The sequence below is a fragment of the Indicator indicator genome, chromosome 12 (assembly GCF_027791375.1).
Source record: "Indicator indicator isolate 239-I01 chromosome 12, UM_Iind_1.1, whole genome shotgun sequence".
NCBI classification, from domain to species: domain Eukaryota; kingdom Metazoa; phylum Chordata; class Aves; order Piciformes; family Indicatoridae; genus Indicator; species Indicator indicator.
Genome location: NC_072021.1, coordinates 27,356,449 through 27,427,118, shown reverse-complemented (window position 1 = coordinate 27,427,118; position 70,670 = coordinate 27,356,449). Strand labels below are relative to the sequence as shown.

Here is a 70,670-nt window from a genome sequence, read left to right as displayed (position 1 = left end):
TTTGCTTCTTGATAGATATTTTTTAGCAAGCTGAGGGTATATCTTCAAATAGAGATGGCATACTAGTTTATTTTGGTAACTTGGAATGTCTTGTAAGTTTAAACTATTCTTATTAGTGGTCATCTTTCTCTTAACAATTCTTTCTTGAGAAGGGAGAACGTTCCCAAAATTCCACTTTTCTTTTGAAGAAAACTGAAGGGAGAGCAAAGTGTAAGAACAATATTTCAACAAGACTAAAAAGTCTCTGTACAAAACATTTAAGCTTTGCTGAACCTGCACTTTGAGTAAGTATACATGGTTTTCCCCGTCCCTGTCTCTGCATGTCATGGTTTATTGCTAGTGATGCTTTAATCTGAAAGCTTCCTCTGGAGTCACCATCCCTGGAGGTCAAGAAACGTGTAGACACAGCACATCAGGACATGGTTTACTGACCATGGTGGTCTTAGGTGGACTTGATAATCTTAAAATTCTTTTCCAACTGAAAAAAATTCTATGATCTCCTCTTATATTTGCCAGAAAGCTGTCTGTTATTATAGACACATTGGGATTGCATCCAGAAATCTACTGCCCCAAGTAAAGGAAAGGAAAAAAAATCCAAGTAGGAAATTCCCTGAGCTGAGAAGCTTTGCTGAAAGCAGCCCTGCCCCTCCATGCATGGCTCTCCTGGCCCTCTGCAGCTGGTTGCTGCACTTGGATGTTGGAGCTGCAGGGAAGGGGAAGGAGCCAGTTTGCAGAGGCCACCAGCCTCTGCATCAGCCCAGCCTGGGCCAGAGGCCTCTTACAGCTGCCTCCTCTTCCCCACTGAATTTCACTTGCACAGCAATCTCATTTATCTCATCTTATAGCAGATAAAGCCAGTTAGGAATCAAAACGATCTCTGAGGAAACAAGTGCAAAGGGTTTTCTGGAGCCATTCTATCACTCCTGCCCTTCCCACTCTGTGGAGCTGTCTTGCTGGACACAAGCCAACATTGCTTATGTCTCATGGAAAAATTCATCTCCTTTCAGGGAGCATCTGATAAATGCATTGCATACTGGCACATAGTAAACCAGGGCCTCATTTGGGATGCTGCAGAAGGGTGCAGACACAGGGCAGCTTGCACAGGGAGGATGGAGTTTGCCATAAAGTGTGTTATATCTCTCTCAGCAGGCAGCTGTGGGCAAGACTTGTCACTATGGCTCTTGGTGCCCAAATGCCTAACAGCAGCCAAGCCTTAGTTTTGGCATGCACTGAGTCTCTGATGCTGCTAGCAACAATGACACCTAGTTCAACCCTGAAATGGACCTTGAAGCTCCAAAATTACTTTAAAATCCTCTCTGTCTTCTACTTTTTCCCTCTGGAGGATCTCATTTGACAAGCATGGGAAGTTGTGGGTCTCTGGTGTAGACAAGAAGATCTTTCAGGAAGAATGAACATCTTCACCTGTCATTCTCAGTACTGGCAGCTGTTTCATTGATTTGCCTTCATTGTGCTTTAAAAGGAGTTTCTGCTCATCTCAACACCTTCCCAAAATCCTCAGACTATTACAGACCAAAGTGCTGCCTCAGCTTGTAACTGCTCTCAGTGCTGGTTTTGAATTATTAGAATGTTATGAAGAAAGAAACAGTTTTGGGTATACCCTCAGGTGGGGAGAAGGGAAGAGTTGGGAGGCCTTTGGGTGTTGTGTAAGGGACTCTGTACATTTTGGGATATCTTTGCCACTATGCTTGTAGTAGTTGTAGTTTCACCAATTGCTTTTCCATTTAAACTTTCCTTCACTCTTCAATCCGTTTGTGTGAGTGTCATTCTTTTGTTCCTGTTGGGGCAAGAGAGGATCTGTCTGGCCTCAAACCAGCACAAAAGATTTCTAACCCCTGTGCAGTCAGTAGGGACATCTGCAACTAGAACAGAGCCCTGTGCAACCTGAGCTGGAATATTTCCAGGGATGGGGTGTCTACCTCTCTCTGCTGCTGCCAGACTATTTAAGCTGAACATAATTTAATTGCTTTTATGATCTGATATGGCTTTAGGTTGTACACATCCCTGTTCTAACAGTACTTTCTGCATTAGTTTTGTTAATGTCAACTTCTTGTCAGCCAAAACTAACTTGCTTGAATTACATCAGGGTATCTGAAAATCGCTTCTGTGATTTATAATTTGCTGCCTGGCTTGTTACTCCTTCAGACTGCTCACCACAGTAAGGGAATGACTGGGCCCTCCTCGCTGTATGTAAATTTTCTGTGGAGAAGCCTCCTGCAGTTGCAGCACTCCACACTCTTCCCCTGCCTGTGTAAGTGGAATGAATACAACCATCAGCATTTGGAGCAGCAGTAAACAGCAGAAATGCTGCTTTCGACTGTTGAGAATGGCTCCCTGGGCCACAGAGGCTGAGCCAGGGATATGGGTTGTTTCATGAACATCTAGCGCAGTTCTGTTCCACAGAAATGGGCTTGGGAGAGGAAAACAGTTTACTGTTTGTGTTGTACTGTTGTTCAACCAGATTCCAGTTATTGCCTATGACTTGTTTACCCTACAAATATTTGCTTGTAGCTAAATACATGATAAGGTGCTGCCAGGCTCTGTCTGAACTGTGTTTGGTGTCCACCCAAAAAAAACTTGTGTTTCCTTCCAGCTCTTTACAGTTCCTTATCCTTAGGACATGAACCCAAAGCCTGATGCCTCCTTACCTCAGCCTCCTGTAAAGCCCGTTCCAGAAGTTTTCAACCTATATTCTATAAAATGTTTTGAACTGCTAGTACCTAGGTAGAGGTTCTTAGAAAACATGGCATGAAAGTAATTGTAAAGAACTTTTAGGCCCATGTATGAACACTTCTGAGAGGGGTGACTGATGTTTCATGTGTCACTTTACTGTTGGAAAACTAGGCCCTGGTTACCTAGCAGACCACTTGTTAAGCTAGGACAGAACTAGCCTTGATGATTCAACCAAAATGACTCTTTGATTCTCTGATCTTTGATGACTTCCTTGGCAATGTGAGGAAGAAGACCACCGCTGCCAAGAACCAGAGCACTGCTGCTTGGCAAGTGTCCCTCTGTCTCTCAAATCAGGCCTTGTTAGTGCCGTCGGGATGCAGGAAAAGGCACTGGCTTCAAATGGCCACTTCAGGGAGTGCTGAAAACTGAGATAAATCCTCTGTCATCCAAGGTTGTGAAAAGGCAAAGCCAAAATATACAAGAATTGTTGCTTTGTTTATGCCCCTCTGTGTATATTAGGAACTCTTCATATTAAAGTGTCTTACATTTCCTAAAGTTCCTTACACCTCCTACTCTCCAAATTCAAACACTGGCACTTCTGGGGCCTCTGGCTTCTATGCCTCTCCTGAGGCCCAGTTATTCAAATCTCTCTTTCAAGTACTGTGTCATCCCAGTTATTCAAATCTCTCTTTCAAGTACTGTGTCATTTTTTCCCTCCTTCCTCTACATGCTTATCAAATGGGGAACCTACTCTGGTGAGCACAGAAAGATGAAAAAAAGCAAAGGAAAACTCAGTTTCAATAGTAAGTTAAGTTAACTTACTACTAAGTTAAGCCCTTTACTAATCTAGTATAAAATTTCCTTTTAAATCAAACAGCTTTATTCCTTTTCCTTACTTCTGTGGCATTCTATTAGTAAAACTGAAGAAGCAATGTCTTCCCTTCTCAGGAAAACCTGAAAACAAAGTTAGCTTTCTGGGACCATGAGAGCAAAAGAAAGGTCCTAGACTTGTCCAGCTCAGTAAGAAAGGAAGCAAGTATCTGTTGGAAGTGTTTGCAGCTATAAGGACCAAGAAAATTGGCCATCCCTTTATCTGTTCTCTGAAAGACCAATTCCCAAAACACAGGGAAAAAATGTCTTATTCCTCCCATTTCACTATACAACAATTTTTGGGGACAATCTAGGGATTTACTTCAAAGCAATGCTTAGTTTCTGTCATCTGGAAAAGATGAGCTATTTGCACATCTTTAATGCTCTTACTGGAAATTCCATGGTGTGATACTGCTGCAATATAGCATCAGATTGTCGTTACCACAGATTAAACTCCAAACTCAGACCCTGGACCTTTTAAGTAATCTATTTTTCAAAACACTGAAATAAATGTCACTGTAAGTCATCTACCTCTGTACATCCTCGTCTCAGAGCAGCAGCATGTATCTGCAAACCAGAAGGTGTTGTTGGCTTGGATCTTCAGCTCCAGTTGTGCTAATTAAAGGCAGGTTAAATTTAATTCAGCCATAAAGTTGTGATTTGCTGGGCTGCAGTAAGGGCAATTCACCAGCTGTTCTGTGGTCACCAGGAGAGCAATCTGTACTTGGAATATGTCCTCATGACCCTAGCCTGTGTCAAATACAGGGGTTTACTCTCTAGCTGAGTGAAGGATGGGATGTCACCCTGAGGGACCTGGACAGACTGGAGAGGTGGGCTGAGGAGAATCTCCTGAGGTTCAATAAGGCAAAGTGCAAGGTCCTGCACCTAGGTTGGGGCAATCCTCAATGTCAATACAGGCCAGGGAATGATGAAATTGAAAGCAGCCCTGAAGAAGAAGGCTTGAGGGTACTGTTGGACAAAAAGCTGGACATGAGCCAACAATGTGTATTTGCAGCCTGGAAGGACAATGGTATGCTGGGCTGCATCAAAACAAGCAAGGCCAGCAGGTCACTCTGGTGAGACCTCACCTGGAGTACTGCATCCATCTATGGGGCCCCCAAGAGAGACGTGGAACTTCCGGAGCAGGTCAGAGAAGGGCCACAAAGATGATCAGAGGGCTGGAGCACCCTTCCTCTGAAGACAGGCTGAAAGGACTGGGGCTGTTCCACCTACAGAAGAGAAGGCTCCAGGGAGATCCTATAGCTGCATTCCAATATCTGAAAGCGACCTGCAGGAAGGCTGGGGAAGAACTGCTTAGAAGGGCTTGTAGCAATACAACGAGGGGCAATGGTTTGAAACTGGAGCAGGGTGGATTTAGGCTGGACATCAGGAGGAAGTTCTGTAGAACAAGAGTGGTGAAATATTGGGACAGGCTGCCCAGGGATGTGGTGGAGGCCCTGTCCCTGGAGACATTCCGGATCAGACTTGATGTGACCATAGGCAGCCTGATGTGGGGGGTGTCCCTGCTCACGGCAGGGGAGTTAGACAAGATGACCTTTGAGGGTCCCTTCAACCCAATGCAACTGTGAATCTGAATTATTTCATATTTTCCAACTATTGTGCCTTGGCTGATATCCTGGATGGGACTGTCTTGAGTAACTATGGATGTCAAAAAAAGAAGGGCATCTATATTAAGGCAGGTTACTTTGGATTCCCTTTTATACTCAACAGAGGTCCAATGGCAGATTACAGAATATAAATGTCCCCATTTTAAGGTGTTAGAACTGTATTAGTATCTCATAAAAATGAATGAGTGCTCCTGTATGGAGCTCTGTGTCTTTGTGTCAAAACTTAGATGAGATACACTCTACATGATGACAAGGATAATGATGAGAGTAGGATGCATTCAAGGCTTGTATCCATTTGTATTAACTGAACTTGAGCAGCTGAGGAGTTATTAAAATTATGGTTGCCCCTGTCTCTAGTAATTAGTGCTATTCTCTTTAGCATCTAATGATCTGTAGACCTTCAAGTGTAATTTTCCAACCATTCCTTGAAACGCTGGTCAGCATTCAATCATCTGTATCTAAGATACAAAGCAAGACATAATTTCCTTGATCTTCAAAGTCATCTTTGTCTTTGTAGTTCTAATATCCAGACAACATCTTGGCCCTAAGTAACTGCTGCTTTGTATCCCTGTAATCACTGCGGAGTAAATGAAGTACAGCAGGTAAAATAATCTCAGCAATGTAATCTTTAGCAATTTGAATTTCTCTCTTTATTATTTTTTAAAATATGTATAGCAAAAACTGTGAATCCTGATTGTAATAATTTTATGTAATTTTAAGGAAGAAGAGGTACCCCTAGATAGAAGAATGATGTTTTAAAAATTCTCCAGCCTTTATTTCTTAACTTCTGCTGCATTGAAAAGTAGCCTTCAAATTGGCAGAAGATATGCTGCCAATTCCTTGGCTGAGAGTAGGAGGCTTAATTTTCTTTTTCTAGGTATGAAACTCTTTCCATGAATAGTACAGATGTCTGTTGTACTGGTTCTGGCTGGGATGGACTTAAATTTTGTAGCAGGCTGTATGGTGTTACACTGCTGGCTGGTGTCAACCCAGGGAAGGGACCTTAAAGCTCATCTATTTCCAATGCCCCTGCCATGGGCAGGGACATCATCCACTAGGCCAGGCTGCTCAAAGCTTAATCCAGTCTGGCCTCAAACATGTCCAGGGAGGGGGCATCTACAACCTCTCTGGGCAACCTGCTCCAGTGTCTCACAACCCTCACTGTAAAGAATTTCTTCCTAATGTTCAGTCTAAATCTGCACTCCTCAAGCTTCAGTCCATTCCCTCTCACCCTATCACAACAAGCCTTTGTAAAAAGTCCCTCCCCAACTTTCTTGTAGGGCCTCTTCAGGTATTAGAAAGCTGATCAAGGACTTTCCTCCTACTGCAGATCTCAGTGTGATTGATACTCTCTGTGAGTGTCAGTTCAAATTCCTTTCATTTTTTTTCACCCAAGAGGGAAAGACATGCAAGGGCTCCAGCAAAGACTGGAGTCTTGGCTATAAGTCAGAAGCTGTTCAGAAAGTACATACAATTTTCATAAAGTCCATCATATTCATTTACCTCAGACTTGCCCTTTAGTGGATCATGTTCTCTGACTATGCAGAGAAGGTAGAACATGTCAAGACACACTCTGAGCCACTCTTTCACTGGACCAGATACTGACAGGCTTGCTGTCCCCACTTACCCATCCATTGCTTGTCTCTTGGTTATCTACTCCTTGCTCATTTCTGGACCTGGTTCAGTGACCTGCTGTCAACAGCCACAAAAGTCTGAAGAAACACAAAGATAATCACAAGCCTCCTGTTCATGCAAGAGTTATACCTGAGATTACAGTGGTATTTCTCTTTCCTCTTTAGGATGGTGTTTCAGTTCTACTGTAACTACAGAAACATACAGGTTTGGATTCATACAACTTGGTTTCAGCCACTCAGTAATTAATTATTCAACTTAGCTAAATTAGTCCACTATGCTCCAGCTACAGAGACCATATATTGCCAATATGCATTTCATGCCAGGATGCACCAAAAAGTGATTTTCTCTTTCTATTTGCTACAGAAAGAATACAAATTACTATCTCAAAATTAAACCTTCTGCCTGAACAGATTTAAGTCTTGCAGAATCAGGGAGTGATTAATCAACACTCAGAAATTCCCATATGATCTCCTGGGGTTCCATGTTGCAGATCATTAGTTCAGGAGGTTTTGTGTAAAGCCAGTGGGCAGTGGTCAGCACTGGCTCAGTCTAATACCTTTATTAAAGATGGAAATAGATACAAAATCCTAGTCAATACAACCTGTGGATGACACAAAGACTGGCAGAATGATAAATTCTGATGGATTAAGGCTTGGTAATGCAGCATAGCTGGACTTGGTAGCAAACAAAATGTGTTACTGTATGCAGATATAAATGGAATAGTGGAGAATGGTAAATCTGTAAAGGATTTTGATCAAATGATGAAATGTTAATACCAGTCTAACAGTGTGACAAGCAGGGCTAGTGTGATTCTTGAGGGTATTAAGAGGAATAGGGTATTTTTATGGCATTAAAGATGCTGGATGCAGAGTATACTGCTGCACTTTTTGTGCAGAACCAGGAGAAAATTCATTAAAGACCTGCACAAATTTTCTGAGGGATGAAAAATGACTCTCAGTGAGGGGCATACATAGCCTGAGTTGCATATGGAAACAAAGACCAAGAAGGAAGCTGAACACAGTATAGTCATTTTGCCTTTACTGCAGACACACAGCAAAGGGATACTGTTGTGTTTGATCTAACACCTTATTCTAAGGCATAACAACATCCTGTGTCTGAAAGCTGAAACTGAACAAATTAAAAATAGATTGAGGCACACTCCCTGAGTGAGTGAGATTAATAAAGCCTGACAGAAATTCTCTGTATCTTGTTTCCAAGTCAGTACCAGTTATCATCATATCTCTGGAAGAGATCATATTTTTTTGTCAAATTAAAATTGTCTGTTCCACCTGCATGCACCACTGTATGAAGCTGAAAGATTTATAAGTCTGGCTAGATTAATATCTAAACTTCTATGAATCTAATGCAGAAAATACACCTCTCATGGTTTTCTTAAAACCCCTGGTCCTGTCTGTTGCTGGGTATGGAATATGTATTCCCATTTATTTATTATTTTTTCCCAGAAGCTTTGGGGTTCACAAATATTCTTGCTGAGGATCTGCATGTCTTTTTTTGTTCTTCTGGAAATATGGGCAACCTGGATATTCTTCCCTCACTTTCACAGTCATGTCATGTGGTTTCTTTGAACTCCTCACCCAGTATGAAGAAGATTGAGATGCTTTAAAAGCACTTTGTTTCGATGACTTTCAGCACTGATGTCATGTTGGGTTTGGCTAGCCTGCCCAGTTTCCTTGAGGATAAAACCACTCAGGAAAGAAAAAAATAAGAAAGAAAGAAACAAGGAAAATGAACATTGTGTAATCTCTGCCAGAAACCTGAGCAAATTCTTGGGAAGTTAAATGTCTTGTAAAGAGAAAAGTGGCACTGATGGGAAATGCAAGCATTTCACCACATGTGGTCTTCAAGAACTCTTAGCATCTGCAGTATTTAATTTCCTTCTGGGGATAGGAAAGCAGGAAAGACGTTTTCTATCATTGTCAGGTCACTGCAGTCCACTGCTCTCTTTTACAACTGCCTTAGAAATGCTTTGTAAGATATTCTCTGTGCATGTTAAACTGTCGCACTGACCCTGCCCTTGTGAACAGAGTGCACTTCACAAGGTGAGGATTAGACAAGTGTTAAATCATCTTCATAACCTGAATTACTGCTAAAGGTAATGGTGCATTCCCCTTTTCAGCATTCCTGCTTGGATAAAACATTATTGGTAACTGAGAAATAAGTGGGGAGGTGAACACAAACAAGGCTAGATGCCTTTGGCACATGTACAGGCTCTGTGAAGAAAACCAGGTGCACTCAGAGCTGTTGGGTTTTTGCCCACCAGCTCCATTTACTGCCAAAGCTGCTTGTAACCAGGCAAGTTGAAATACAAGATTGCAACTTCACACCAGCTTCAGGTCTGAAAACAAACCAAGGAGAGAGGCAGATTGACTCACTCCTGCAGCAGTACTCTTCCAGAGTCTGGAGATACTTTGTGCTGTTCTTTAAATCCACAACTGAAGAATGAAAATCATGTTAACACTCCAGATGGCTGAATCTTGTTATCCTCCCTTGAGACTGCTTAAGAGGAGGTGAATCTACAGTACATATTGTTGCTGTGTGGTATTCTACTGCACCTTACCATCAGCCCATGCCTTTTCATAATGAGATGAGAAAGGATCAAAGAAGTTTAGCACAATAGTCAGTCTTGTGTCAGAGGAGCCAGACTATCACATGGATTTGGTGCTCAGAAACTTATGACAGTGGCTCTAGAGGCCCAAACTGCTGAGAAAGAACCAATTACAGTGTCCTGCTAGGTCCTGGGGTGAGTTGATGCCTAATGTTAAAAGAAACAGGGAACTGTACCCTGAATTGTCATCCCAGCTCTCTGGTTGGTCCAAAGCTGAAAAGTCCTGTAGTCCAAAGTCACTGTAGACACGCTGTAGACACAGTGTGTGAATGTTGCCTGATAAGGACGCTATGTGCAACCACTCTGCCTGCAAACTAGAGGTTGTTCACACCTGCAGAGAAATCCCTGCAGACTTGCTGTGCAAAAAGCTGCAGCACACACTTGTATCTACTTGGCCATGCAACTGCATGGTCAAAACTTCTCCCAAAGTGATTGAGGATGAACTGCAAGCCTGAAGGAAAACCCCAGGAATTCCTAAGCTGCTAGCAGACTCAGCAAGCTTCAAGAACTCCACCTGATCAATCTCATTTTCCAGCGTTTGTAGTTCTGTGCCTTTGTGGAAAGCTGTTAGGAATAAAATCCAGAGACTGACTTGACACTGCTGCTTTTTATTTCTTTGATTTTTCAAAAGTGGGAGATGGGCACTTGTGTAAAGTATAATTCCTGCTATGGCAAGTGCTATTATATCTGTTGTTTGATGAGGGCTTTTCCTGACCATTGCCAGCACATTTTGAACAATATCTGACTGGCTTGCTCAGTGTTGGATAAAGATGATCAGTTTTGCAAGTATTCTTAATGAAAATACTAACAATTTTACAGTTCATAAAAACTGAGACAAAATGATCCCTTTAGACTTCATGCCTTATAAAGACAAGTCTGAAGGAAAGACCACCACAAGAAAATCTTATGAGAGGGCCCCTAGGGAGGTTTTATTGCAGCTCTATGAAAACTCTGTCTGAGATAAACTGTAAATGTCTTGATATTAGTTTGCAGGGGCATTGCAGAAGTGACAAAATAAAGCAACAAACTTCCCAAAAGTAGTTTACTTTTTTCCTAGCAATTGACGAATGAGTGTCTCTGCTCTTACCTTCTATGTCCTCTTCTCAATCCACCATGCAACGTGAGGACATCTGCACAGGATTTGTGCCCAGAGCAACATGGTGTGAGGTATACAACAGTGAATGATGTGAGCAATTACAGCTACTGGTGTGTCATTTCTGGGGGGCAGCTCTCCTTGCTCTTACCATTTCCCTAATCTTCTTTTCACTAAATCCCATTCTAAACAGTTACTTATGAGAGAAAGTGGCACTGGGTAAAGGAGGATTAAAACATCTTCTCAGTGAGCTGAAACTCAGGAAAATGAAGGTATCTGACAAATAGGAAAGTCATTAAGGCTTAAATTTATTTCTGCTGAATAGGATTAAAAAGAATTTGACAGCCTGCTAATGTTTCACCTAAGGCTTTCCTCCCCAGTACACTACCTGGACAGTGGCCTAACAAGGAACTGGAGAAACCTCCTGAAGAATCATACAATCATAGAATGGTTTGGGTTGGAAGGGACCTCCAAAGGTCATCTAGTCCAACCTCCCTGCAGTCAGCAGGGACATCCTCCACTAAATCAGGTTGCTCAGAGGCTTTTCAAGCCTAACCTTGAATATCTGCAGGGATGGCTACCTCCCTGGACAACTTGTTCCAGTGTTCTGCCAACCTTATGGTAAAGAACTTGTTCCTAACATCCAATCTGAATCTACTCTTGTCTAGTTTGAAACCATTGCCCCTTGTCCTATCACTTCAGGCCTTTGTAAACAGTTGCTCTCCAGCCTTCTTGTAGGCCCCCTTCAGGTACTAGAAGTCTGCTATTAGGCTCCCCAGAGCCTTCTATTCTCCCAGCTGAAGAGTCTTCTGAGTTCAAAGTTTCAAAATCAGTCCTTGACTGGGGAGAGAGTGAGAGTCATGGGCTTTGTGTATAAAACATGCTGAATATTGCCCAGTGGTGGATAAAGCCTTGTGATGTGGTGGAAACTTGTTATTCAAGACACTCTTTACAGAGAGGTTTTCTCTTCCTTAGGGTATAACCGTTCAAATGCTGCTTCCCACACCCTCACAAGACACGTGAAGTTTGCCTTTGTGAACATACCTGGAAAAGTATTCACACCTTCTAGTAGCTGATGGGACTCTTACGTGTGCAGGCAGGGCTGGGTGAGAAAAGCCTCACGTGCACCAGCAAGACTGGCAGATCACTGCCGCCACATTTTCTTCCCAGGGAAATCATAGAATCGTGGAATGCACTGGGTTGGAAGGGACCTCTAGAGGTCATGTAGTCAAACCCCTCTGCAGTAAGCAGGGACATCCCCAACTAGATCAGGTTGCTCAGAGTCCCATCAAGCTTGACATTTAATGCCTCAGGAAGGGGAGGCAACCTGTTCCACCATGCTCACAGAAAAGAATTTCTTCCTAATATCCAATCTATATCCACCCTGCTCTAGTTTAAAACCCCTTGTCCTATGCCCCTGTAAAAGATGTCCCTCCCCAGCTTTTATCAGGCACTGGATGGTTGCAATGAGGTCTTCCCAGAGCCTTCTTTTCTCCGGGCTGAACAACCCCAACTGTCTCAGCCTGTCTTCATAGGAGAGGTGCTCCAGCCCTCTGATCATTTTTGTGGCCTTCCTCTGGACCCACTCCATCAGGTCTGTGTCCTTCTCATGCTGGGGGCCCCAGAGCTGGATGTGATAACACAGGGTGATATTTTTAAAAAAAAACTCCATTAAGGCTGTTGGCTTTTTTTAAACACAGGTGGTGTTGCTAAGAAGAGCAGTTCAAGCTATGTGCCAAAGCCCTAACAGGTACCAGTGAGGCAAACATTGTATCTGAGTGGCTTCACCTTTGGTGAGTGCAACTGTGATTCTGTGAACTCTGCTCTGTAAGTCTTGTAGTCAGTAAGACTGAACAGCTGTGAATTAAAACAAACAAACAAACAAACAAAAAAAGGACCTTACCATTTATCTTTCCTAGCAAAACATTTTTCATGCTGTGAACAACAATAGAGGAAGCACTTCTCACCTTTCTAGCAGGAGAGATGCTACAGAATGAGATCTCCTGAGGACAAGTCCTAGCTCCAGAAGCAAATCCAGTGGCTGGCAATGGGAACAGGCTGAGCAGATGAGATGCCCTACCCACAAGACCCATTATCCAAGAAACTTTAAAGTTAGTAGTGATATAGCAATACTTTTCTGATATCATCATGATAAGAGATTCAAATGGGTTTCTCACCATGTATATACACACACAAATAGCTTGGTGTGTTATTTGACAAACACTTTCCAGGCTCTTTGAACTTGGTCTGCACAAAAAGTAAAACTGCGGGGCCCAAGCTGCTTCTCTCTAGTTTTGTCCAGGAAGGGGAGAGGGATTTTTGCATTTCAGAGACAAATCCTGGCAGAGCATTCAGCAAGGGGACAAAAACCTGAACAAAACTAAAGTTCAGCTTACCCTTGCCTCCTCACTTCTATCACCATCTCCTAAAATGAAATTCCCTTTAAACAAACTCAATCGGAATGATATAGTTTGGTTTGTTTCCATTCAGAGTATTCTGAATTTCTCTGTGTCTAGGAAAGCAAAAAACACTCTTCAGACAAAAGCTGTAAGTTCAGCATAATTTCTTGGCTTCTGACTCTGGGCTTTGGAAAAAGAAAGCAAAATAATTTAAAAAATATTTCAGAACCAAGAAAGAAAGCACACAGATTTGTGAAACGCTCTGCAACTTGAGATAAGCACACAGGTTGGCTGTACTGCAGCCATGACAAAAGGAAGCAGCTCTTTATGAAGCCCAGTGATGATGGCAGACTGATGGTTTAGACAGGGAAAAGGATGGGGATGATTTTTATTGATAAGCAAGGCACATGTTATTGTCAAAATGACATATAGAAACCAAAGTAAAAGGAAATAAAAGGCACTAGAGAAAAGGCCTGTCTCACTGCAAATGAATTATAACATAGCTGAACAAGGAAAGGCCTCCAAGAGCAGTGTGAAAAACAGCAGCCATGCTGAGCGAGGGCTGCCCAGTCCAGGCAGAGCACACACTGCTAAAAATGAACTTGGGTATGACTTCCTTTGGAAATTAGTGATGTTTTACAAGTACCTAAACCTGAAAGGTCTAAACTCAGAGGTCCCCTATAAACCCATATCCCTGTCCTCATCTTACACGCTACTGAGCATCCATCACACTCAACGTCACCCACTTGTACTTAGCAAGTTTTTTTGTGAGGAGCAACAGATTTTAACAGCATTTTCAGGGGAATCTCTTTCTAAAAATAGCAGAGGCCCAAAGATCTTGCCCAGCAATCTTTCTTCTTTTTGGCTCTAAAATATGTTTCATCCACAGCAGAACACTGTCAGACAGGAAGGCTGAGACAGCTGGCTTCCACAATGCCCTGAGGCTGTTCAGGTAGATCATTAGTCTTAAAAGAAGGAAGTAGAAAATAATTTAACCTGGGTTTCCCATTTCAAACTCTTCTGCTTATGGAGATTCTAAATTCCTTAGCAGTTGTTTTCTGGCACGAGCAAGCAATTATATGACTCTAGGAAATGAACTAGGCTTTGACTGGATGGATGAGCCTTTCCTTGACCTGGGTAAAAAGTCAGGTAAATCTCAGCTCCGTGTGGTTTCTTCCACTCCTTGCCTACTTTGAGTTTTTCCCAACCATGCTTAGTTTCTCTTTTCTGTGTGTGCTGGGTTTTATGGATGCCATTCCTATGGTCCTGCCTTTCCACCTGCTCTTTGCTCATATCCCTCCAGGTCCCCTATAAAAGAAGACAACCTGGGCAGGCAGCTGGAGGCAACATGCAGTGTGCTCTGAGCAGCTAGGGGCAGGGTCCCTGGAGCCTGCTGTGCCACATTAGTCACCCTGTAGGTGTTCCTGTAAGAAACTCATATTCCTGTGTATACCAGAACTAACTTGTGTTCTATTTCTCCATTTGCTCACTGAGCAGCATCCTTGAGCCCTCTCAGCCCACCAGCTGTGGAACCCAGCTGCCCCAGAATAACTGTAAAATTCAGATTTCAAGAACTTTTCAAGTGAGCATGACCCTCGTGAAAATATATATTGGTGGTGGTTTGTTGTTGGGTTTTTTTTGTGTGTTGTTGTTGTTGTTTGTTTTTTTTTTAATAGAAACATCTTTTTGTTCCTTTCCTGTATTGTGTAACAGGTTGCATTGTGGTTGCATTACGAAATGCCTGGGCTGGGCTTATTGCATTTTGCTGCAGATGTGGCTGAGTGTGGAACAAAGAACATCCAAAAAGCTGAGATCAGAAATCAGTGGGTCTTGTTTGAACAAGCCTGTTGAATTTATTACAGGCTTTTTGCTGAGTGTGCAAGTGGAAATCAACAGAAAGAGCCTCAGCACTCAGGTGGTGTAACCACTCTTAGCAATTCCTTGGTAGCTCACATCTGACAGCTCAAGATGATTTAACCCTCTAGACTGAAATCTGCAGAAACAAATCAGAAACCTTTGGCTCTCTTCATGAACATCTAACAACAAATTTTCCCACCTTACTCCAGATAAAAAACAAATCACTGTATCTGGGACAGTGTACCTCCTAATGACTCATACTGAGCATTGGAGAGCCTCTCTCTTCCCTCCTGGATCCAATGCAGATAATGAGAAGCTTACTATTACCTATTGCTGTAATTATTTTTACATCTTCCAGCTCTGCAGCAAGCCCAAGATTAATGAAAGTTGATTCTGTTTCCATCTTCTAAGTGTCTTTACTCTTAGCATTTAAGCAAAATTCTGGTTTCTGTTTCCATGTTTGTCTGATTTTTATATTCAGACCCTGCCCCAGGGATCTTCCGGTCTCCTAAGGCAGGGCAGGAAAAAGAGAGCAATCTTCTAAAGTTTTAATTAGTTAGACTTTCTTCCAGTTGCTAAAATCTCCTGTCATGTCTGCACCTGTTTTGAATCTTATCATAAAAGTACAGGCAATATGGGTGGAAAAGGCCTTGAGAGGTCATTGTTCCTGAAGGGATTATTATTAATGCCTCATTTCTGATGAGTATCTGCATTACTTGATCTTGGCAACTTGCAAGCAGATATTTCCCAGTCTCTCTGAGATTTTTTTCTAAAGAGAATAAATCTTTCTTGCTGCAGTTTATTATTTCTTCTTTTTCCACTGAATGTTTGCTCTTTTAGGTTTTTTTGCAGCAGTTGCCTGAGCGTTTTAGGTAACATTAAGTACCCTCTCAGTTTTGTCCTCTCTGTTTAACAAATCTTCCTTCTTCAAAGCCAGAGTGTTCTAGATACCTCATCCCTCCTGTTGCCTTTTTCTGAAGTCTCACTGGCAAACACCATAAGATGGGCTTCTCTAACTTGCTTCCTTTTTTTTTAGTTGCTGTCAATGCTTAACACCACTCTTCAATAATGACCAACATAAAAAGCTTCAATATGTTTTTTGTGGCTGAGCCTTTTCCAGAAAGCAGTGGAGAAATATATTTTAATTCTGAGATGTAAAAAACAGTTTATAAGGATAGCCACAGCCTTTGGCTTTGTTTTCTTAGTCATCCTTCTGGCAGAACCACAACATTTGTGAGTAAGCAGCTCCAGAAAATCTTCCATGTACAGACCTGCAAGTAGAAGGAAAGGCAAATAATGACCCATTTAAGTGTAGAAAAAGAAACAGGTTCTTTGTGAGGGAATTGTGCAAGGTTTGCAGAGCTGGGTTTGCAAATGAGACATTAACAGTGCTAACCAGAGAGATTTGGGGTTTGCTACACACATGCACACAAGGCACTGCTTTGAAGCTGTATGAACAGACAAGCACTGGATGCTCAGTCTAACCTCAGCTGCTACCTGGAACATTTTATCCAGAACATTTCCTTTTGCCACCAGAAAGCAAAGCAGAGGTTTCTGTTGGCTCCATGCCTGTGCTCCTGACAAATGCAATGCTCTTGGTGGTGGCTGATGCAAAATGAATCCTCAACTAAATCAATCACCTGGGAGAAATGTTAAGGTTCTGTATCATGATGTCTCTTCCCTGTAAGCACCTGTTTATTGTCTGCATTCCTCTGCCTACACTGACAGCTTTTACTGCTGAGAAGTTAGTAGCCAGGTTCATCTTTTCCAGTGCCTTATCTACTGCTTGGACACAGGCCTCACATCCTTGGGTCTAGGGGTTTGAGATACTGTTTTCAATAAATAAACTTCTATGAAGTGTGAAGCTGCAAGTGATGTAATAGGTTTGGATCTAGTGCTGTTATCAAGATCAAGAGGCTATTGTGCACACATAGTGCGAAGCAATCTTTACAGTCTGAATCACAGAAAATTATGTCTGGAAAAGGCTTCCATGGATCAGCCATTCTACCTCTCACCCAAACACTGGATAAACTCTACTTACAACCTCCCTGGCAGATATTTGTCCAGTGTCTTGCTAAAAGTCTCCCATGATGAAGCTTTTCACAGACTTCCTCAGGCAATTGACTGTGTTAATTTTCCTAATGTGTATTTTAGACAAGACTAATGTGTTACTTATCTTTAGAAAGCACCACGATCAGAGAAAGGTAATATTTTTACCTATCTTCTCCCACAGAACTGCACTAAAAGAGCAACACAAATATCTTGAAAGATCTAACCCAGAGAGATCTGTGCAGATACATATGCAGATCTGAGCAAGGCAGCGGTGATCTTGTCAGGGAGCTATGTAAATTAAGTGTCTGGAAGTGCTGAGGTCTGATACTTTCTTGAAGTTTCTCCCTCTCTGGGCCCTCAGTGCCTTAGTCAGTGCAATGAAGTGACACCTGTGTCCCTCCATGTAGGTTTCACAAATCACCTGGTCCATCTACTTTGACAGCAGAGGCAGAGCTCACTCCTTCTTCAGCATGGATTGGCAAAAGGAACAGATCTTATAGATCAGTCAGTTGTGGAGTACTCATGCAAGGTGAGGAACATTGAGTTCAATGCCATCTTTTATTTAATGAGTTCAAGCTGCCTTCAGCATCCCTTTGCTGCCTTGCCTGCAGATTGCTCACAGTTTCCCCCTGAAAACAAAAAGCAAGAATGTGATTTTTCAACCATGTAATTAGATGCTCAGAGTGAAGCTTGGAACAGTGGGTTTGGGCCTGGCTGTAAAGATTTCATCAATGTTTCATGCAATGTTTGTTTCATGCTAAATATGTACACAAACTTTGGCTAAAGGAGCAGGCATCGCCCTGCCCCCCTCAACCGCTTTTCTTGAGAATCATGCTCCCTTTCATGACTCACTGAATATTTCACTTTTCCAAACAGTGAAACAAGTTTGGCAAACGAGGCAGGGCCTACTCTGCCCTCAGTTACATACCATTTGGAAGGTGAGCAATGGTGGTTTGAATCCTTTCCCACAAAGAAGAGAATGAAGCCTGTAGCCCACTTCTCGGTGGTTGCTGCAAGGCATTCAACGTTTTCTGTCCAGCTGCATTTTGATGGAAAGCAGCAGCTTCCACTGGATGTCATACAGATCCAGATTTGGGAGCTCAGAATGACCTTGCATGCCCACAAGAAATGCAGGGGAGTGTCTGGGTTATTTGGATAAGTGAAGGCAGGGGCTAAAAAACTGGACCCAGAAACGGAGCTGCCGCTGCTTCATGGAGGGAGGTCATGCAAGAAAAGCCCTCCATTCATGCTCAAGTTCCAATAAAGATGTGGAGAGTCACAACTGGTAACTGCTAGACTTAAATTTAAATTGCCTTCCCAAGAACTGACAAGAAAAGAGCAGATCTGAAAACTTCCCATGTCCTGTTGCAGTGAGCTAGCTGCTGAACAAAACTTTGTCCTATTACACCAGTCAAGGGATGCTGACTGCTTTTAAAATTGTTATCCTGGATCTTCAAGAACAGGGCAACAATTAATTAATGTAACCTCCTTGCTACTATTCATCAAAGAATTTTTATCTAATTATAGCAGTTTACTACAAACTTTTCCCCAGGGAGTTTCAGTCTGTGATACAGCTAGATGTGCTGAGTAAGTTAAGGATGCAGATTTCAAATTCAGCCATTCAGGAGTATTTTAGTGCCTAATTCCCACAGAGTTTCTTATCTCTTTTGTTTCAGTTTCAGATGTGGTTAAGTTAATTCTGGGAAATTAATTAGCAACCAGTTATCTGAGATTGAAAGCAGCTTGCATGAATGTAACCAAAAGAGAGTTCACATTTAAACAATAAAGAAAAAGGGAGTCCAGCAAAACAAAATAATTGACCTCAAGAAGGTAGATTTGGCTAAGTTCAGGTAGTGCATTCCTAAAATTTCATTGGAAGCCAGTAAGAGGGAAGGCTAAGCTGAGGAGAATGTCTGTCACTTAGAAAGCAGTAGTGTAAAGGACAGATACAGATAAATTCAGACAGGACAAAGAGGTAGCTGTCTCTTTGTCCACTCATCACTGTCCTCCAACACAATGGACATGAGGCCATGTTAATAGTTGAAGAAAAAAAAAGAGCAATTAGGGACAGAATTCAGAAGATCAAGGCATAAAAGAAGATTCAACTTGTAAAAAAGATGGCAATTAATGAGATTTGGCTATAAATAGACTTAGTAAGGGAAAAGTCAGGCAAAAGCAAGGTCTCTGTTTCATTTGCTAAACAGATGAGTGTGGAGAAGGCCCAAACATTCAGTTTGGGTTTTTTTCTCAGTTTCCCCTAAAAAGTCCAATGATGGAAAAATCTATTAAAAAAACAACACAACAAAAGCCAAAGAACAACCCAGTAAAGAAAAAGTGTAAGATTTCAGCTTGGAACTGGGGAAGAAACATGAAATTCTTAGATGTTTGATGCTTCAGTGTGGCTGATATGCCTGGTATGATATTTAAAGGCAACCTCAGTAGAGAACATGTGGGAGGGGTACAAGAGTTCAGGAAAAACACCTCCCTGTAGGAGAGAACTGGAGAGGAAATAGGGAATAAGAGGCCTCACTGACAACAACCGAAAAACTAATTTTAAGTATCTAGATGATGAAAAAAATTCTGGGGCCTGCCAACAGAATTTTGGCAGGCACCAAGATAAGTTGCCTGAAGGTGGCCTGCAAGAAAGCTGGGAAGGGTCTGTTTGCAAGGGCTTGTAGCAATAGGACAAAGGACAATGGTTTTGAACTAGAGAAGGGTAGATTTGGACTGGACATTAGGAATAAGTTTTTTAGAGTGACAGTGGTGGAACATTGAAACAGGTTGCCCAGGGAGGTGGTAGAGGTCCCAAGCCTGGATGACAGTCAAGGTCTGGCTTGATGGATCTCTAAAAAAACTGATCTAGTTGGGGGACAGTTGCTTATTGTAGGTGGGGGTGGACTAGATGACCTCATGAACATAGATGTCAAGAGCAAATTACATCAGTTCAGATGTATTTTCTTCTCCAAAAGTGTTTGGTCTTACTGGTTAGGAAAGAAGTAACATGCCATCTGACCTGACAGGGGCTTTTGACACTCCCTGTGAGTGCTCTTCCAAGAGGTTAAGGAGACACAGGTGGGATGAAATTAGTACAGAATTACAAGGAAAACTGTATTTCTCCATGATTTGTCATAAAAATGGAAGGACTGATGTTTCTGTAAGACCCATACTAATATCAAACTCTGAAGTTTTCTGCTCAATACAAGAATAATTTTAGTTGACCCTGATTCTTCTCTTCCTCCTTTCTCTCTCTTTTTCTGTGATTCCAGGCATTCAGTGAAAAACATTCTGCCTGCAAATGAGATAAATCCTCTCATTTTTCCTGACTTTAAATTTTAGAGAACCCTCCCATTGGTTTGTGGAGTCAGGCACTTAAACAGCTCTGAGAATCAAAGCCTCTATCACATCAAATGCTAGTGAAGAACACTATTTATCTATATCTTTTATCCTTGTTTATAGCAGCTGTGATCATAATTAAATTCCAGCATTGCTGTTGTGGTTCATGTTAAAGCTCCTTGCTTTGCAGTGGCAGCACTGAGACAGTGATCAGTCTCTGGAACTGTTAATTAGAGGATGAACATTCATGGCAGAGGACTACAAAAGAAGTGTGTTTGTTGTGGGAGACTAAGCACTAAGTGGAAGTGCAGGCATCTGTCAAGAGAAGCAGTAGCAACATGAAGAAAATAATTCCAGCAAATGAATAAAACAAAAGACAGCCTCAGCAAATGCAACTATTAAAAAGAAATGTCAGTGCTGTCTCCTTAGGCTCAGCCTGTGCTCTGGTGCCTGCTGGGCTGGGGAGTTCTTCTCCAGCAAAACCCTGAAGCCTTTGCATGTCCTGATGTGAAGAGCCACAAAGGTGCCTGGTTGGAGGGTTGGAAATTACTCAGAAAAAAGCACAAGGGGGAATGGTTTGAAGCTGAGGGAGAAAAGTTTTAGACTGGATCTTAGGAAGAAGTTCTTCAGTATGAAGGTGGTGAGACTCTGGAACAGGTTGTGGATGTCCTTTCCATGGAGGTGTTCAAGGCCAGGTTGGATGAGGCCTTGAGCAACTAAGGTCTATTTGAGGAGTGTCTGTGCCCATATTAGGGAGATTGGAGCAGATGATCTCTAAGGTCTCTTCCAACCTAAGTCATCCTATGATTCTGTGATTCTTGGATGCTCACCAGGGATGCCTGGCTGACTCTAGACTTGGTGGCAAAGAGCATCTCTGAAAGTGAGACTCTATTAATCTTATTGGGTTCTCTTTGAGCCTATTTTTGGGGTTTGCCCTCCCACCTGTGGGATAGTTAGGTCCCCTTCTGGGATTGGTTTCCCTCCTTTGGGATGGTTTGGCTCTTTCTGCAGTGTGTCTAATTCATTTTATACCAGTGTCATATATCTGTAGAAGTCATCTGTCACAACTATTTCTGCTACTGCATTGGTGATTGGTTGCTACATTGATGAGAAGTTTGTAGTAACCTCTAATAGCATTTACCTACTTGATTGTTGCTGTAATTTGTTCTTGCTGTACAGTTGGTGACAGCTATTATTAACTGCTGCCATTCTACTGATTGGTGCTATGTTATTGATTGCTGATTGTACTAGATTGATATCTGTCTATGATCACTGAACTAACCCTTGGTGTACTTGCCATTGATAATTTTTGTGGCATTTTTGGTAGTCTTTAATATAATTTACAGGATAAAAGCTTCTATGTCCTGTGTATTAAGGTGTCCTGTGAACCCATGGTTGTGATCTCTACCCACCTGCAAGCCAGGTAGCCCTTTAGGTCATGACATACAGAAGGAAATAGCCTGAGATTGTGCCAGTTTAAATTGGATACTAGGAAAAATTCCTTTACTGAAAGAGTGGTCAGGCATTGGAACAGGTTGCCCAGGGAGGTGGTGGAGTCATTGTGCCTGGAGGTGTCCAAGAAATGCATGGACATGGCACTTCAGGGCATGGTTTACTGGCTGTGGTAGTCTTAGGTTGGCAATTGTACTCAATGATCCTAGAAGTTTTTTCCAAATGAAACAATTCTATGATTCTATATTCCCAGGCATGTGCTTAGTTTCCCTAAGTGTGCTCCATGGCAACATTAGAAACATAAATAACCTAAAGGTAAGCATCTGACAAAATGTTTTGCAGGATTCACATGAAGCTGTAGAAATCAATAGCATCCCACCAACAGACAGGATCATGCAGGAGGTTCAAGGAAGGGAAAATACACCTGCATTAATCAAATGGCTTGTTATCCACCAGAGATATTTGAGGACAGATTGCTCTCTTCATTCAGGTCGTGGTGGTGCAGGGTCAGGCTCACAAGGCCAGCTGCAGCCAAAGCAGCAGCAGGTGACCTGAACACTTGTGCCCACAGAAGCTGGGGAAAAAGGAACCAGTGCTGTCTGCTCCTCTCTGACACAGTGTTGGTTAGTCACTGCTAAAAATGTGGAGGCTTAGTGATGAAAAGCATTTAGGTGGTGTTAAGCAGAAAATACTTGGCACCAGGTCTCCTAGCACAGACATGAAAGAAAGCAGATTGGTGTGTATGAGTTAAATTAGTATTTAACAAGTTAATACTTTAAACGTCATCACCATGAATTTATACATGAAACTTAGCTTCTCCAAATCAGTTCTGTTTTGATATATGTGGACATTGGGTAGGTAATAAATATGTCTAGCATAGATGTATATGGATTTTGGCAGAGTGACATATTTTCTGATGGTGCTACCAGAAGTCATTTCTGTGGCTGATGAATACATGATTTACAGGTACAGCATGAAATTGATGGAGTTACATTGCCTTTCCAAGTTTCCTCCCCTACTAATTAGCTCAAATTGCATCAACCTCTCTCTGGTTTAACATGACAAAGGACCTGTTGTATGTCTTTTCAGGCCCACCTACATACCTGCCGTGTATGTGCCTGCTTTAAAAAGCCAGTGAGCTAAGAGCTGAAATGAAACCCAACCAAGTGCACTCTGTGCCAGTTTAATGAAACATCTTCCCTCTAGTGGAAAGCTATTGCAAAATTTCCTTCTCTACTATTAGCTTGCAAGATCTCTGCCAGCATAAGACAGCCCTCCTTTACATGCCCTTTTCAAGAATAAGTGCATCTTGCCTTTAATGGTATTCCAGTCTGGGTTCCTTAAGTTCATGTTGTCTTTGAAGTCATTGACAGACGATGTTACAACAGGCAGGGTGGGAGTGAATTGCCAGTTTCTGTACTGAGTTTGGAAATGCTAGGGACAATTTGTCACAGACTGTAATGGAAGAGTCACACATCCAAGACGCTGTCATCTTGCATAGTTTGGAAGCTATGAAGTAAGTAGGGGCAAAAAAAAAAAAAAAAAAGCTTTTAAATGAAAGAAATCTTTATGCGTGTGTTCAGATAACAGCAGAAAATTAGCTATGTGATAGATAATAATTGTCTCCAAGGCAACTTAGGCTGTGGGAAAGACTGTGATTAATCTGACCACAGTCTTTGAGTCTTGCCTCCATAACCCAAACAGTGTCATTAATGTATTTGCAAATCTCAGTTATTTTAAATCTCAATTATTTTGTTTTATTTGGTCTTTGCATTATCTCAACAGCTGTAATTTGGGTCTGGAGGTTTTTATTGTAACTGATGCTACCTTTGGAAAATCATTAGTCTCTATATCAAAATCATAACAGAGTCTTTATGCTTTGTGATCTTGCATTTCATCTTCTGTGCAGATGGTGCCTTTTCTTGTGACAGTTAACTCAATGTAGTAGTTTTGAATCACAGAATGGTAAGGGTTGGATGAGAGCTCTGGAGATCATCCAGTCCAACACCTCACCAGAGCACGTCCTCCTAGAGCAAGCTGCACAGGAATTATTTGTTGAAAACCAGAATTATTTATTTTCTCCTAGTTGTTTTGTTTTAATAGATGCAAGTATCTCTTTCCCAGAGAGTGTGCTCCAAAAGCTTTGCTCTGGACTACATCAGAACCACAGGTCTCTGTGTAGGTACAGATCCTTCTGGAGCACAGCCATGTGTGTAGCTGGAAGTAACTGGGGTTACCATTCGTTTCATTTCTGGAGAATAATCCCTTAGACATCTCCAAACAGCTGCCAAGGTCACACTGAACCCTCTATAACAACTTTGTACCTTGCATTAATTGCATGCCAGTGACAGGGAAGTGTCAGCTCCTCATTCATATGTCTGGATCAGAAAGAAGTCTGTTGTGGCTTCCAGGTTTTCACGACCAACATAATTACTGAACTTACCTGTAGCATCTGTTTTCCAGGAGTGAAGGTGTCACCAAGGAGGTACTAACTGAGTGCAGTAAGGCTACACGCTCTTCAAACCCAGTGGTGGGAGCTTCTCTGCTGGTACCAGCTGCCCAGGAGTGATGGCCATGGACAGAGACAGTGCTGGAAGCAACCTGCAGCATGGTGAGATCTAAGTAAGCAGGTCTGCACACGCATTAGCCCACAGATCCAGCTCACCGTATTTATCACAAGGGAAAACTAAGCAATCAGCTCTCTGTTCTGGATTCCCAAGGAGACATAATCAGTGTGGCTTCAGCTGAGGTGCATTGACGACTGCAACTTCAAGAAAAAGAATGAAATACTAGTAATAGAGCCTGCTGAACTGGAGAAACTAACCTGAGTATAGAGCTGTGCTGGCATTTCCTAACATGTCAAGTATTAGGCTTAGCACTTGGCAGGTACACAAGGGTGTGCTGGTTTGAGGTACAGCAGAACTGATTCTGTTCAGTGCTGTGACTTCCCTGTTCAGTCTCTGCTCAGTGCTAGCACTTTGTGCAGCTCAGAGCAGGTTTGCACACACAGTGGCTGCTTCTAGCAGTGAGAAAGTGATGGGGAGGATTAGCACTAAGGCTTGGGCTGCAGACTGAAGGCAGTGCTATATTTTGTGTGCCACCTTGGGGTACAGAGTAAAAGGCTAAACCTGTGGGGAGGAGCAGACAGCTCAGGTGATTATGCTGACCAACAAGGGATTCCATCCCATGAATGTCATATTCTGTATAAAACTGAGGGATCATCAGGGTCAAGCCTCTTCTTCAATGGCTGACATCCGACTCTGTCTGTTCTGCCTTTGATCCTAACTCATGAGTTGCTGAATCCACTTGCAGAATCCAGCTCCTGAATCTACTTCCCATCTGCTTGCTGAGTCCAGTCTGGGACTTCTGCCACAGTATCAGTGGTGACAGCAACCAGTGGCCATCAGGGGGTTAGGCTCCATATTGGTTTTGTATTAATTTGCATATTGTATTATTATTATATTCATTAAAGCTGTTTTAATTTTCTTTCCCAACCCATCAGTCTCTCTCCCTTATTCCCCTTCTCTTCCCTTTGGGAAGGCAGAGGGCTTCATAGAGAACATCTGTCACTAGCTTAGTGGCCTGCCCAGAGCTGAATCTTGACATTGGGGCAGAAAGAAATACTTCTGATAGAGTCTACTAGTAATTAATTTCCCATGATATTTAAATAAAAGGTAGGAGAAATTAACCAGGGTGTGTGCTAGTGGAAAACATGTTTTCTGTCTTAATTGACTCAGCTGATTGAATAGCAGTGTTTTTCAGTGCAAGATACACAAATGACTGTTGATGGGAATCATTATGTCTGGGTTTGCACTTCCTTTCAGTGGAAACTGCTATTAAGATCTAAGTGCCTCCAAAAGTAAAAGCTTTTAACCTCCCCCTGCAATGACAGCTTATCATTATGAATTCCATTTCGGCACAGAGAGCCCAACAAGCTGCACAGGTGAAGTGGGATACGATTTACTTTTACACAGCTAGTAGATTGCTAATTGCACCTGGATAAATACTGAAATGGGAATTTCTAACAACATTAAGCATTGCTCTCTTTTAAATGTGTTTTGCTGGAGGACCATTCAGGACTGTAATCATGATTTCAACTCTAATGAAGGAGAAATAAAGGGAGTTTTTGTTATTTTTAGCTTTCAGTAATGAGGTTATGATAACAACTATTTTTTAGCTGTTTGCCTTCAAGAGGTCAGTGCAAACATCCAGTAATGTGGAGGTTTCTGCACTAGTAATAGATAAAGTCATCCTGATGAACTCGTAGACCTGAATTAACATTTTTGTTATCCTGGAAAAGCTATAGAATGTTATTGAAAATTATATATAAATGTCATCCTGCCTGTTCATTGTGAGAGCTGGAAAAGAATGACCTTTCTAAAGCTAGACAAATTCCCTGTAGGTACTAATATAAGCCAGCTCCAGACTAGAAGCTCTTCTCCCTTTTGCAGCTATCTGCTGCTGTTGGCCTTCTCTGGCCAGTCCCTCTCTGACCTTCCACAAGATCACACATCCCATGCATTCCTCAGGTTGATACTTCTCAGTTGGGACTCTCTGCAGCTATCTGTCCTCAGCCAAGGTCTGCACTGCCAGAAACAGCATTTGGAGCTCTTCTCATGTCCAAAAGGAAATTTTCAACTGAGAATGGCTGGTGGAAGGAGAGTGTAGCTGTTGTGCAACAACACAGAGGAGTCATAGTAAAAGAGAGTTGTGTCATGCTGATCCATACTGGAATAACTTAAGGAGGGATTTCTTACAAAGGCTTGCAGTGATAGAATGTGGGGGAATGGCTTTAAGCTGGAAGAGGGCAGATTTAGACTGGATACTAGGAAGAAATTCTTTACAGTGAGGGTGGTGAGACGCTGGAACAGGTTGCCCTGGGAGGTTGTTAATGCCCTCTTCCTGGAAGCGTTCAAGGCCAGGTTGGATGAGGCCTTGAGCAGCCTGGTCTAATGGAAAGTGACCCTGTCCATGGCATGGGTTTTGAAACTATGTGATCTTTAAGGTCCCTTCCAGCCCAAACCATTCTGTGATTCTACAGTTCTACAAACTTGCTCATTTTAAGTCACCCCTACTTGCACTGAAAGCTCATTGTGTGCACTTTGGGACATACCTCTCCTTTTGGTACTCACTATTAGGAAGCAGAGTGCTTTGGGGCCAGCCCAATAGCCTGTGCAGATGTGCTTGGCAGTGTGCTCAAGCAGGGCATCTCCAGATGCATGACAAGAAGGACAAGGACACAAATACAGAGAAACTTTTAATAGGTTGCAGTACACAAACCTGTGAAATAATGAAACAAGGAGACAATTCACCCATCCATGCTTGAACAGGGTGTTAAGATGATATTTTTCAGGTCTTATGTAGCAGAGGAACAATGCAGACAGCTAGTAAAGGTCATTTACATCATCACAAGAAGTCTGGAAGTAAAATACTGGAAAATAAAACCAGTTTCATCTCAAAGACCGTAAAGAGTTGTTGCTGAGTACAGATTGCTTTGTGCTTGCCTAGAAGATTATCTGGTAGATAATCTTAAAGAAAACCATGCCCTAATTTATGACAGCAAAAACTGAGGGGCAATAACTGCAGCTTCAAATGTCATCTGTCTGGCTTTTCCCTTGTTTTGGAATTCAGATTCATGCTCTTGTGATAGATACCACAATCCTCAGCAGCTGCAAAGGAGGAAATGTTAATGCTGCTGACACAGCCCTGCTTCAAATTTCATGTCAAGCCACAGAAACACAGAGCCCAAGTTCTCAAAACCCTGTGGTATAATTCTTTCGAATAACCCTCAGATGTACTCTGTACGCTGTATCCAATGATAATTACAAGGAACGGAGGGAGGAGTGACAAAAGGAATCGTTTCTACAAGAAAGGAACCCTGGGTTTCACGGCGTTTCCCTAGCTCCGGCTGCCATCTAGTGTTCGCCCAGCACAGTGAGGTGCGCAGCTGGAGTCTGCCCGATCCTATCCCAGACTTAGCTCTGCTGTGTACACTGGCAGGGTCAGCAGTACAAGAACCACCTCTCCACGGGACAGCAGGAGAGACTGAACACAGAAAGCTGAGGAAGAACTCCTATGAAACTAGTACTTGAGATAGCACCTCCTCCTTTTTTACAGAATTACCTGCTGTACATGGTTGTGATCACTATTGAGCTAGGGACAGACAAAACAAACCAAAACAGAAACCTTGAGCTTCCACTGCACCATTGGTGTAGGAAGATTCATCTCAGTATGAAAACCATCACTGCAACTGTGCAAACCAAGAGCAGGTACAACACAGGACTGATAAACTCAATCTATTGTAGCAGCTGTTGATATAGGCTATGAGCTTCTGGAACAGGATGCACACACCCCATTGTTTTTAGCAGCTTACTACCTTGAATTGTGCTAAGGAATCATTTCTGCTCTACTGTGGGAGATCTACGGTAGGAGTTTGCAGCAGTTTAATCCATGATGTGCTCTCAGCTGAGCACAGTCTTCCAGTTTATTTGTTCCAGATCTTGCACATGGCTTTGAAGGGCATCAGATTTTGTTTGCCCTGTTGTAGCAGGCAGAGGGTAGTGGACACAGAGGACATTTCAGAAGCTTTTTCTGATCGTTGAGAAGCTGTGGATCTTTGTGTGAAGATTGCACAAACCAAAGAGCGGTGTGACAAACCACATTCACTGTCACTTTTGGTGCAGAGATCAAATGGATTATGTTGTCCAGGAGATCTGGCTGATGCTGACTCTGGCAGAGACTCGAGGTGTCACATCAGGGACAATATCCTTCTGATGCCTGGAGTTTGTGCAAACAGTGAAAGCCACGCCAACTGCTGAGATCCAAAACCAACGTGCTGTTGGAAAGTTGCCTGTCAGCACTGCAGCAACAGCATCAGACTTGTGGAGCAATAACCTCACTCTCAGGTAACGAAGAGCCAGATTAGCAGCTGGCTTTGAGAGGATGGGAAAGCTCAGGGAAAGAAAGAGATCCCTTGTTTAAATTGTATTATGCTGAAGTCACAGCTTGTCATTTTTCATCTAGTCAAAACATCTAGGAATGACTACACAGAATTAAAGCCACAGCTTTGGGTCACAGATACTATGAAGAAGAATCTATCATTGCTGGGGGGACAGGGTGAGGGATTTTCTCCAGGGCTGCTTAACAGGGCAGGACTAGAGCATGAAGCCTTCTATGGCTTTGGCAATACTGCATGCCGGGAAAAGCTTTAGAGGATTGAATCTACTGGAAGCCTCCGCTTTGAAGGAGCACGGCTTTGTGGCTTGTCAGAGAAAATGACAAGAAACTATCAGCAAATAATACCCCGATGACAGCCAGAACGATAGACTAAGGCTACTTGCCCTTTTTCACAAGTATCAGTGCTAAAATTCAGCATTACATTTCTGTAGCACTGATTGCTTCAGTCTCAGGCTAAAAATCATGATGATCCCTGCTTTGAATACCTTTGCTAAGAAGAGCATCTGGCTCTGTAGCAACTACAGAGAAAACGCTGACCAGTCACATTCTCAGAGCAGCGAAGAGGGACTGGCTAAACCTACCTATATGGTCCTTGAATTTCCAGTAGTATTTCTTGGAACTGTTCACTTGCTCAAACCAAAGCATAGTACAATTTGCCAGCTGAAGTTGTGCTGTGCACTGACAGCTGGAGAGGGACTTCTTTACAAAGGCATGGAGGAAGAGAGCAAGGGGCAATGACTTCAAACTGGAAAAAGCTCAATTGAAATTAGACACTGGCAAGAAATTCTTCACCATGAGGGTGGCAAGGCACTCAAACACATTGCTCAGGGAAGAGGTGGAGGCTCCAAGCCCAGAAGTGTTCAAGCCAGGCTGGATGGGGCCTTGAGAAGCTGGGTCCAGTAGGTGTCCCTGGCCCTGGTGTTGGAGCAGGGCAGGTCCCAGATCCCTCCCTGGAAGACAAACTGGAACTACACGATCTTTAAGGTATCTTCCTACCCAAACCGTGCTATCAGTCTATGATCTCTGTGCATCAGGGGCCACGTAGAGAAAGCGTTCAACTGGGAGAGAGGCTGAAGCCCACAAATGGAGCCTGCTGGAACCCAGGACTCTGATGTATGTTAAGAAAGGAAGCACAGCTGAAGGCACCTGCTGCTAAAGCATATTTATTTCAAATGTGTTTTCCCATCTCAAGTCTTTTTAGACACCTCCATTTTACAAATAAATCAGCTTAAAAAAAAAAAATCACACAGAATGTTATACAAAAGCCAGAGAAATGGTACAGCAGACACTCCTCAAGAAATCATGATGATCTCACATAATTTACAGCGTTAAAGTTACTGTGAAATGCTCCAAAGGTTTGTATCCTTGTCAATGGGAATTTAAAAAGTAACATTAATGCAAGCCTGGCTTTTTGACAAGACCTTGTAGAGAAGCAGGCTGATCTCATTAACATTAACCATCTGCCATTAGACACAACTTCACATTAAATATTTCTACACAATGTGCAAAAAAAAAAAAAAAAAATCAACTCATAGAAAGGACTGAATGTTATGAGATCTTTTGAAACTGCAGGACAGAAAACACCATTTTCCAAAATAAAGTCACAGGTACAGCAGTACAAGAAGACAGGTTTTCCAAAGCAGTGCCGTGTCTTAACTGGGCCACTAAAGAGAAAACTTCCTTCAGCAAACTTTAAACATAGAAAAATTAGTCAAAAAACCCAGATCCAAGTTAAATCTTGGTCTTTTAAAGTGCATTAATTATTTAACAGTGCACTCATAGATACAAAAATTCAAAGAACCAGAAGAGTTTTCAAAGTTCAGAACAGGTGGCACCAAGAATGAGCCCACTAATATTTGTTAGAGCTATAAAGCTTTTAGGTTGAGATGTGTGCCTTCTTTTGTGCCTGTGTATTCTACAACACAACAGAAACCTGTTTGTCACTGCTATCACAACTTATAGAAGGTGATGTAAACAAAACTGCAATGTGGGCTTACTTTGTTGCCAGCTTTCTTGGATTTTAAAGATTCCTTAGACTTTGAAACACATAGATCCACGGAAAAGCAAAATTAACAGGAATTCTAACTGCCAGCAATAAGACAGAGGGCCTGGTATCAGCCAATTCATACAAGTCATGATTCAACTTAATTTAAAGGAAGTGCATTTGGTGACAGAAAGTGTGCTCAGAACTTGTTTTGGGGAGATGCACACATTTTCCTGGCACTGAAACTATTATTTTTGCAACTGTCATGAATTTGTAAGCATACTGGCCACAGAAGAGGCTGAAGAGGAGACCGTGTTTATCCACCATGAGAAAGGTGACTACGAAAACAATGACAGTTAAGTAACAAAGCCTTTAAATTAGAGTCAAAACTACAAGCAACTGAAAAAACATTGGGAAACGTGCCAACTACCTCTATAAAAACAGGGCAAGGAAAGGGATACACTGCGGACACTGAAGGTCACAGATGAGACAGTCTGGATGACAGTAATGTCTCCACCTCATTGAGTTCAGGATCAGGTGTTTTGAGGGGGTATTAAGACAGTGAATTTTGTTTTGTCACTTAGAGGACCAGAGATTTGTATTTATCTCTCTGTCAAAGAGTCTCTTGCTCTTCCAGTGTAGTATAGAACTTGAAAACTTTAGTTGTCTTTGCTTCTTTTTATAGATCTTTGTGTAACTGTGATGCTAAATTAGAAACTTAACAGTAAAGGCTTACTTAGAGTGTTGGTCCAATCTCAAACCACTACTTAGCAGTGACACCAGGACTGAAAGACTACCATCTACTTATCTTTTAATCAGGTTCCAGGTGTAGAACAATCACATGAGAGTATGAGACAACAGTATATAATTACATTTGAAGTTTAGTTTTGGTGTTCAGTTAGTTGCATCATCCCTTTTCAGAGGAATTATTTGAAGTGCTTTGGCTATTCTCTCTCCTATAGCTCGACTACTTGCTGCAATAATTCTTCGAGACATCAAATCAAATGGCCCACCTAGAAATCAAAGCAAGCAAAAGTAACTAGCTTCTATTTGCAGAAAACTGGAAGCTGGTAAGAAAATGAGCATTGAAAAAAAATCAAGTGAAAATAATACACTGCTATTTAGGACCATGTTCAAATACACAAAGGCATGTACACAATGGGGTAGAGCAACGGTGAAGGGTAATAGCTCCAAACTGGAAGAGGCAAGATTGAGATCAGACATTAAGAAGAAATTCTTCCCCATGAGGGTGGTAAGGCACTGGAACAGGTTGCCTGGAGTAATGGTGGAGGCTCCAAGTCTGGAAGTGTTCAAAGCCAGGTTGGATGCTGCTTTGAGCACCTTGGTCTAGGAGGTGTCCCTGTCCATGGCAGGGGGGTGAAACTAGATGATATTTAAGGGTCCCTTCCAACTCAAACCATTCTGAGATTGAGCAGCTGAAGGAAATGAGATTGTCTGGCTGAGGGGAGACCCTCTCCTTCTCTATATGTAACACAACAGGCATCTCACATAAGCTACATTTAAATTCTCTCCAATATTCACTCTCTCTTTTCACTTCTCCCGGTGCTCAGCCAAGGGAGTAAAGCTTGCCTTGTAGCTTATCAACATACAGCTGACTGGAAGGGAACTCTGTTTAGTGATGGTAACTTGGAAAGAGGATTGAAACACCTCTTTGCCTTCTCCCTTCAGCTACGTTTTGCTCCCGATTAGACCTATAGAATACACTGGGTTGAAAGGCACCTCTAGAGGTCATCTAGTCCAACCCCCCTGCAGTTAAGCAGGGACATCTCCAATTAGATTTCATTTCTCAGAGCCTCATCAAAGCCTGACCTTAAATATCTCCAGGGATGGAGCCTCCACCACCTCCTTGGGCAACCTGATCTAGCGTTCCACTACTGTTTAGTAAGGAACTTCTTCCTACTGTCCAATCTAAATCTTCCCTTCCCTAGTTTCAAACCATTGCCGTTTGTCCTATGCCTTTGTAAACAGTTTCTCCCCAGCTTTCTTGTATGCCCCCTTCAAGTACTGGAAAGCTTTGATAAGGTCTCCTTGGAGCTTTATGTTCTCCAGGATGAAAAAAACCTCTCTCAGCTTGCCACATTAGCCTGTCACTTAGCTATTTAGAAGGACAGAAGAGCCTCCTGCAGGCCCATGCACTTACCTGATGCGTCCAGCAGCACCCCACCCGCCTCAGTAACAATGATCCCAGCCCCAGCCATGTCCCAGCAGTGGATTCCCATTTCATAATAGGCATCAGCTCCACCTGTTGCCACAAGGCACATGTTGACAGCTGCTGTACCAACGGCTCTAATCCTGGAGGAGAAAGATGTTTTTCTTAACAGGGAACAGTTTGTAAGAAAGCCACATGGTCTGTGTACAGTGCACAGGGAACACAGAAGCACCAAGCACAAAGTGAACTGAGAAAAAAAATGATGGAATGCTGCACGGAAACAAAAAATTGAGAATGATGTTTTGCTGAAGCGGCTTGAGGAGCTCTCCAAATACAGCAAATTGTCAGAAATAACTTTTAAACAATTCTGGTTTAGAGTGAAAACACATCCTAAAACAACTTCTTAACCTAAAATATGTTAGTTGAAGGAGAGGAAGCAGGAAGTGTAACCAAAATGAGAGCAGGTTATGGACAATTTCAACTACTTGGACAGACTGAAAAAATATTGTACAGTGATAAAAGAGGAAAGGGAGATCTACTTCTGTCTTCTGATACATATATAAAAAATATATGAGAGAGATATATATCCAATTATTTTCATTACTACAGGGAAAGAAAGCTAAGAAATGTGAATTATCTTGGTTTACTCCTTGTTTGTTTCTGTGGGAAAAAAAAAAAATGTACAAAAATGTATTCCATTTTTTAAGCTTGTAAATATGACACATTTTAGTCCTACAAACCCAAACCTGCCTTAGTTCTCAATACTGATTGTTAGGGTTCTCTTCTGTATGTCCCAGCTTGATAAAGTTAAACATACACTTTTCCCTGCAGAAGCCACCAAACAAAAACCATTTAAATCATAGTTCCCAATTAAGGTGTCAAATGCAATTCAAACAATCCTTCACCAAAGAGATTAAAGTAGTAACACTATTAGTAAATACAAAACATAGGAGGTATCTTACCCATGAATAGGAATGCTGAGAAGTCTTTCCATGTTAGAAAGAATTATTTTTATAGTCTCTGGATCTCGATTTGACCCCAATTCTGTCACTAAAAGGGATTTTGTAATGTCTGGAAAAGAAACAAAACCTCACTATTCCAACAGTATGACTTATATATAGCAACAGTCATTAGCAGAGTTTACCTCACTGCTTTCTCACAAGACTGAACATAAACAAGGTATTTTAATTGAAATATTGCATATTTAAAGTATAAAAATCTGTTCTTACATGGAAAATGGCAGGAAAAACTAAAATGCAGTGATTTGGTTCAACTGTGCATATACATTAATGTCACTAGTAAATAAAGTTCAATTCCTATAATAATTAGAACAGTCCTCAGGGCGCACTGTAAGGGTGGATTTTACTTCACAGAGGGTGGTGAATACACACAGAAAACTAAAAACAAGCAAACAAAACCCCACAATGAACAGACAAAGGGAGTAAAATCTTCAGTGGCTGAGTCCTGATTTTGCAAAAATCAGAAGCATGTTAAGTGCAAAGAGAACATAAAATACCGAATACTGAACAATGCATGGCCAAAAGAAGCCTGACTCTGCAAAACATAGTGTGGGTTAAAAATTGGGAATACATCCCAGTCTAAAACTGCTGATGCCTCACTCTGTTAGTAATAAGCTACTCAGTTCAGTATCTTACCAGCTTACCTTCTTGGCCTGATACTTGAAGCTTCTGACCATTGCAAAATGCACCTTTGCCTTTCCTGGCAGTATACATCTTGTCTTCTATACAACTATACACAATTCCAAACTCCATCTGCAAGAAAAAATAAAGATACCTTTAGGTTTTCTTCTCCCTTTCTTCCTGTTTACTGTGAAAATACAGATCTTGGTTGTAAGTAGCAACAAAGAATTAATATGGGTTTGATTAGTTAGATATTAAGTAATAAAGAGTGTACCTTTTTGTTTACAACAAAGCCAATTGAAACTGCCACAAATGGAAACCTACAAAACAAAACATTTCACTAATTTATAGTGAGATACAATGCTGCTTTCATCACCATGCTTCCTATCAAGAAAAACAATGGTCAGTCAAATGCAAAGTGTGTTTCAAAATGGAACATAAACTACAGAGGAAATACTAAATTTCTGGAACTTACACAATTTACTCTGAAAACAGACAAAATACACTGATTACCATTTAAAACAGAAACTTTCCCAGCCACAAAAAATCAGCTTAGGGACTGTCACCCCTATTAGAGCTGTTACTAGCTTGGGGGACTGTCATTTTACAGCTGACCAACAACTCAAGCACCTTTCTCAGAAGGAACAAGATCACAAAAATGGTCTGATTAAAAGAAGCAAATTACCTCTCCCCACATCTCCACCAAGACACGAGAGATACTGAAGTGAGAAGAGAGAATGTAGGTAGAAGACTGAAGGCAGTTGGAGCACAGAGGACATGGTAGACTGCATCTCAGTCTAAGGTTTTGACAATCAACCAATTAATTTTTTATTATTAATATAAGCTGTTACTCTTCAAAAATTGCAGTTCCAATATGTTTGCTTTAATTAGTGTCTGTAAGAAACCAGACTTTCCGGTATGTAATTCCAGCAGAAGGGATTATTTTCTGACACCTTTTTGAACCTGCTATTTAGCAGGATTAAGCAGCTGTTCAAAGCTGTGGTGCACACAGCAGCAGTAAATTCAAAACTGGAATCAGGCTCAGAAAAGCTCATTGGGGCCCAAATCTCCAGTGCTTCAAAGACTGAAGGAACAGGAAGTCAGCATTACACTTGAAAGTCCTCTTCTTATCACCACTAGGTAATGACTGGTTATGTTCTGCTTTCCCTGATGGCAGTGGCTCCTAGATCTTGATGAATTTGGAATTTTTTAGAAATGAGCACTTGGAGCTGTTATCACCTCTCTGAAGAAGCTGAAACTCCTAGTTCTGAGTCCTGTTGCTTTACTGTTAAAGTCAGCTCACCTACCTTTAGCCCCTGTGCCAAAGGCTGCTGATCTCTGCTACACAGTACAGGTCTCTCATGGAACAGCTGCTGTTGGTTACAGAGTGAGACCATTATAATACCTTCGTAAATACTAAAATGATTATAAAACCTGCTCAATGGCTCTCAACAAATGTAAACAGCAATCTGTGACTATAACCAAGTTTGCAGTAAAAAAAAAAAAAAAGTGGAAAAAACCCATTCCCTCTAATGGAACTGGAGAAAGAAAAAGGGTAATCAATTAAAGTTGCTAGCATTAAAAAAAAAAAAAAAAAAAGAAACGTGGACCTGTGTACGAAGTTGGTGGTTCCATCAATAGGGTCTATAATCCATGTGGGGTTATCTGTCAAAATGCTGCCCTCTCCAGCTGCAACAGATTCTTCTCCAATGAAGCTACAAGGAAATGGTTTAAAATACTCTGAATTACACCACCGCCCTTGAAATTAAATTTCATATAGTGAGATGCAGGGGTTTGTACCACAAGTGATCAGATGGAAAAAGCTGAGCAATACACAATTTATCTGGAAAGCACCAGCCATATCTGACCAACCCTGATTCATTATTTATAATGGCAAAGATAAGCACAAACATGGGGAAAAGAACTTTACATTTTAATGCCCGTTACTGGAATTTAGTACTCAAAACACTGAAGCTTTCAGAATTTTTTCTGGTAAGAACATCATTAAATTCTCATTAGAAGACTTACAGCTATTTACACCTTTCTATTTGTGCTATAAACCACTACTTTTTAGCTTGTGTTTTCAGTAAGAAAGTCTCTGTGGCCATATGCATCTGGTTAGACCACTGCAGTAACTGTTACATATGTAGTCTGATTGCAACCCAAGCAGAACAGAAAATTCTTAGTCTCAAAAGGGTTAATAAGAGTGTTACGAAACAGTAGCATGGTCAGGGCACAGAATACAAACCAGAGCTCCTCCTAAAGAAGGCAATGGAGTGCAAACTCAACTACAATGCTAAAAACAAGGGATACACAAGGCACAGGGCCACAGGAACCCACATTTCAAAATTTCTGCTGCTCATGAAAGTATTTGTTTTGACCTGTAAAACTATTGGGATGAGTCTCAGTGGGTGAAAATGCCCTTCTATGCCTTTTTTGCATACTGTTAAATTTATCACCTACTACTGGAGTTCTAAAAAGCATGCATCAAACACAAGCTTTCCTCCACAAACATGCAAAATGAGAGTAAACAAGTAAGATCCCTTTAGTATTGATTAGGAGTTTTATGATTAACTATGGAAGTGAAGACGAATGCTCAAAAAGTCTCCAAAAGGCAGCACATCTTCACAAAGAAGCTGAAGAGTTATTTAGGTGGATGAGTAATTCCTTAGAAAAGAGAATTCAACATTAGGATATCTCATGTGCTACCAATTATCTAATAGAAAATGAAGCTAAAATATTCTGAAATGTTCATCAGTGTCACAGAAACTGTTATTTCAAGGTCATTCCAGAAGTCTGTATGCCTACACGATCTCTTTAGGCTACTGACATTTTGGATCATCTCAGTTGTTCCAGTTCTAAGCCTATTTATTACATTTCACATAGACAGCTATGGTAAGAAAACCTTGAAGGAAAATTAGAAAACCCACTTTAAGGCAACTGTGTTAAACTTGAGTTATCATATCAAAATGGAGAAGAAAGTCTCAGGTAAGTTAAATCCAGTAAGATACATATAGTTCATTCTTCAAGAATAGATTGTTTCAGGGGGGAGGACAGGCAGGGGGAGGAAAAAAAAAAAAACCAAAACAACAACAGCAATTGAAAAAAAAACCCCAGTGTTTTACGTGACAGACTTTCAGTTACACAGAATCAGAAGATCTTGTCTTCTTTTAATGATGTCTGCTGCTCTTAAACTGTATGAGATTTGCCAAAGGCACATGGGGTACCATGGGATCCCTCCAGCACAACCACTGAAGGAATGCTGGTTTCAACAGACACCACCACCACACAAGACATTTGGGTTCTGGCTGTATCTTGTGGCCAACTTTGACTCTCCAATACAAACAACCAAGAAGTTATTTACAGGTGGCTCAACTGGAAGTGGCTTTCAGCATAAGTACTGAACAAGGCTAACCTCATGCCATTAGACCCACTACTCTCTAGCATACTTAATACACTGAGGGCAAGGAAGAATTCTGTAACTTTCCAGCATGCCAGCTGCAATGAAATTCTGCCGAGCAAAATCACAGAACTTTCCATTTTCTTCTTTCAGTCACCTCTCCCCTTCTTCTCCCAAAACTCTACCAATAAGAAGCCATACCTGTGAGAAGGATACTTTTCTTTTATTGAAGAAATAAGGAAGTTTTCTACTTTTTGATCAGTTTCTGTCACTAGATCTACAGGTGAACTTTTAGTCATAACAGATATTTCTTCTTTGAGCGCTCCACGGATTACCTGTTAAAAAGAGTTAAAAAAAAAAAATCAATAAAGCTTTCTCCATTAAAAGCATGGAAAATATTAGTTTTCCCAAAAATCTGAGCATAATTTTTACTGTAATCTTTTATACTGACATAAGCAGTGACAAAATCTGTATTTAAATGCAGAAGTTTGGGCTTCCCTGTGCATGTATGCATGCATCTATGTATCTATCTATCTATGTATCTGAAGTACTGGTACATGAAGCTGAGCTGTCTTTTGTTAGGACAAGTCTTAGATGTATAAATTTAAATACTGGGATTGAAGGGAATACTTAAGACTGATCTTAAGTCAGTTATTTTTAGTCAGACCCTGCATTTAAGATCTTAAAACTACCAGAATCAGCTTAAACAAGAATCCATGCCTCGCAGCCCACAGAGTTATTTTACTATGACTTAAAAAGATTTCCTGAGGGAAGACTTTACTAAGGCTGTTGCAGGGACCACATTCTGTGTTCATGTGCCATCTTGTCTGGCTGCAACAGTACTCAAATGTACCAAGGACTGAACATTTGGTAACCAGTCTAATGCTGAGGCTCTGCCAAGACATGCAAACGCTTTCTTGTTCTAAGCCATCTTAGATCACAAATGGGCAAAGCACCACCACTGAAAGGGATGCTTCTTATTTATAGAAGCAAGGCAATCTTTATGAAGGGAATATGATATAGCATCTTCTGCCAACAAGCCACTGTATGAAGCTGACTGAGGTGTTTAAAAGAGCTTTCAGGTGGTAAATTAGTAAGACAGATAAGTGCAGTTTAGGGGAGAAAAAAAGACATGATCTATTTACCACAGCTCAGAATTTATGTTTCTTTCCAATCAAATTCAAAGCACAAAAGATACTCTTCAGTCTTTACCTGGATGCCAGTCCAAAAGTACAAAGCTATTTTCTTAAATTAACTGAGCTGTAAAAATGAAAGACACTCCAACCTTGAACTTGAACATCACCAAACAATTTTGCTACTTTGTTTTGGACAAGATACTCCTCAAAATAATATCCAATATCAAACCCCTTCAAAAGGTATACACATACTAGACTCAATAATAAATAATATTATTTATAAATAGTTTATACTTGCCTCCCCAGCTTTCCTTGCTAAAGTAACTGCATAGTCCATACATTCTTGCCAAGGATCTGCCATATTTTCGTAGCGATATAGTCTACAAAAAAAAGAAGAGATTAGCACACAAATGTTTATGGCTATTTCTTTTACAAATTCTAACTTTTTGTTCGCCCTATTCTGGACTGGACTGTTTTCTCCTTGCTGGAATATGGGAAGTTTATTCCATCCTTTACTCAGAATTTAAAAAAAAAAAAAAAAAAAGTGCTTAGTCTAAGTTACCAGATTTCTTCTCAATTTTGTGTTTATCAAAAAACCCACAAACAAACACACACCACCACACAGTACAAAACCATTCACAAGCACAGAGCATCAGTCTTGAAAGATACATGGTTGTACAAGATTCCACATTTAGACACTGACCTCAAAGTACATAAAGTCTCTGAAAAGCAACACTGTGGCACATTCTCAGACACAGCGTACAGGTCTGAGCCTTTCTGCTTAAAACCACTGGAATCTTCACTGCAATTTATTGCAGGAGACTGTTGACATACAGCTCGGTCTAATTTTAAGTATGGTTTAGATGACTTTGAATGTCTTAAATTGGAAGATTAGAATCTTAAACTCAAAGTCTATCCTGTCTATATTTTAGTCCTCCATACTTTGTTCCAGGGGTTTATGTCGAACACAAATACGAAGTGGTTCTGATGCAACATGAGTCAGCTACAAGATCTCACAGTCATTTCCAAGTGTTTTCTATATTCTCAATTATTAGGAAGCAATACAAGATACCTCACCTTCTGTGTATCTGTATTTTCACGAGCAATGTGAAACACAAACCAGCCCACTTGCCATTATTTCTGATACACCCCCAACAGGCCATAAATTCATTTAATGATGCAATTTTTGAAGGCTGGTTCATTTTTGAGCTCTAGCCTTTTAAGAAGCCTTCTGGGTATTCCCCACTCAAGCAATTCACTCTTTAAGTGATGACCTTGGTAACTGCTCGCGGATTCACAAAGATTAGATAAATGATTATTTAAAAAAAAAAAAAAAATCAAGCACCTGTGCAGTTAACACAATCCATGAACCATCAGTTCAATCACCCTGATCTAATCGTTGCTGTCTCTTTCAGCCTTGGTCCCAAAGAGGCAGAGATGGATAGAAAAGCTAGGTTAAATGCCAAGGGCACAATGCTTCAATTACGCCGCTAATGTTCCTTATTAATTATAGCCTTTAATAATTTGCCAGGACACAGAACTGGGTACAACAGCATTAAATTACTGTTACCTGTAAGCAACTAGTAGCACTCGTGGAACCTTAAATAAAGTTCTTCCCTTAAGTTTTCAGTACGTACTTACACTGACACGCAGTATAACGGCAGAGGGAAAAAAAACATCATTGACATCTCAGCAAAACATTAACTCCACAACACGTATTCTAGTTCGATAACAGCGCCTACACTGACTAGAAGAAGTGACTTTTCCCCCGCCTCCAGCTTAATTTTGTGCTCTCTGGATGCCCCGTGACGAGTTTGTCCCACAAACTCTGGGTGTGCATTCAGAGGAGAGACTCAGATTCCAGGCTGGCAGGAAGGGCGGCCCACATTGCCCTGCCGGAGTGAGAGCAGCTCCAGCCTCGGAGGCTGTGTCGTCCTGCCCGGGCGATGGCAGGACGACACAGCCGCCGGGGCTGCACCGCATCCCCTTCACGGCATCCCGAAATGGCGGCTAAGGAAGGAAGAAGCGGCTCACCTCTGTTCCCTCCAGCACTGCTCCCTCCAGCACCGTGCCCTCTGCCGCTCTCCTCGCTCCAGCCGAGGCGCGCAGCCGCGCCGGAGCAGAAGCCGCTAACTCCGCCCCCTCCTGCCAGCCTCCGTGGCCGCCACTGCGCCTGCGCGGGTGACGTCAGGAAGGGGCGGGAGGCAGCTGCCTCTGTGCTTCTGCTGTGTGACCTAAGGCTGCTACGGTTGGCTTTTAATGTCGTCTGCTTTTTAATAATTGGACGCAAAAGTGCTCCTATGGAGCAAGACATTGGCGTTTATCCGCGCTTTTAGGATCATAGAATCGTTTTGGTTGGAAAAGACCTTTCAGATCATCAAGTCTAGCCATTCGCTAACTCTTACCAAGTCTACTGCTAAGCCATGCTGCTCAGCACCACATGTCTGCCTCTTTGAAACACCTTTAGGGTTAGGGATGCAACTGCCTCCCTGGGAAGCCTGTTCCAGTGGTTGAAAACCCTTTCAGTGAAGAAGTTTATTCTAATCTCCAACCTAAACCTTACATAGTGCAATTTGAGGATGTTTCCTCTCACCCTATCACTTTTTAGTAGGGAGAAGAGACCAACACCCACCTCACTACAATCTGCTTTCAGGGAGTTGTGGAGAGTGAGGTCTCCCCTCAGACTCCTCCAGACAAAACAACCCCAATTCCATCAGTTGCTCCTCACCAGCCCTGTTCTCCAGACCCTTCACCAGCTTTGTTGCCCTTCTGTGGGCCCACAGTGCTTCCACGTCCTTGTAGAGAGGGCAGCTTCTGAAGGCTCTGTTGTTGAAAACAGCACTGCATTATTTAGTGTAGGGGGGGAAATCAATACCTAACCAGGCCCATGAAAAAGAACTTGAATGTGAGTGGAACAGCCCCTTAAAGTAAACAAGATTTGAATCAGTTTAGTTTTACGGTGATTAAAAGCAGTAAAATGAGCCAGTTTCTTATTGATTTGGTTCTTCCTTGCATCTTGATTTTTCCCTCAAAAACTGTTTAACACTGGTGAAACAGCTTCTTGTAGACTCATAGAATGCATGGTTGGAAGGGACCCTCAAAGGTTATCTTGTCCAATCCACCTGCAGTCATCAGGCCCATCCCTAGCTACATCAGGTCGCTCAGGGCCCCATCGAGTTTGACCTCGTATATCTCCAGGGATGGGGCCTCCACCACATCTCTAAGTAAGCTGTTCCAGTATTTCACTACCCTCTTTGTGAGAAATGTCCTCCTAATGTGCAACCCAAATCTCCCCTGCTCCAGTTTAAAAACATTGCACCTCATCCTATCACTACAAGCCCTTGTAAACACTCCTTCCCCAGCCTTTCTGTGGATTTCCTTCCAATAATGAAATGCCCCTATAAGGGCTCCCCAGAGCCTTCTCTTCTCCAGGCTGAACAATCCCAACTCTCTCAGCCTGTCTTCATAGGAAAAGTGGTCCAGCCCTCTGATCATTTTTGTAGCCCTCCTCTGGACCCTCTCCATCAGGTCCATGTCCTTCCTGTGTTGAGGACTCCATAGCTGGACACAGGATTCCATATGAGGTCTCACAAGAACAGAGTGACAAAATCACTTCTCTCAATCTGGTGGCCACACTTCTTTTAATGCAGTCCAGGATGCTGTTTGCCTTCTGGGCTGCAAGTGCCTGTTGCTGGCTCATGTCCAGCTTCTCATCTACCAGTACCCCCAAGTCCTTTTCTTCAGGGCTGCTCTCAAGCTCATTGTCCCCCAGACCGTATTGATAATGAGGATTGCCTTTTACTTTATGGTATGCCAACACGGCACACAAGATATAGTGGTGACCGTGGTCTCCATAGAAGCAAATATCAGCAGGAGTCTTTCTGCGTGCCAGTCCTTGTTAGTAACTCTAAACATCAGCGTTATCCCTGCTAGAAGCAGCCATTGTCTGTGAAAGCATACTATGAACAACAGAAAGTGCAGTGCAGTTACTGAGAAGAGACTGAGCTGAAAGGTAAAATCTCTGAACAGAATTAGCTGTGTTCTAGCTCAAACCAGGATACTGATGTCAATATAAAACCTTTCCAGCTCAAAAACAGCTGGAACAAGGCCAGGAGATGCTATGAAGAACATTCTCAGCTGTAAAATCATTGCAAAGCTTTTGCCTTGCAAGTTCTCCCAAATTACTATCCAGATACAACAGCCCAAAAGGTCAATATTTACCTATTTTAATTGTTCAGGTGAAAGTACTGTGTATTATAAAATCATTAAGTATGTCTTGTGTCAAATTCATCTCCTCAGTTAAATAACTTTGCGTACATTTTCTTTGCCTCTATTAGAAGTGAGTTTAACATTTTCTTCTTCCTAAAAAGGAGGTTGTAGTGAGGTGGAAGCTGGTCTCTTCTCCCTCGTAGCAGCTGACAGGACAAAAGGAAATGGCCTCAAATTGTGCCAGGGGAGGTTTAGATTGGATATTAGGAAAAAATCCTTTACTGGCGTTGGAACAGGCTGCCCAGGGAGGTGGTGGAGTCACTGTCCCTGGAGGTGTCTAAGAAACATGTGGACATGGCACATTGGGACATGGTTTAATGGCAATGCTGGTGTTTAGGTTGAAGGTTGGACTCGATCTTAGAGGTCTTTTTCAACAAAAACAATTCTTTCCTTTTCCCTTTCCTTCCTTAACACAAGCCTTGACGTTAAAATTAACAACAGTTTCAAAAATTTTGTTGTTTGTTGATGTTTTCTTTTTTTCAAACCCAGTTGTTTAACTTTCCCTGTGCTAAGATAGTATTATTTAGGAAAAGAAAAAACCTGAGTGTGATAAGGGAAGATATGCTAGAGCCTAAACAGCCAAAATATGAGCAGTTCTAGCCAGGGACAGATGCCGAAGCTCTAGGAAAATTTCTGCTTTTGTTCTTAAGAGTCGGTGATCAGGACTGAGTTTTCATCTCTCTTCAGAGAGGTCAGGCTAGCTTAACTTGGTTTTGCTTCTCACTGTCTGAAAACTGAAAACAGTGGAATGAACTTCTATATAGAGTCCCAGACACATTTCTGGAATAAGATGAAAGTGAACATGACAACTTTTTGGGAGTTTATCAGCTGTGACTTGCTGTATTTGTACTGCCATTTGCAGCTGCTTGGCCTTAGCCATAGCTGGCCATTGATGAAAGCAGCCTTCCTAGTGAAACCTTTGAGGTCTCCCCAAAGATTTAATTTCTGCATTCCAAGTCTATTTTGTCTTTATCCACAACAAATGTTATTTTAATTCTTTTACCTGTAACTGCTGAGCAGAAAAAGGGGGAGCAGAAGTAAAGGGGTAAATAGGCAATGAGGATTTTCTGCTGGAAAAAAAAAAAGTCCTGTTCTGTAGCAGTGTTTTCCACTTGCCAGATTGGATGGGACCTTGAACAGCCTGGTCTAGGAAAAGGTGCCCCTGTCAATGGCAGGGAGCTAGAACTGGATGATCGTTGAGGTCCCTTCCATCCCAAACCATTCTGTGATTCTATGAAGTTCAGTTTGGGGTTCTTCCCCAGCCCACTTGTTGCACAATGATGGTTGGTTTTTTTGTTACATACTGCTTACCACAGCAGCCTGAGATGCAAATTAAAGAGAATTTTATTTCTTCCTCTTTTACACAAGAGCTAGAAAAGGATCATTTCAAGCTCTCTTTTTATCCTCCACCTAATCACACAATGATATTGAGATTTACAAACACAAGGAAGAAAGCTGGGAGAACTTAATTTTTGCTCCAGGAAGCTTTAGTTCTAAGCATCATTGCACAACTACCTGAAATGTAGGGGTGGGTGTTGGTCTCTTTTTCCCTGTAACAAGTGCTAGGATGAGAGGAAATGGCCTCGAGTTGCATTAGGGGAAGTTTAGGTTGGACATCAGAAGCATCTCCAGAGCATCTCCAGAAGCTCCCCAGAGAGGTGGTTGAACTCCGATTCCTGGAAGTGTTGAAAACAGGCAAAGACGTGGTGCTGAGGGACATGGTTTAGCACCAGCCTTGGTAGCTTAAGAGAATGGTTGGAATTGATGATCTTAAAGGTCTTTTCCAACCTAAATGATTCTATTATAAGAAGAAAATGTAGATCTGGGGCATAGATAATGCTGGATTCTGGTATTCAGTGAAATCTGTTCCTGTAGACATAAAAAGATGCTGCAGTACTGTAACATATTTCTTTCCTTCAGATAATTGGCACAAGTTTACACTTTCATTATTTATTGATTTTAGTACATACCTTTTCCCATCATTTACACAAAAATAAACTTTCATAAAACATTACTGACATTATCCAGCAGAATAAAGGAAGAATTTATTCTAGAAAGTATCTGTAATTAGTTATATAATAACTAATTTTCTTTTCAGGACATAGTTCTTCCGTCACTCAAGCAACTGAGAAATGAATAGGCACTGCGTCTTTACAGCTGAGGTCAGACTCTGGCACACCAATGATTTTAACAGAAAACTGGACTTGGTTTAAATACCAGACATCTAAAAAAATACTTAATCTATTTTTTTTCGTTTGTGGTAATTTCCTGTTTAACTAAAGTATGACTCCGTATCTTCTATAAGCAGACCGTTATTATCAAGATACTCCAGAATGATATTTCCACCATTGTACAATGGATAGTCCTTATCAGACAGCCAGGTTTCCAGCGTGTGCTCAAATGGCAAGGCTGCTCCAGAGGCACTATGGCATAATCTCAGTTTCTGGAAGACAAATAGCACACAAATTAACATCAAGATTTGCTTCTCTGAGATGCAAGAAGTGGGGTGGGAGAGCAACAAAGGGTAGAAAAACCCCAACCAACCAACCAACACAAAACATCAACTCCAAATCCAGGAACCTGGAAAATATTTGGTACTATTACTGATTTACCTGGGATGTGGATTTGTTGTTGTCATTTTTAAGGCTTGCTAAGGAAGCTGCAAAATCTACTACTTTGCCAATACTCCACTTACTGCAAAAGAACATGGGCTTGCTTTTCTCTTTGTTACCCTTTGGTAAAAATACTTGAAAGTAAATTCTTTCTGTCTGAAAAACATGAAAAATAAAAAATTATTCACAGAGGAAATGCATCACGCCAGTCAGACACATCTAATAATCTTTCAGTAAAATCTTACACTTCACCCCACAAACCGCCAGCTGAAACTTGTTCTGTTCCCACAGGACTAAGAGCCCATTTTATGGCAGAATATAAATGACTGAGATCACAAAGTCATATTGCCTCCAATGGCAGCACAGATATGATGGACAGGAAGTTCAGAAAGGTGGAGAGAACACCTCACCAGAGTCCCACAGCTAGACTGTTACAGACAGACAGGAAAAGGTGTCTGGCCTGGCTTTATTAGAGAGTGACTGCTCTGAGGAGAAAAAGGTGAGCTTAAATAAGCAGTGCTGGCTTTTGGCAGCAGTACAGGGCCTCAAAGCAGAATGCAAAAGTGGTTAAAACAGAACTATTTCACACTACCAGAAATGCCATCTTCACAAACCAACACTCCAGTCATGGCCAGCTAATCCTTTATGCTGTTTTCCGTCCTTTTATATACTAAACATTTCTTCAATATCTACCAGACTGAAACATTAATTTAAGAAATTTCAAGAGGAACCTGTGAGGGAGAGATTTTGAACAGGATAGGAACAATCCCTTTTCTAGGTTTCTTTCGTATTGACATTCACACAGAGCAAGCATGACTGGTATATTCATCAGGCCAGACTGCCCTGACTGAGTCCAAGCCAGACACTATCAAACCAGACTCGTAGTGAGCAAGAAGGTCTCCCCTCAGGCTCCTTTTCTACAGACTAAACCACCCCAGTTCCCTCAGTTGCTTCTCAGAAGATCTGTTCTCTACTAAGCTGTGCTATAAAACTCAGTGCTATGCTCTTTAGAAAACTATGCCACATGGATTCAGGTTATAAAAACCCTGTGCCACTCTGACCACAAAACTTCTGTGCTACAAAGTTTGTTACAATAATAAGGCTTAACCACAACTTAATGCTGTGTGATGGTTTGAAACTGTCTTTTTAATTTTTCCTTGCAAAGTTCAGAACAGAGAAAGTGAAAGAATGTAAATAAGTCACTATTGGGTGTAGGAAAGCAAAATAACGATTGTTCTAAACACTTCCATTGGATAGACAGAAATGTTTAAGAACTATTACCCAAAACAAAGTAGGCATTCTGCACATTCTGCGTTCGGCAGTGGGGGCAGTTGCTGGCCTGTCTGGCTGCTGTTTCTTCTTCTCTTCTGGCTGAAGATAACACGTACTGACCTTGGCAGCTAAGTTAACAACTTTCTGCTTAACTAACTCTGCTTCTCTGTCCAGGGGGGTCTGGGGGGGAAGCTCTTGGGAGAGAGAGAGGCCCCTTTGGGAGGGTCCCCTTGGGGGGAAGCAAAGGGAGATCGGTTGTGCTTTTCTGTTGATTGTATATATTTGTGAATGTTGTGAATTTTGTATATTTGTACATATTCATTGCATTTCATCGTAGGTTGTAGACTCTGCTTGTAAATACAGCTTTTCATTTGCTTCCAGACTGAGCTAGCCTGGTTATTGTCGGTGGGGGGCGGAATTTCAGCTCACACCGACACATACTGTCATCATTCTGCCAAGGGTATCCAAAAGTACCTGTGTCCCCCCACAGTGTTGGGTGACAGCCCTATGGCAGGCAAAGACATTGCTGCTATAAAGGAATTTGACCTGACTGCTCCCAACTCACAGACACCTTATAAGATTAGTGAGATTGGTTTTGAGAACCAGGCTGAAATGGATGTATAAATGATTGTGGGCTTGAAGAAATAAATCCAAAACTAAACTGAAGGAACTAGACAAAGAATGATAAATTTAGAAAATTTCTCATTTACTTTGAGTTACTGAAAACAAATGACTGACCTGAGGCAAGGACTTGTCTCCACAGGCATGCATTTTCAGTTTCATTAATGCCACTTTCGCTGCTGTCTCACTGTTTTTTGCTCCTTTCCGTTTTTTGCCTTTTGCTTCCTTATCTGTTTTAGAATCTGAGAAGTATATTATCTGTTAGTGTGATGATTCAGACTGCCTCCTTGGAATTAGCCTCTTGGACCTCATATTTCCAAGGTTCCCATCCCTTTTGTGTTCTCCATAGGCCACAATATCAGGCACTCCTATTCAAGAATATTTGGAATTGTTATGGTTCTAGCAGAACTCCTTTACACTGAAAAGCAGATGAACACTACCATGAGGTAATCACAGGTTTCAAAAACCCAGCAGATATAAACTCCTAAATTTCTACACCTGTGGCCATCACAGCATCCATGTGGTTAGAGTTTCAGATCTTCCTTTCCACATGTAACCCCCCTGTCCAGTTAGGCAGTGCTCTTTATTCTCTTTCCTGTCCTAGAACTTGTTAAAACACTGCAAGGCTTCACCCTGTAGACTCACCTTTTTTTTTGCCATCTTGGTTGTGTAGGTATAATCCTAGCAGAGTGGCATCACACCAAATACAATGCAATTGCATTATTAGCACATAAATTACTGTGCAAATAATAATAGCTGGATACAATTTATTACATTATAGTACTTGCAGAATGAGAACAAGACAGTAATTCTGAAAGAAATCTGAGTCCTATTTGATCTTTGAAGATTTTCTGTATAGATGTATGTTAGTGGTCTTGTCTCCACCCGGAACAGGGCTATTTAAACAAGGAACTCCCATCCTTTCTTCTTTGGTCAAACCTGAATCCTCAAAGGAGGCCAGAAGCTCCAACAGCCTTCTGAATAAAACTGCAGAATACATATCCCACTGTACTTGCCTATAATGTCTTTAAGTAGCTGCTGGGTGGCAGCCATTCGAGGTTTTGGGGTGTCCAGTTTCTCACACTCATGGTCTGATGGGTGCCGGTGCCTGCAAACAACAGTGCAAACCTTTCATTACCTTTTCTATGCACTGGTGAACAAGTACTGATGTCTAAAACACTCTCTTCCACTCACCTGAGGCAAAAATGTTTTTCACAACAGGGACATAAAACTGGCACCAGCTCCCTTCCATTGCAGTCCTTGTATGAACATGGGTAAGATCTGTGCTGATCTGGCTTCACAGCATTTTTTCTTATATTCACCTAAGCATTAGGTCATATTTTGTGTCAATGCTGGGATAATACAGATACAAGGTACCACCCCAGCCTTCCAACAGAACTATGCTAGCTCTCCACTCCATGGACAAAGCCAGGCCAGCAATTCTCTCCTACTTTTGTCCTGGTTAAGTTTAGCTCAGAGTTAGAAAAAGAACCATTATCCTGCTCAAACTATTTACTTCTGACAGGCAGAAAAAGAGTAGATTCATTCTTCCAAGCATGTCACATTCTCAGTTAAACAATTCATACTTATACACTATGTGTACATCTCTAATCTGGAAACAGACAGTTAAATTGCACAGAACTTTAACGTTAAGGTAGTCAGGTATTATTAGATTACCTCAGAACAACCATGAGCATCCCGGCTCCTGTGCTGAAGGCTTTGTAGCAAAAGAAGAAAATATCATAATCAACATTTCAGGAAAAGAAAAGCTGCATGTGAAAGCCCTGAAGTGTTTTAAGAGTGATCTGACAAGTTTAATCACAGAAACAATTAAATTATATCATAATCTTCTCCAAAATTTGTTTTAACCTACACATTTTGCATGTTTGAATGGATTGAACATACTCCTCCTGAGTAAGCAAAACATTTAGCTCTTGGAACTCATTCTCCAAGAGAACGAGATATTTCAAGAGAATAAGGACATTAGCATGCTCAAGAATTCAGCTCAAGGCAACTTCAGTTTGTTTAAAAGGATTGTTAATCACCTTCCACAACAGCAGAACTCCCTGAAAGGCTTCTAATGTGTTGAAAGTGAAATCTGCCCTCAAGACTATCTATCTCTCTCTGCTTTTGATATAGCCTGTCACAGTATCTTCTGGGCAAAACGTCCATCATACAGCTAGTCATGTCCATAACATGTTGGGTAAACAACTGGCTGATGCTTGGACTCAAAGAGTTATAACAAATGGAGTTACATCAGGCTAGTGGCCAGTCACCAGTGGGGTTCCCCAGGGCTCAATTTTAGAGCCAGTGCTCTTTAATATCTTTATAAATTATATGCATGCAGAAATTGAACAGACATTAAGTTTGACAACAATGCTAAGCCAGGAGGAGCTGTGGACTCCCTTGAGGCCTTACAGAGAGATCTGGTTAGACTAGAAAGATGCAGAATCACCAACTGTATGAAACTTTACAAGAGCAAATGCAAGATTCTTCACCTGCGATGGGGGAATCCTGGTTATACATACTGATTGGGGGATGAGAAGCTGGAGAGCAGCCCTGCAGAAAGATGTGAGGAATTGGGTTGGCAACCAAATTGGTAAAGGACCTTGAAGGCAATACTTGTGAGGAGCGGCTGAGGTAACTTGTTTTGTTCAGCTTGGAGAAGGATGAAGAGTGACCTCATCTCAGACAACAACCTCCTCGAACAGGGCAGTGGAGGAGGAGGTGGTGATCTCTCTGTGGTGACTAGCAATAGGACACAAGGAAATGCAATGAAGCTGAGTCAGGGGAAGTTCAGATTGAACACCAAGAACAGGATCCTCACTGAGAGTGTGGTCAAGACACTGCAACCAGCTGCTCAGGGACATGGTCACAGCACCAAGCCTTTCAGAATTCGAGGAGCATCTAAACAATACTCTTAGTCATACGCTTTAGTTTTAGGTAAAACTGGAAGGGGCAGGGAGTTGGACTCAATGATCCTTATGGGCTACTTCCAGTCTGAGATACTCTGCAATTCAGTGAACTTACCAAAAGACACCTGAACAGCCATCACATACAAAGGGGAGAAAATCTGAAACAAAGACATTTGTTTTCAGTTAAACAACATGATTCTTGTTTTGCTAATAGTATCCAGCTTAATTTTTACATGATTAACTTTTGCTTACCCGTATCATGGGATAGATGTCTTTATAAGGACATTCAGCAACTGCATCTACCAAAATCATCCCCAAATCCAGCATCTGACAACATCTGACAGTCCTGATGATCTTGTTCCCTCCTCTGTATTCTTTGTACCATACATATTTGTTCTGGTGTAATTTAAATCATGCATACTTAAGTCTCTGCACTCAGCCCCCCACCTACTGCTCTCACAGCAGTGTCTGCTGATCTCATCTACATCACTGGTGGTAGCAAACACTCACCTCCAGGCCACTACTCCACTTCTCCATCCTTAAGATAAGGTCTTAATGGACCACCATGCAACTGGACTACAAAGCTTGGATCATGAAGATGTTACGTTTCATCTATAAGACCGAGTGGTCCCATCTGAAAGCTTTCAGTACAAGTGTTTTTATGGCCTCTCTCTGAGTTCTATTTTCATTCGTGCCATTGCTTGAGATCAGTACAAGCAACGCAGGCTGAAGAGGAGTTAAGAGAATGGTTGGACTCGATGACCTTAAAGGTCTTTTCCAACCAAAACGATTCTATGACTTTATGACAAACCAGGGTAGTAACAACTGGTAAAGCAGGGGATTAAACACACAGTCGTTGCAAGGGATCGAGCAGGGTCCCAGCAACACGGAGGACACCCTGAGGGGCACTTCACTGCCCCGCAGCCCCCTCACCGCCGAGCTGCCGCGGCGCCCCGCCCTGGGTACCACCCCCAGCCCCAGCGTCCCCGCCTCGCCCGTGGGAGGCCAGGCCCTGTCTCCGCCACCCCGGCAGACACCCGCCGCGCGCCGGCTCACCGAGCTGGTGGCAATCCGGTACCCCACAGTGCTGCCCCAGCTCCAGCTCCGCCATCTTCCGCGCGTCGCAAAAAGCGGTGTGTCTGGGGACCGGAGCGGCCACAGACACAGGGCGCGCAAGGGCTGCCGGGCCACTGTAGAACTCAGCACGCCCGCGGCGGGGCTGCCATGACGATGTACCGGCGATCCCCGCCCCGGGGTGGGGCTGAGGGGCGGCTCAGCGGCGGCCGGGAGGTGCCTACTGACCGTGGCCGGGCCCACTCTGCCGGCTCAGGGCTGCTGGGGATCGCGGCAGGAGGGGCGGCCCCAACGGACTCAGGGGAATGTGTGGATGAGTCCGTGTCGGTGCAAGCGGCGCCTCAGACTTCCAGGCAGCCCAGATCCGCGGCGTTGGTGCTCTTCAAGCATTAGGCTGATTTTACTGGGGGAAAAAGTTCTTTTGCGTGTCTTGTCTTTGTCGTCAGCCCTCCAAACGCGGCCGGTTTCATGAGGCAGAGGCAAGGGGAAGACAGCTTTCCCAGATAGATCCTGTACTTTGTAGATGCACCTGTGCTCTTAAAAGCCACATTTCTTAAGAGTTTAATGTTTCTCAGTCCTGACCTGCGTGCGCATCCTATTGCCTGACTGGCAGCGCCTTAAAGACCGTGACTGAGGACTGGGGCTATGTCGCCCCTGCCTCGGCACGCCGTGCCGGCCAGGAGTCATTCCGCTCGCCTCACCTGCTTGCTACTCGCCGGGTGCGGGGTGTTCTGCCCTGGCCAGCGCCGGTCCGGACGGCAGCCCTCTCCATATGTGTCTTCTTGCGGCATAAGGATGGAAAAATATGGGGGGTGGGGACGCGGAGTAGCCGCCTCCGGAGTGCGGGCGAGACGGGCACGCCTGCCCGGCCCTGCCTCGGTCACTACCCCGCCCCGCCCATGGACTCTGCCCTCTCCTCACTGGGGACTAGTGCCCCCGCGGAGCTCGCTACGCCTCTTCCCCTGCTGATCCCGGGTACTAGCGGAGGGCATACATGCGGCCGGCAGCCTCTGGTTCGGCCTTCCCAGAGCCGTCCCTGTGTGGGCAGCTCCCGGCCCGGCCAGGCCCGCCCCGCCCTGCCGCCAGGTGCGGTGCCACCACCCGAGGGCCCAGGAAGTGCCGTCACGACGTGTACCGGGCGGCGAGGTTCCAGCGGGCCCGGCCAGGCCGGTCAGACCCTTCTGTTGGTGGTGCCGAGCCGGGGCCGCCGCCGCCATGAGTAAGATTTCGAAGTTTTTGAAGGGGGGGGGCTCGGCCTCCTCCAAGAGCCGCGGGGGGCCCACGCCGCAGGAGGCCCTGGCCCGCCTGCGGGAGACGGAGGAGATGCTCAGCAAGAAGCAGGAGTACCTGGAGACGAGGATCGAGCGAGAGTTGGCGGCAGCCCGGCAGTACGGCACCAAGAACAAGCGAGGTGAGTCTTCACCTCCCCTGGGGCCGTGGCCAGGCCAGGCTCCGCTGTCTTGCGCCTGCCGCTGGCGAAGGCTGAGTGCGCCAAGCCGTGCCGGGGGCTGCTCGAGTTGCTTGTGAAGCTTTAAATCCCGGGGTTCAATTATCTCTGGGTACGGGACTGTGTTAAAAAGACGGTGGGCGCGGGGTCCGGCAGGGTCTGTTCCTGGCTCCGCAGGTGTGTTTCAGGATTCCGCTGTGGGTTCCGAGCAAGCGTCACCACGGTGTGTGCACTCCTGAGGACACGATGGGTCTTTGGGTCTTTGGCATCTCTTAGTGTTCAGTGTGTTGTGGATTAATTATGGGTGGCTGATAACAGAGTGCTTTCTTCCTCTCTAATTTACTGTCTGTGGTTCTTCGTGCCATACTTTCCATGCTTTGCACCACAGTTCAGACAGTTGGATACGTGGTGCACCAAGTGCCACTTTCAGCGTGTGAAGAGCATCACAGCATGGTGTTTGGTATTGGTTGTGCGGATAGCAGAGGAGCTGAAGCAGATGAGGATGGCCTCTGTATTCATGGATAAATTCGTATTGTCTTGACTGTAGGTGTTGGAGAATGCACTGCTGGCAACTGAGGAGAAAAGTGATTCAGTGATTTGCATCAGATCATGTAGGAAGGATGTGATACCGCTAAAAAAGAAACTAGACTGGCTACTGTTCTGGGCTGCTAATAGCTGCAAAGGAGAGGATACAAAGGGGTGAGGAGGTCTGGATCCTGTTTATGCTCATGTTGTCAGAGAAGAAAATGGTGGTAGCCAGTGGCTTGGGGATGTTGAGAAACAACTAATTACTTCCTTAAGTCATCTGGAGTCCTGCTTGTCTACTTAGAGCTTTATTTTTCTTTAAATACTTCAAAACAGAAGAAAAACATTTTGAATTAATGATTTGTGACATAAGAAGTAGCTCTTTCATTAGCTCTTTGTTGCTTGGTAATTTAGGAAAATAATGTCATGTAACAGAACTTGTGAAGAGCTGTATGTTAAAGGTGTTTTGGTTAGTCCTCTAACTTGTTTGTAATACTTCAGCATTTAATAGTTATTACCAAAAAAATAGGTTAGCAAAACTTAAGTTTTAATTAGAAAGGATAGGTCGAGATGGAAGAGGATAGATAGGAGAATAGAGAAAGGATAGGTTGAGATTTGTTGCTGGGAGAAGGTGCTTCAGCTTTTTTAAATTGGCTGGCTGGTGTTTTCAAGTGTTAGCCTCGTGCTTCAAGCATGCAGCATTCAACCTAGGAAGCTTTTCTCTCAGATCTTTGTTTCTATTGCTGCAATTCCCCTAGCTTTTTGTCTATTAAATTGTTTGTGAAGTCATATTGCAAACTGGATTGTTGAGCTGATCATGGCTAAGAATATAACTCTGTTTTATGTTAACTCAGGGACCTACAATTAATGACACTAAAGAGGCAGGAGTAGAGCAAGAAGTGCAGAGTGGGATTTTTTTCATGCCAAAAATGATTCTAAAGCCAAAATGGAATAGCATAACTACAGTCAGAGGAGAAACAAGAGAAACTAACCTTGCCAAAGTGCCCAAATTTAGCAGGCTAGTGAGTGAAGTTCAATCCCAAATAACAGCGCTTCATTTGATATGTCAGTTGCTTTACAATTTAATTGCTGCTGATTTACATATAACAGCATAGTAGGTGGTATACTGTTCTATGTGTTGCAGAGGGAATCTCTGCTAACCAGGATCTATTACAGCATTTTGTAAGCATGCACACTAGTGAGAGAATAGAAGTTTTAATCTACATTACCTTGTTAAAGTGAATGTTTCAAAGGGACCTTGCAGGTGATTTCTGATGTTTTTTCCCAATTGCATCTGTGGAGAAGTCTGTGGAAACTAAAATGGGAGTGTCTGAGACAGGAGCATGATGTATCTAGGTTTAGAAAATGCACTACATTAGCTTGATCTCATTTGATTTTTAGGCATGTGAGTCTAAGTCAGTTGTACTGACATGAGAAAGAGCAGATTCAAGCATCAGCCATTTCTTACGAGTTTGTTGAACGGGTTCATGTGACATCAGTAGGCCTAACATGATTTAAAAGCTGCTGTAACATGTTAGCTATGCAAATAGACGTGAAACATCACTTAAATAGTTTTGGCTTCTCCTTCATGAAGTGAGTATCCCTGCACTTCCTGTGCCTAATCTCAAATTAGGTACGTTTTGGGGTGGTACTTTTCCAGCATTCTCCATCAATATCTTACTGTAGTGAGACCGCTTGAGGGTTTTCAGAAGTGATGTGTGCTGGAATTCCTTCTGCAGAGATGATCACAATAAGCAGTATTTCTTTTCCTGGTTAGCACTGACTTTTAATCTTTCCCTGTTCCAGATGCAAACACAGTATTTTTTTTTTTTAATTTTAGTTTTTTTTAATCTCTTGCTGCTTTTTTTTTTAAGTATCTCAGTTTTTGTCCAGTGCACAGCTGACAACTCCATGTGCAAGCTAGCCTTTCATCTTCAATATTCTGAAGGTCATGCAGGAAAATGTAAAGGACAGAAAGTAGTAGTGAGTGGGAACTGTTTAAAAGCAAATGCATTTTTTGCAGTGTGCCTGTGAAAATAACATACGTGTGACTGCTTCAAGCTTTCATAGATCCTAAAAAATGTCTAAATGAAAAGAATTAAATTAAAAGAAGCCATGGCTTCCTTTCTTTTCCCTTTTAAAACCCAGAATAGATTAAATCTTAACCATAAAAGAGCCACATAATACTACTGAGGACAAAAGCTATGCAGAAAGATGGAATAACAGGCAGGTTGTTAGATGTACAGCTGTAGATGATCTGTATCTAGGCATTGCAAGCCTAGATGCTGCTGTTGGTATATTTGGGCAGGGCTTATGTGGCTGTGTAGCATTCCTTTGCAATGACCTAGCTGCTGAAACCAAACAACAGTGAAGTAGTTTTGTGTTGATGTCGGCAGGTGTGTGACAGGTTGGAACTGAGGGTGTCTGGCAGGGAGATGATGAGGAAGCCTTCCGTGTGGCTTTGTTCTGTAACATCTAGTGACTGATCTTCATGATCATGTTCAAGTGTCTTGCCATGAATGGGAATGGTTCTAACAAGTCAAGTGCGTTATTGTTCTTGAATTAGCCCCTCAGTTGGAACTGTGCATGGGTTCTACCTTAAGGTTTGAAGTGTTATGAATGCTGGTAGTGAGCTTAGAGTGGTATGATTTTTGTGGTCTCAGCATCATTTCTATTGGTTGTCCCTGCTGTAAGGGATACCAGAAGTTGTAATCCATTGAAGTCTTGCAGGACCGAAGTGTAGGTTTGTGATCTACATCCAAGAATGAGATTCAGTGTTTTAAACAGTGGTGGTGTATCTTGTGAAGAAACACTCTTTTCCTTCTTTACCAGTTCCTGCCCTGAGAACTTTAAGGATTTCTAGACAATGCTTTTATTTCTCCTTTGGAAGATAGGATTATCAGTAATTCCTGTGCTGATGGGTATTGTTGGTGGGCTTGACAGGTAAAGGTGTTTTTATATCTGCACTCTTTGATGCACTGCACAGAGACTACCATTTCTTTTCATTTTGATCTGCAATGAAACTGTGAGGAGGGTGCCATTAACTCTGAGATGCTGCTCTTGTTCTTTCCTTTAGAAACCTGGGTATTGGCCAGCTGGTCATTTCCATTTCCTTAATAAAGTGCCAACATAGTAGTGATATTGGGAATGTGTTCTGTGTGTTAATAACAGATTCTTTAACATGCTTGCTTAAACTGGTAATAGTCTGCTCTTGTTCCAGCCACTTAGCTTGAGAATAAAATAAAATTTCAGTCTAAAAGCAGTGGCTCCCAATCTATGAGCTGCATCCTGCTTGCTGGACTAAGAAGTAGAGCGCAGGAAATGTGCTGAAGCCCAGCCAACGGCTAAAGACTTCATTATGAAATGCAGGAGTTGATTTGGCTTCTTTGGAGCACAACAGTCTATGAAAGTGATTTTTTTTTTTTTTTTCCCCCCTCCCCTCGGGAAGACCTCTACCTCTTCCTGGTTGAATTGGTATTAATTACTTTTGCTTCCTCAGACTCTACCCCTGCTTAGGCTCTTCCTCCTGGACTATCTTCCTTCTCTGAAATCTTTGGAATGGGCAATACCCTTTTTCACTGCCATTCTTAGACCTTCAGTGAAGTAAGTTTATGTTCTCTGCTTAATTACTTTAGTATTTTAATAGATATGTTCTTCAGTTTGGTTATTAGAATGCAGCAGCATTTCTGTGAAGTGTTTCTTTTGAGAGTTGTGCACACATTTATAATGTTTATATGAGAGGTAGGTAAGTACTTGAAGATCATGATAATATGTAAAACAGAAAAAATTCAAATATCAAGGAAATTCTCATTCCTTAGCTATAGGACCTACTGTTATAACATACTGTGCAATGAAGGGCATTCATTTAATATAAATGAGAAAAGTCATCCAGTGTGGTGTGGGTATTCTGCCTTCATTGATCAGGAAGGAGTGTGAATTGATTTCCTATGAACTTCTTTGTTCTGTAAGTCACTGGAAAAGCTAAAGAGAAATAATAAAGATGATGTGTTTGTAAATTCATAGAATGGTTTGGGTTGGAAGGGACCTTAAAGATCATCTAGTTCTACCCCCCTCTGCCATGGGCAGGGACACCTTTTACTAGACCAGATAGTTTAAGGCCTCACCCAACCTGGCCTTGAACACCGCTAGGGAGAGGGCATCCACAGCCTCACTAGGCAAGTTACTCCAGTGTCTCACCACCCTCACTGTAAAGAATTTCTTCCTAATGTTCAGTCTAAATCTGCCCTCCTCAAGCTTCAATCGATTCCTTCTTATCCTATCACTAGAAGCCCTTGTATAAAGTCCCTTCCTAGATTTCTTGTGGGCCCTCTTCAGGTACCAGAAGGCTGCTCTGAGGTCACCTTGGAGCCTTCTCTTCTCCAGGCTGAACAGCCCCAACTCTCTCAGCCTGTCCCTGTAGGGGAGGTGCCTTCCGATCATCTTCGTGGTCTCCTCTGGATCCACTCCAGCAGTTCCATGTCCCTCTTATGCTGGGGGCACCAGAACTGGATGCAGTCCTTCAAGTGGGGTCCCATGAGAGCAGACTAGAGAGGCAGAATCACGTCCCTTGTCCTGCTGGTCACACTGCTTTTTATGCAGCTTATGACATGGTTGTCTTCTGGGTTGCAAGGCATTGGTGGCTCATGTTGAGTTTATCATCAGCTGACACCCTTCAAGTCCTTCTCCTTCAGACTGTTTTTGAGCCATTCCTTGCCCACCATTTATTTGTGCTTGGAATTGCCCTGACCCAGGTGTAGGACCTTGCACTTGGCCTGAATGTTGCACTACAACAATGAGGAAAAGCTGTTTATGAACAGGTGAAGTCACACAGAGTTTAGCTTCTGTGGTTTCTTGATTTGGGTGTGGTTTAATTAAATGTTAATACAGGAACCATCAGGATTTGCAAACAACTGCTTTGTGTGGGACTAAGGAAATCCTTTTTCTTTCTAAGCAGCCAGCAATAACAGCACCATTGCAGAGTCCCATTTGTGAAAAACACCCACTGGACATATGTCCCTGTGGGTAGCTGAAGCCTTTCTGCACCAGCTAGTTATTGCTCTTCAATTCACAGCCAGCGTTATGCACAGCTTCACACCATTAAGTTTAATACTGGAATCTCTGGCTTCCTATGTAAGAATCCAGGACTGAATTTTGATTCAAGTGAAGCTAAGCAAGCTGGTAGCTGATGTCCTGACACTACCAATAATAAGCATGAGTAAGCAGGGAAATATAAGTAGGGGAAAAGGTGATGTATTTTGGAAATGCAGAGTTACCATTTGTGTTGACAGCATCTGGTGTTCATGTATTTTTTTCCAGAATATTCATGATCTTTGGACCATTCCCCCAAACCTGGGAGGGTCTTGAATGTGAATACTGATTGATCTGTTGAGATTGTGGTTTGCTGTCCTGAAACACTCTACTGTAGGTGCTGGAAGGCATTGTGTAGCTTAGCCTGTTCAATTCCTTTCTCTGCACAGCTAACAATGACCAATTTTGAACATACTGATTAAAGCATTTGTCAACAAACTACTGATTTTTTTTTTTAGTGTGTTGTTACATGGCATAAATCTACGCCCCCTCCTTGGAGGGATTCTAGCTTCATTTGGAAAGTTGTGTATCCCAGTGTCAAGGGTTGGTGACATTGCATGTGGGCAATTGTTCGAATAAGACACCAAGATTAATTGCTGCTGTTGGTTGACTTTGGGGATCTGCAGCGCAGCTGTGCCTTGTTGTCTCTGAACTTGGCTTAAAAAAATAAATGTAAAAGAGAAGGGAAAGGTCATGGGTGTTAAAAGCAGTGGGTTAACTTAGCCTCTTGGTTTTGTTTGGTGTTTTTCTTGCCTAGCACATGTATAGTTTGGAAAATGGTCAGGGAGTGCTTGTGATAAGATTGTGCTCCACACCCAGAGGCCAAGAGAAAGTCCTTTTCTCCTGCTGCTTGGCTCATCACATGCATTTATTCTGGTAATGATTTACTCTGGGCAAAGTATGCTGCTCATAACTTAGCAAATATAAAAGACCAATCCCAAAGTTTTAGAAAGATAATGGGGAGTAGCTGGATCTGGCTGTGACTGTGTCTACAAAGTTCTGTATGTTTTCAAGTTCTAAAGTTTAAAGATTGTGGTTCTAGGTGATTGTAAGAAATAGATACAACTGAACACCAGAGAAAAGTGAGTCCTTCTCAGCTGCTTGGTCAGGCCATTTGGGCTTGCCATTGCACTTGACAGTTTCTACTGCTGACAGAGTTTAGAAAGCAGCACTGGTGGAGATGTGGTTATTATGATAGGTCGTCTTACTCTGTCCTTCTTAGATTTTGTATTATGTATTGCAAACCCTTTTCTTTTCTTTTCTTTCCCTTGTTTCGTCCTTTCCTGACTGCTCTCTGATGTTTTTCTTTTCCCTTCCCATCTTCCCTGCTTTGCCTGTGTGCACAGGATGGAGTTCAAGATCTCCTTCAGTGGAGGAAGAAGCTGCTCTTCCCTGTGGTGCTAAGAGGAGTTACTCTAAAAGAGGCTTCCCAGCATGTTCATGCAACAGCATGTTGGTGATAAACCGGCTGCTGGTCTGGTGTGGTCAAAGTTTGTCTCCCTACTAGTAAGGTAGGAGAGTGAGAATTGTAAATCCTGCAGGTTGTCTTGGTGCTGAACTACTTGTCCTTGAAAATTGCTCTGTAAATACACAGTGCATTTTGCCTCTTTGCTTTCCAGCTGCCTTACAAGCACTGAAGAGGAAAAAAAGATACGAAAAACAATTGAGTCAAATTGATGGGACACTGTCGACCATTGAGTTCCAGAGAGAGGCGCTGGAAAATTCCCACACCAACACAGAAGTGCTCAAGAACATGGGTTATGCTGCACAAGCTATGAAAAAAGTGCATGAAAACATGTAAGTGCTCTCTAGCAACTTTGAAGTTGAGCTTACTAACCACTTCCAAACTATAACATCACTACAGTTCACTGTATCGAGTCAGGCAGTTTTGACTTCATTTTGGGCTCAGGCATTTAATGTCAGGAATGCTCTTGGTGCTATAATATTTGGCAGAAAAATACTTTTTCTTGACAGCAAGTCTAGAAGTAAGTCCAGCTACCTAGAGAGATCCATGTGGGGCATGTTTTTTTTTAAAGTCTGCTTTGGCAGTAGAGACTGGCCTTTGGCTTGGTTCTTTCTGAACAAAATAGTTGAAGAAACTAAGTGAAATCTCAGTCTGTAAGATGGACTGTATGATTCCAAGTACTAATTAGACCTGCATAAAAGACAGGGTAATTTTTTGTGTGTGTGCAGTATTTTTATATGTCCTGAATTGTCACAGTGTCTCTATATTGCTCATTCAGCCTGAATAAACAGAGTTAACTCAGAATGGGTGTTCTGAGAGAAGTAAACAGGAACTGAAACAATAAAGCAGTTAACAATAAGGGGAAAGTTTTAAATGGAGTATAGTCCTGTTAAGTTCTCCCAGTTCTGGTGAAAGCTTAAAAAAGATCCATCTAGAAAGGTGCTGACTCTAGGAAGGAGATGGGATCTGCCCAGGGTATGTGACTGTTGGCTGGCAGAGGTATGGGGAGCACAGAGAAGGAGGGGCACGCAGACTGCTGCAGTTTGACTTTTGTTAGAGTCCCAAAGTGGAAGAAGTTGGAGTGGCTAAAACACATAGAAGCTTGCCAGAAAACAGGACGTAGTTGAGGGAAATTATTCTCTCTTGAGTTCTGCTTTGTTATACAGCCATGAAAAGAGGCATGAAAAGAAAATTTCTGAGGCTCTCTGTAGCTTCTTCTTTTTTGTGTGTCTTAAAAAATGTTTCCATGTTATCTTGCCAGGGACTTGAACAAAATTGATGATTTGATGCAAGATATCACTGAACAGCAAGATGTTGCCCAGGAAATTTCAGATGCTATCTCAAACCGAGCTGGCTTTGGTGATGAGTTTGATGAGGTTAGTACTCCAGTGAAGCCTGTGAGCTATAGATGTTAAATGACTCCATAGCTATTTTGTTGTGCAGTGGCTTATGCCAGTGGTTTGTTTTTTAAAAGGTATTGATGTAAAATTCCTTGGTTCTAGCTTATCCTATTTAGGACATTTTAATAATTTTATATACATAAGTATATAAACCCACACATATATATAATAATCTATAGTGCAATAGAAAAACTTATATCTGTAAAACCTAAGAGTTTTTTTATTTATCCATGAATTTTATAGAAGGTGATTTGAAATGCACTCCTGTAGTTGTTATTCTTATTTGTACCATGGAAGGAGGAGGTCACAAAAACATGTAATTTGCACTGCTCCAAGTAGATATGGAAACATGTAATTTTTTTGGTGCTCCAAATAGACATCTGTTTGCCTAAGTGCTTGTTTCTGTGTCATGAGCAGGCCACTGCTTACAATTCTGAATATTTGAACCAGGTTTGTAAGTTTTTGGGGTTTTTTGTGGTGCTTGGAGGTGCAGGTCCTTTCCCTCTTGTTCAGATTTTTTGCAGAATTAGATCCATTAGGTAGGAGTCATTCCTGTTGGGAGGCAATAAGGTTTCTTCCTTGAGTTATTTTCTTTTGAAATCCTCACAAGACACTTAGGACATTCTGAAAATATGTTGTAGAAGCTTTCATCCAGTGTCCCCAGAACTGATTTTGTATGTTTAAGCAAGATGTTACTTATTTCTGATCCAGACATGGCTGAGGACTGAAGGGTCAGGTATACTCAAAATTCCTGCAGTCTGTAGCATGCAGAGCTGGGGATCAGGCTCAGTATCACAACCAGTTTGGTTTTTGTTTTGAGGTGACCAAGCACTAGGAATCATTTGAAGAATGTCCTAAAGAATCAAACAGTTCACTCTCCCCAGCTAATTCATTCCTTTGTGTCCAAATGGGCAACAAAGAAAAATGCATATTCTGTATCTTATTTGCCTGACTGGGGGAGAGAAACTTCATTCAACAGTTATAACTTGTTGCAAATAGTAATGGTTCTTAGTACTTATTTTTTTTTTCCACTTTGAATGTAAATAGGCTTCTCAAGGAACATTTAATCAGTACTGGCACAAAGAATGGGATTTGGCCTGTATGAACTGGGCTTCAAGAAACCGTACTGCCATCCCAGACAGCTCTGCAGTGTCAGTTTTCTTCAGTGCTGAACCATCAGGAGTCTAGGTTTAGAAAGCACGGTGCAGACTGACCTGGAAGTTACTAAGTTGATGGACATGCTTTCTGTTCTGGGAAAATGAGCCAGTGGGACATTGTTGTACCAGCACCTGCATTTCCATAGGAGCCTAATCCTTACAGTGCTTGTCCAGGAATTGGGAAATCTGGTTTGCAGGCCTCTTCGTCTTAAGAGTGCTGGAATCAATTACTTAATTGCTGGGTTATGAGGGATGATAATTTTTGAAGGACATTTTGACCACACTCTTGGAATTCCCCCTCACATGTGTGTCATGGGTGTGTGGAGAGCATGGAAGCTTGTAATTTCTACTGCTCTAGATAGGCGCAAAGCCAAAAGGGTTCTTTCTCCATGGGCTGACACAGTGTGTGTCATGAAGAATGGAAAAAAAGCTCTGTCCTACCTGAGTCTGATGCTTGATGGGAGGGGTGACCCTTGCCTGGAGGCCTGTTTCTGATAATCAGATGCAAAATATGCATGCTCCAGTGGACAAAGCCTGGAACCTGAGAGTTCACCTGGTATCTTTGCTCTACAGTTTTTCTGGCCTAGGTTCAAGAAAAGAAAGAGGATTTGTTGTTGCTGTCACAGTGCTCCACAGCCTAGTCGTAAAGCAGTGCCTGAGTTGTGGGAAACATAAGTTAAACCCATGATTATGGATTAGAAGAGCTTGAAACTTGGGTGTCCCACTTGGAGAGCAATGTTCTAGCCATTACAGTGGTATGTTCAAAGTGTAGGGATCATGATCATTGGGTCCTTTACCTCTTTTTTTTTTTTTTCTCTTTCTTTCTTTCTTTTTTCCCCCCCTATTTTTTTTCTGAGCCTGTGGCTGACCCCTCTTAATTGTTTTCTTGTTCAGCAGAGGTTGGTAAGGACTGACTTAGTGTGGGAAGGTGCTGAATGGCCATCTAGAGGTCTTCAGAAATACCTGTTTCATTGTTATCTACTTTTTAAGAAAACTTTTCTCACTCAGTGGTGTCAGTACACTTCAAAGACAGCCGTGTTTATACCTCAGTTAAATGCCTAAGTTAGACTTGGGGCTCCAAATTGCACATTTCTTTGAGAGATCAACTGTCAGTTAAACATCATCAGTTGTAGACCTGATGCTGAAAGTTTTAGATGATATCCTAGTATTTGCAATGTGAACTAGGTCAGGCAAAGTGTAGCCTGTTGGCTTTAGAAATACAAAACCATGAGAAAATAAGCCTAGGAAGCCCTGTGGTGGCTATGTAATTTTCATTGTAATTTCCACATTGGTGATGAGCATAAGGTGTAAATGGGTGGACAAAATCTATTTTCATAGCTAGTAGATCTCATTTTTCTACAGCCACTTTTTCCCAAGTTCCTTTTCCCCACAGTTTCTCTTTAAACCTTTCTATCAATGTGGCAGTGACCAATTGCTCTCCAAATATGTAGTATTTAGCTTCCTTTCTTTGGGAAACTCCAGCCAAGGATTTTTTTTTTTTTTTTTTTGCTTTTTAAAAGTGTGTAGCCCCTTAATTATTAGTGGAATAGCTCATCTGTCCAGGTCAGCTTCTGTGCCTGAAAACCCAAGAGTATTAGGTACTTCAAGACTTAACAGGACCCATGAAGAGAGCTCTGATTCCAGTGCTGCTTGAAATCATGTATAATCCTGGACTTGTGTGATAGGGCAGAAGCACACTATTTAATGACAGTCTGCCTTAGGACTGGTGGAAGCTGTTTGCTTTTTAAAGTGGAAGAAATTGCACATTAAGGTTAGAATCCATGAAGGGTACAGGCTCCAGGTTTGGAACAAAGAGAGGAGTACAGAGGGACCTTTATTTATATATATATATATATGTATGTATATTTCACACCCCCCCCACCTTTTTTGACATAGTTCTCTTTCTATATTTGTTCCTTGTCTTTCTGACTTCCATTATCCTCCTTTTAATTTTAAGTTAAGGTTTATTGTTACTGCCCACACTTAGTAAAAATGACACTTGTGACAGCTGTTTTTTGATGCTTGTTTTCAGGTGTAAGTAGGTTGGTTTTTTGGTTTTCAGTAGTGCTTTGCTTCATGGTTGCTAAATATGCCCTTGCCTGAGATTCCTTTCAGGACAAGGAATTTGTAAATGATGTTTTTCTTAACTTTAGGATGAGCTGATGGCAGAATTAGAAGAACTGGAGCAAGAAGAATTGAACAAAGGAATGAGAAACATCAGACTGCCAAGTGTTCCGTCCACGTCGCTGCCTTCACGCCCGGGTAAGCTGCTCGCTTGCCATTCTACCTTTCTCAGGATCAAGGCAGGTTGTGAGTAGGAGGAGAGAGCTCCAGATATGTATTTAACTGTGGTTTAACTTTTAAAGTATTATAGGTTCTTTCTCCTATTTTTGTGTCTTTTTATCAGAAAAAGCAGGGTGGAATTCTGGTTCACTGTATGAAAACATTTAGGATGAAATTCTCTGTAGATCTGGGGAGGCAAACTGGGGGACCTTGAGCTTGCACACCTAATAACCCATCTCCTACTGAAATGGGAAGAGATCACTGAGGAACGGGAAGAATGTTTTTCTTTTTGGCAATTAAATCCTCAGTCTTTTTTAATTAGAGTCTGACCTAGATTTAAAATGTTTGCGTCACAAAGATCCAGCTTTGTTGGGTAGTGGTTTGATATTTGCCACTGGCATTGTAATTGGAAATGAAGGAGGCAGCAGGAAGTACAGATTTAAAGAAATACTGTCATGCCTTTGCTGTCTTTCTACAGAGCAGACTTACTCCTGGCATTAAGCAGTGGTCTCATTTGTCTGTAGCTCTGCCCTGTTTGTTTTGAATTAAGCCAGAGATGGTCAGCTTTTAACTATACTTTTTACCATGTCCCTGCTGTCCTCTGTCAGCTGAAAGACTTGTTGTGTATTGATTCTGCTAGTAGAAGAGTATGAATATTTGGTGACAAGGGCAGCACACACATGGCAGGGGTTGGTTGTGGTGCATTCAGCTGCAGAACAGGTTTCCTAGGAACACCAGCTCAGCTCAGAGACTCTAAGGTGTGTTTTGGCAGATGGTACTTAAAACCCTGAGAAACAATTTCAAATGTTCAGACTGGGGTTGTTGTCTCATCCACTTAAGCCAATTGCAGAGCAGCCCATAAAAAGTATTTAGGAAAACAGTGCAAATTGCAGGCTGGGCATTTATGACTTGTTCAAACATCCTCTTCCAGATCCAGCTGTGCCAGCTGACATTTTTATTAAACCCAGGTCATCTCCATGTGCTTCTCACTATCTTAATTTGCTGCTTCATCTGTCTGTATGACTGCTTCAGGCAAAGTTAGCAGGTGACATTTATGCAGTTTAAGGCCTTGCAAAACTGGCTTGTCTTTTATGAAGCTGGATGCTCACTGCTACAGAGCAATGGCAAGATAAGAACAACAATTAATGGTTCTGTTGTGCTCCTAACTAGAGATGTGTGTTCCCCTGCTGATTTTGGGGAGGGGGAAGTGAGATTGAGCAAGGCATAGTGACCTTCCCCAGTCACGCCATGAGCCAGTGGCACTTGCCTCTAGAGTAGGCACTGCACCCCTGGGCTCCTGTGTCTTCCTCCCACCTTTACGTCCCCAAAGGTGGTAGCTGCAGCCCCTCTCAAGGTGGTGACTCCTGCCTGTATGGCTGCCGTAAGTGGGAGCCAACTGACTGCTGTAAGTGTGGACTCCAGGATATTGCACTCAGGAACTGTCCACTGTTGTTGGGAGGAGTACAGATCCTCAGCCTGAAGTGAAATCTGGACATAGAGCTTACAGGTCAGAGAAAGAAGACTATCTGGGTGAGATTTTAGTTTAGAAAATGTGAAAGATGTGCGCTAGGAGATTTGGGTAAATAAGAAAAGAAAGAGAAAGAAGGTGTGTGGGCCCTAGCACAGAACTGGGAATTGCTGTGACCACAGCAGTTAACTGGTCTCAGGAATGTCTTTACTCCTTTTACTAAATGACACCTCTCGTTGAAATGGAGGGAGTGCTTGGAGACCACCTGCACGTGCAGAACCCTTCAGCACTCTTTGGAAAGGCAGCAGGACGCGCAGCTGGCTAGGGGCAGGTCACTCGTACCTGCTCAAGTGGCAGTGAGAAGACTGCCAGCATTCTGCTCTCTGTGACAGCTTTCAGAGATTGCATGTATTTTCTGTGGGAGCCTTTCAGAAAGAGTTATATCAAACCTTAACCTCAGGGTTATGTGTGAGATAATGGTGGGGCAAAATGCGTCTTTTATCAGCTTCATTACTGCATTACCTGCGTTTAGCTTGCTACTCCGTAAATTGATCTGAGATCTTCCCATGGAAGAGGACTGAGCAAGTCCTCATGCTAAGAAGTGAAATGGTTCTGACTGTTACATTAGTTAATGGCTTTTGTTACTCTCTCTGCAGTATCGACTAGGAAGAGGGCAGAGGATGAAGATGAAATGAAGAAGCTGGCTGCCTGGGCTTCATAAGAGCGTGGGGGTTTTATTTCACTGAACATTGCAGTGCAAATGGAAAGAGCTGTGATGCTGTTTTATAGCCACACCAATTTAGTGTGGCTGCATTTCATACAGGCTGTTTTTTTTTTTTATGGCAGATTTTGCTAAGAATAGTGTTACTGCTCTATTACCAAACTAGTTTACACACAAAACAAAGCATTAGTTGCCAAAACATCCAAGCATCAAAGTTTTGTTTTTCAGTCTCAGCCAGAGATTTGTTTGTTGTTACTATCAGGTTTTGTTGGGTAATGTCTTACTGTATCTGTCTGGTTTATACAATCTGTGTGCCTCCCTTACACAGCTGGATTCACTGTGAAATGAAGAAGCTAAATGAGTCACGAAAGCCTGATCCTAGAGAGATACTTGGTTCAGACTATTTGAATGTTGACAAAACAGCTTTATATGTGTCCTGACATGCATGTTCCTTTGAGCCCAAGAGCTAACAGCCATTCATTTGGGCATGGAGATTTAAAGTCAACCTGGAGCAACTTATGGTGTCCTAGATATTAAAAGGAGACTATTCTGTAGTTTTTTTTTTTAAATGGGAGAGGTTTTTTTTGTTTTAACTTGGGCCAGAATATCTCATGTACTTCTATAGGTCAGCTTGAATCCTATTTCCAACTGAGTTAAGAACAGTTGTACAGTGACTGGGGTAAAGGAAGTGTCCAAATTCTTAGAGATCCCTGCCAAACAAAACTGGTTCCTGCTAACCCTGTCAAAAATCAGAAGAAATGTGATCCTCCTGTATTCTCCTCCTGCTGAGCCTTCAGTTCTCTCTCACTCAGTTTGTGAATGGAAACAATGCCTGCATGTTGCAGGCAAGTGGCCTTTTTTAACCCTGCCTAAAAGCTGGCTCTGGGGTTACTTGTAAAGCTGACATTGCTGTCCAACTGACAGTGCACCTGAGGAATGGATGCCACTCTGAGTGCTGAACCACTGCACAGGTGGAGAAATCACTGTTCAAATGCAAAAATTAAGTAGGATGCGTTGTACTAACAAATTTTATTAACTAAGACTTCAGCTCTGTGCTAGTAACCGTCAGTCACAGGGAAACTGTAAAACAGTAAGGAGTTCCTAGGGCTGTGGGAAGCACAGGCACATTTAACTCCATTTCTTCACATTAATTTATATTTACTCATGTTTGAGCCACTTGGACAATAGTGGGAGACTTGGTTTCTGTAAATACATAGCAAGAGGAAACTGATCTCCTCTGGGCTTTAACCTGTGGCTTACTGGCTGTTAAGCTTTGACAGGCTACAATAGGCTTCAGCTTACCTGACTTTAAGCTAAGCATAAGCTAATCTGTGTTTCTGGACATGGTGTGCTCAGAATTTTTCTAGGTGAGTTCCATGGATGAAATCCAAAATTAACAAACCCTGTCAGTTTTCCAGGCCTTTTTCATTCTCTGCAGTGCAATTGCTTTTGGTCTGTGTCCATATGGAAGGAGCTCTGAATTGGGTCCAACAGTGATAGCAGCACTGTGCAAGGCTGGCCATGCTCTGATGATGGGCATAGCTGGTATTTCTAAGTGCAGGGTCGTGGCAACACAGTGCCATGCTCAGCTTGGGAAAGCTGGCTTCCAGTGCTGGTTGTGATTGAGTCAGTAGTTTTTGATTACTTAGCATTTCTGTAGCACTTGGTTATGTTTAAAGTGTTCTACAACCTGGCCAAAATATGTCTCTAAGCTTCTAAATGATTTTTTCAGTCTGCTTTGGAAAATGTGGACCTGCTGGGTTTTGTGCAAGAACTTTCCATGTGAACATTCTACAGGGTAGAAGAAATCTTAGCAAGGATTTCTCCTTTGTAAGCTGGCATCTAGCTGCTGACCTCCAGCAGTGTTTTGGTCAAGTGTTGATCCTGGGAAGCTACAGCTGTCTTCAGCTTATTGATTTCAGACCAGGCACTTTAGGAGCAGAATTTGTGAAGGGTGAAGAAATAGATCGTTTGGGTGAGCTTCTCTAAAAGCTTGTGGCTGGTGGTTCTGGAGGGCAGTCATGCACACTTCACAGGTGAGGACATGTATGGTTGGTGAAGCTATCCTCAGAGATCCTGTAGTCGTGCAGACAAACCACAATGCAGTACAGACCTTCAGGACTGGAGTGCATGCTCCGTTTTCGTTTGGGGACGGTAGAGGGGGCTGGCTTTCTTCAAAAGCAAAGGGGGGGTTCTAGGGAGATAATTCAGGTGACACTGGGTCAAGTGGCTCTTCCTCTTTTGCTCATGTCTCTCTCCATGCCAAGGTGGTATTTCTGCAGTGTGTAAGCAGACAAGAGGGAGTAGAGTCAACGTGTCATTGTGAATGTTCACTGGAATGTATTTTACATGAGCACTGTGGCAGCAGATGGTGAATGAAAGCCATCTCCCTTTTCATGTTTCTTGTTTTGTGACTGTTCTCTTAACTGCCTTGGACATTTTTAGTCTGGATAGTTTTAAATAGGGGGAAACATATTCATAAAAAGTAAAAAATAATTAATACACATGCTGTAAATACATACTTTGGTGTTGTATTTCTCTTGTGATTGTATTAAATTTGTTTTCTGATCAAGCAAAACATTAAGTACTCTCCCTTTGCTGTCATTAGGCTACAGTGCTCTTCAGAGGATATTTTGAAACTTTTTTTTGGATGTATTTATCTGTCAGCATCAGGTTAGAATTCAAGAATTCTTCAAAACAGACTTAGTTTAAAAAAATCAGCCAACAAAAAACCCCTCACAATCCAGTGTGTGCTGTGGTATTTGGGTTGCATTCCTTCACTTTGAACAGTCATGGTGCAAAAGAGTCTTTGATTTTAATGTGTCCAAAACAGAAGCTTCCTCCCCCAGCACCTCTTCATTGTTACAGAAATGTCTGCATTTCACTTTCTACTTAAAAGAAAGAAGGCTCAGGTCTTTTATAAATGAAAAAATGCTGTAGGCAAGGATTAATTGAAATAGATTAAAAGAATGCCTTTTTTTTCTCATGCATGTAATGAGATTCTCCTTACAGTAAGTGTGTGTGTATTTTATGTACACACACTTGTATATTTACACAGAGCAAGTGTTGGAGCAGTGATTTAAGACCCTCATTCATTACCTGGTATGGAGAGGGGTCTTTGCCTCTTTGCAAAGCATAAAGGCTCCATTACAACAGGTGAAGACACTGTTCTGGTATACACATATCTGCTCTTGGGGAAGGGAGAGGATGAGGGAGGTGAAGGGGATGCATGAGGAATATTTCAGATGAGAATATCTCACAGCTTTTCATGCTGCAGAGCCTGAATTGTTTCAATGACATTTTTTCAGAATCGAGGAACTTTTGGTCTCAGAAATGAAATAACAGCAGGGACAAGCTTGACTATCTCAAGAAATAGTAGGGATCACAGCTCTAAGCTCATGCAGCTGCCATTTTTCTCACCTCTGTCCCA

At 42.2% G+C, this 70,670-nt stretch overlaps 3 protein-coding genes across 4 annotated transcripts; 1 reads left to right on the top strand and 2 right to left on the bottom strand.

Moving 5' to 3' along the window:
* Window positions 1-29,779: 29,779 nt before the first annotated feature.
* Window positions 29,780-39,287, bottom strand: IMPA1 (inositol monophosphatase 1). Its single transcript, XM_054385302.1, has 8 exons — window positions 39,222-39,287; window positions 37,989-38,122; window positions 35,998-36,102; window positions 34,662-34,707; window positions 34,411-34,519; window positions 33,710-33,818; window positions 32,739-32,890; window positions 29,780-31,590 (listed from the first exon to the last, which is right to left on the bottom strand). Exons 1-8 carry the CDS (start codon window positions 39,282-39,284, stop codon window positions 31,472-31,474), a joined length of 837 nt encoding a protein of 278 aa, XP_054241277.1. The 5' UTR covers window positions 39,285-39,287; the 3' UTR covers window positions 29,780-31,471.
* A 6,113-nt stretch (window positions 39,288-45,400) lies between these two features.
* ZFAND1 (zinc finger AN1-type containing 1) lies at window positions 45,401-51,723 on the bottom strand. 2 transcript variants are annotated; one of them, XM_054385534.1, is made up of 8 exons: window positions 51,669-51,723; window positions 50,728-50,770; window positions 49,375-49,414; window positions 48,892-49,019; window positions 48,714-48,805; window positions 47,811-47,939; window positions 45,805-45,938; window positions 45,401-45,635 (listed from the first exon to the last, which is right to left on the bottom strand). In XM_054385534.1, exons 1-8 carry the CDS (start codon window positions 51,721-51,723, stop codon window positions 45,465-45,467), a joined length of 792 nt encoding a protein of 263 aa, XP_054241509.1. In that variant the 3' UTR covers window positions 45,401-45,464. The 2 variants fall into 2 exon arrangements, with proteins under 2 accessions (XP_054241509.1, XP_054241508.1); XM_054385533.1 differs by having other exon boundaries at window positions 45,805-45,960; window positions 47,815-47,939.
* Window positions 51,724-52,901: 1,178 nt separating this feature from the next.
* CHMP4C (charged multivesicular body protein 4C) lies at window positions 52,902-67,240 on the top strand. Its single transcript, XM_054385539.1, has 5 exons — window positions 52,902-53,097; window positions 60,366-60,543; window positions 61,473-61,587; window positions 64,922-65,075; window positions 67,176-67,240. Exons 1-5 carry the CDS (start codon window positions 52,902-52,904, stop codon window positions 67,238-67,240), a joined length of 708 nt encoding a protein of 235 aa, XP_054241514.1.
* The last annotated feature ends 3,430 nt before the right edge of the window (window positions 67,241-70,670 follow it).

Bases quoted from the DNA above. Each gene is read 5' to 3' on its own strand.
- ZFAND1 (XM_054385533.1), bottom strand. From the start codon at position 51,723: ATGGCGGAGCTGGAGCTGGGGCAGCACTGTGGGGTACCGGATTGCCAC. The intron at 48,806-48,891 runs GTGAGTGGAAGA...TGTTGTTTGCAG, and splicing joins GAAAAACATTTTTGCCTCAG to GCACCGGCACCCATCAGACC. The intron at 47,940-48,713 runs GCAAGTACAGTG...TATACTTCTCAG, and splicing joins GCTACTTAAAGACATTATAG to ATTCTAAAACAGATAAGGAA.
- IMPA1 (XM_054385302.1), bottom strand. From the start codon at position 39,284: ATGGCAGATCCTTGGCAAGAATGTATGGACTATGCAGTTACTTTAGCA. The intron at 36,103-37,988 runs GTATGGCTTCTT...ATTTCCTTGTAG, and splicing joins GAAAAGTATCCTTCTCACAG to CTTCATTGGAGAAGAATCTG. The intron at 33,819-34,410 runs GTAAGCTGGTAA...TTTCTTTTCCAG, and splicing joins TCAAGTATCAGGCCAAGAAG to ACATTACAAAATCCCTTTTA.
- CHMP4C (XM_054385539.1), top strand. From the start codon at position 52,902: ATGAGTAAGATTTCGAAGTTTTTGAAGGGGGGGGGCTCGGCCTCCTCC. The intron at 60,544-61,472 runs GTAAGTGCTCTC...TTATCTTGCCAG, and splicing joins AAAAAAGTGCATGAAAACAT to GGACTTGAACAAAATTGATG. The intron at 61,588-64,921 runs GTTAGTACTCCA...TCTTAACTTTAG, and splicing joins TTGGTGATGAGTTTGATGAG to GATGAGCTGATGGCAGAATT.